This window comes from Phascolarctos cinereus, unplaced genomic scaffold, assembly GCF_003287225.1.
Source record: "Phascolarctos cinereus isolate Bilbo 61053 unplaced genomic scaffold, phaCin_HiC Scaffold_5;HRSCAF=322, whole genome shotgun sequence".
Lineage (NCBI taxonomy): Eukaryota > Metazoa > Chordata > Mammalia > Diprotodontia > Phascolarctidae > Phascolarctos > Phascolarctos cinereus.
Window position 1 is genome coordinate 375,298,753 of NW_027555958.1, and position 72,089 is coordinate 375,370,841.

The 72,089-nt window shown below is 41.6% G+C and overlaps 2 protein-coding genes across 3 annotated transcripts; both read right to left on the minus strand.

Moving 5' to 3' along the window:
* Window positions 1-2,269: 2,269 nt before the first annotated feature.
* IL20 (interleukin 20) lies at window positions 2,270-26,727 on the minus strand. The gene is made up of 6 exons (XM_078156358.1): window positions 26,647-26,727; window positions 6,698-6,901; window positions 6,327-6,392; window positions 6,047-6,199; window positions 5,300-5,374; window positions 2,270-3,950 (listed from the first exon to the last, which is right to left on the minus strand). The coding sequence occupies exons 1-6, from the start codon at window positions 26,701-26,703 to the stop codon at window positions 3,873-3,875; spliced, it is 633 nt and encodes a 210-aa protein (XP_078012484.1). The 5' UTR covers window positions 26,704-26,727; the 3' UTR covers window positions 2,270-3,872.
* IL19 (interleukin 19) lies at window positions 26,091-40,813 on the minus strand. Of its 2 annotated transcripts, XM_021003089.2 has the most exons (5): window positions 40,633-40,813; window positions 39,838-39,903; window positions 31,289-31,441; window positions 28,797-28,871; window positions 26,091-26,843 (listed from the first exon to the last, which is right to left on the minus strand). In XM_021003089.2, the coding sequence occupies exons 1-5, from the start codon at window positions 40,774-40,776 to the stop codon at window positions 26,745-26,747; spliced, it is 537 nt and encodes a 178-aa protein (XP_020858748.1). In that variant the 5' UTR covers window positions 40,777-40,813; the 3' UTR covers window positions 26,091-26,744. The 2 variants fall into 2 exon arrangements, with proteins under 2 accessions (XP_020858748.1, XP_078012483.1); XM_078156357.1 differs by lacking the exons at window positions 39,838-39,903; window positions 40,633-40,813 and adding an exon at window positions 35,826-36,255.
* Window positions 40,814-72,089: the final 31,276 nt, after the last annotated feature.

Here is a 72,089-nt window from a genome sequence, read left to right on the forward strand (position 1 = left end):
ATTTTCAGTTCTTCCAAGGTGGTGTGATAAGGGTCGAGGTGTTTACTCTTTTCCTGACCTGATCTCTGGTCTTTGAGTGACCGGCCACAAGCAGTCTTTTCTGTCTTGGAACTGTGAGGAGGGTTTCCTCTCCGTCTCCGCCTCCACTACAAGCTCCGCTCCAGTGCTCCTCCTCACCCCAGGACGGCCACTCAGAACTGTGACCCAGATCCAAGCATGGATGAGGCAAGAGATTCCTGCCTCAGCACCAGCAAAGAGATCCCTGTAGTCCCCCTCTGATCAGCCACTTGATTCCTCCTCAGTCTGTGGGCTGGAAGCTCAGGATGCAGCCACCACCCCGCGCACTCTGCTCTCTGTGCTCTGGAATGGCTCTGACCTAGCTCTCCTCTCACCCAAAAAAACAGACTTTTCCCACTGACCTTCTAAGTTGTCTTTGGCGTTCATGGATTGAGGAGTCTGGAAGCCACCACAGCTGCCCATGATTCAGTCCTCTGAGGCCTGCTCTAGGTTCGCCGTGGCCTGTGCGCCCACGCGGAACTGCGCTTGTCTCCCCCCCCCCCAGTGAGATATGCCTTTGAGATCAACCATCCAGGCTGTCTTGGGCTGCAAATTTGTTTTACTCTGTCTTTTTGTGAGTTCTGCTGCTTTAGAATTTGTTTAGAGCCATTTTTTATGGGTATTGGAGGGGTTTGGGGGAGAGCTCAAGCAAGTCACTGCTTTCATGCCGCCGTCTTGGCTCCGCCCCCCTTAAGTTCTCGTTTTTTGTAGATTTTGGTGAGGAATAGAATCTTACCTGCGCCAACTTGGGGGTTAGTTCATTAACATATCCAAATCATCTCAAAGCTGTCAGTAACACTGTAACCTTCAACAAGCCCACATCATCTCAAAATTATCATCACCGTTTTAGCAATCTTGCTGGTCTTTACTACGAACGTTTGGGTTTCTATCTCATAGAACCAAAAGGCCTTGACAACAAAGTCTAGATGGTTTCCTCTGATTCAGCATGTATTGTCAGGACGTGATGCTTGATTAATACATGATAAAAATTGTAAATTATGCTCATTTGTGCATGACTCCCAGGTTCCTCTTTGCAATCTTGCTTCCTGCTATTGCTACGTTGTACTATTTATAAATTTACTTACTAAACAGACTAGAAGAGGGGTGGTCAGAGGTGCGAGTACAAGATACAATTTTAACACAGGAGGTGACAAGATCTGCACTTTAAGAACAATTTGACAGCTGACTGGAGGCTGGTTTGAAGTGTGGAGGGATTTGAAGCAGAGACACCAACTAGCAGGCTATTACTATAGTAGTCTAGACTTGAAGTCATGCAAGCTTGTATCAGGGTGATTGCAGTGTCAGAGGAGAGAAGGGGACATATACTAGAAATGGTTAGATGGTAAAACAACATGGCTTGCCAACTGATTGGACATGGGAAGGGAGAGGTGGGGGGGGGGATTTGAGGATGACATCTAAGTTGATGTTACCAGTTCCTGAGTGACAGGAAGGATGGTGGTATCCTCAACAGTAAAAAGGAAGTTGGAAGGGTTTTGGGGGGGGAAGATAATGGGTTCATGTTAGACATGTTGAGTCGAAGGTGTCTACAGGACATCCAATGTAAGATGTCCAATAGGCAGGTGGAGATGCAAGATCAGAGGTGAGCAAAGAGGTTATGGTTGGATACGTAGATCTGAGAATTATCTATATAGGGATGATCATTGAAACCATGGGAGTTGATGAGATTGCCTCGTGTGAGTCAGGAGTGGAAAAGGATATAGTGACAGAAGGCATCTGGGTGATAAGAGATGAGGAGGAGGGGAAAAGAGATTGTTGGATTGTTGAACCAAAGGCACTGAGCCTCAGTGATGTCTACTCTAATTTTCATTTTATAGAGAAGGAAATTGAGGCCCAGAGAGTGGAAATGGCCTACTAATAAGTGACAATGTTGGAGTCAGGTCTCCTGACTCCAGTTCTAACACTCTTTCTACTAAACCTGTAAAATGTTTTTATAGTTGTGCCTATCTATTCTCAAGAAAGAGGTCAAGGGAATCCAGAAGTTTATTATTTGGTCACCTTAAGAGTTCACATTTCTAACGCACTTTACAAAGCACATTCTTACAATAGGTCTATGATACAGGTAGTGCCAATGTTTTTATTCCTGCTGTACTGATGACGAAACTGAGGCCCACAGAGGTAGACATGTAGCTACTAAGCGGTAGAGTTGGGAGTCAAGTTTACTTAAGAAAAAAATAAGAACTTTAGGAAGAGATAGAAATAAACAAGGCGATTTTATTACTGTGCTCAATTTAACATGTATATGTACATATTTTAAATTATATAACAGAACTTCAGTGTTCATAAACAACCATATTTCTGATTTGTGTAAATTGAAATGTCTATGTTTGTTGATATCTAAGTTTATAATAAAATATACAATTTTTAAAACATTTTTTTAAAAAAGGAAATGTCTTCATTTCAATAAAGAATAAATAAATAAATCCCAGCACAGCCCTAGATACATGATAGGCATTCAGTGTCATAGACTCTTCAACAATCAGTTAATCCTTATTAAATGTAGATTTAGAGCTGAAAGGGACCTCAGACACCATCTAGTTCCATGCTACCACTTTACAGAGGAGGAAACTGAGGCCCAGAGACATTAACTTACTTCGTCAGGGAAGTAAAGGAACTGGATCAATTTGAATTCATTTTCCAGCTGATCTTACAGAATATTCAAGCAGAAAGTAATTATACATAATTGACATTTATATATCATTTTAAGGCTCATTACATCTATCATAAGTTAAGTAATAAATATTTATTATTTATAAATTGTTATTGTTAATGCTTAATATTAATACTTAATAAGTATGTACTATGTGCCAGGCACTGTGCTAGGCTCTAGGGGTGCAAATAAAAAAGAGGAATGAACCTTACCCTCATGGAGCTTACAGTGTATTGGAATATTACAACATGTTCACAGAGAAGTAAATACAAGATATAAATAAATACATATGGGAGAGAGATGAAGGTAAAAAAAACTGAGGAAATCAGGAAGGTTCTTTTTAAGGAGATAACAATTGAGCCTTGTATCTTAGCCCATATAATCCTCAAAAGAACCCTGTGAGGTAGGCATTGTAAGCATTATTGTCCTCATTTCACAGATAAGGAAACCTTAAAGACCAGAGAGTCATAGTATTGTAAGTTTAGAGCTGGAAGGTACCTTTTGGTCATCAAGCCCAATCCCCCCACTTTACAGATGAGTAAACAGAGGCCTAGAGAAGTTACCAGAAGCCTTTGAGTTATTTGCCTAGGTCACATAACTTCCAAGAAACTGAGGCAGGATTGGAACCCAGACCTTCCTGACTCCAAGTCTAGTACCCTATCAACTAGTCCAAGCCCTAGTTTTATGGATGAAGAAAGTGATATTTAGAGAGGTAAGGTGACCTGTTTATTCAATAGTCACACATATTTTCCTAGACTCAAAAGACCTTCAGGTAAAGGAAAATTCAAGAGGCATTAATGATAGGCACAAAAAGTCTCAATTGACAGACAAAAATAGGGAGTGGCTTATCAAAATAAAAAATAAATAACACATTAAAAAGTTAAAAAAGAAACAATAAATATGCAATATTAATAAATACATGCCCATAAAGAAAAGAGGGCAACAGAAGCATCCTATCAAACCACAGTACTCAGCTGTAGGGACGTGGAGCATAGGACTGCTCCATGATCATGAATCGTGGAGGGAATAAATAATCAGGTTATTATATGATGAAGGAAAGAGCCATTCTGAACTAGCTCAATGAGTGTTATTGAGGGGGCTGGACCCCCATGGAGGGATTAACACAAAGGTGGCCACTTTTTTCTTCTTATTTAGTCCTTTCCATCCATCTCAGGAGGATGTCCAGCTCTCCCAGGGCTTTCACCACAGCCTTCTGACCATCTAGCTAAAAGGAACCAGAAAGGTCTGTGGTGAATACCAAATGATAATGACAATAACATTCCTAGAGTACTTCAAATACTGAATCTGAGGAGACAGGGAAGGGATTTCATTAGTGATATCATTGGCATGGAGATAGAATGCAAGCTCCTGATGGGCAGGAATTGCTTCATTCTTGTCTTTGCAGCCATAGCATATAGCATAGTGCCTGACACACATTAGGCACTTAATGTTTGCTGATTGGTTGGAGAATTCCCAGTAGATGTGGATAGGAAACTAGATGATGCAGTGGATAGTGCACAGTGGATAGAGGCCTGGAGTCAGGAAGACCCGAGTTCAAATCTAGCCTCAGACACATCCTATCTGTGTGGTCCCTGGCAAGTCACTTAATCTCTCTCTGCCTCAGTTTCCTCAACTTTAAAATAGGGGGAAATGCTAGCACCTACCTCACATGATTGTGAGGATCAAATGAGATAATATTTACAAAGCTTAGCATAATACTCAGCACGTAGAAGACATTTAATAAATGCTCATTTCCTTCCTTCCTCTAATTTATATTATTAAAGAGCTGCCTGAGGCAATTAGAGGAAAAGTGACTTGCCCAGGGTCACATAGACAGCAGGGAGGTATGTGACTTGCCAATGGTCATAGGATCATAGATTTAGAACTGGAAGAGACCTTAGGGCTTATCTCATCCAACCCCCTCGTTTTACAGAGGAGAACACACAGCTGGTAAGTATCAGGCCGATCATCTGAACTCAGGTATCCTGTATGGAGACCCACCACTGTTGCCATGAAATCACTTTATCAATAATTACATCAGATAGAAGCAATCTCTGACCTCCTCCTCACCTAGTTTTCCTCCTCCTCCACCCACTCCTCCCAGGTAGATCTGATGGAAACCCGAGAGCAATGCATTCTGTTTTGAGCCTCCTTGTGGAAGCTTTGAAAGCAGTCCTATCTCAAAAGATAAGATACTTCGGGTTGTGTTTTTAAGATGAGTGTGAGGCTGTGGGATAGGAGTTGGGGTGAGGGATTACATCTCCAGTTTCAGCAGCTGGACTGGAAGCTGTCAATATTGCTCTGGTGATTTTGATGGTAGCCCTGTCCTCTTTTCAACTTGTGGACAGGAAAATGATCAGCTCTAGGAGCTCTTTCACAAACGGATGGCCAGCCCTTGCAGAGCTTCGACAGGTAAGGCCTTGCTTAGAGGCGAGGGAAGAAAAACCATCACCTCTGGAGACCTCTTGTGGCTCCAGGACCATAGGATTCTATAGCAGTAGAAGCGGTCAGCCTTTGTATGAATTTAGCCCAGGAAAGAAACCCAACCTCACCAATGCCAACTATGTATTTTACCTTCTCAAAGTGACTCAGAATGTGGGCGTATTTCTCCTTTGCTTCCTCCCCACAGTGGCATATCAGATGGTCATGCTGTAAAGGTTACAAACAGGGATATATTTCATTAGAAAATGCTGTCAGAAATGGTATGGGTGAGAATTATTGCTTCCCTACATGTCAACCTCCAGGCATAAAGGGACTTCCTTCCTCATGACAAATGCTTTCAGAATTTCTCCTTTCTGACTCTCCAGAACCCATGGGGTTGGGGCTAAGGGGGAGAAGGATGAATAATCTGCAAAGTGCCAGCCTAGAGACTCAGCAATTTGGTTTCTTTTTTGGAAGAAAGTGAGCTCAGCTCACCTCCCAGTCCCCTGTTGGTCCTACCCTCCTCTCCTCCCACCACAAGCCAGATCTGCCTGGATGACCAAATCCTGTTCAGACGCGGGTCTGTTTCCTGTGACTCAGCCATGTGATACCTTTATGATACCCAAGCAGTCAAGGTGATTGCTGATCACTTGCTTTGGATGCAGGTTGCATTGATATATGCTTCTGTGTACCACCTAGTAAAGGAGTATGAGTAGATTCTTAGAAATCGAGAAACCTGAGGTATAGCCCTGACTTCCTCTGTTCCCTAACCACATAATTTGGACCTTGCTGCTTCAGTCACCCTACCTATAAAATGAAGGCATTGATAGAGAAGGAACCCCAAGCTACTCTAGGCTATATACCAAGATGGATTCTGGTATCCCGGGACCCTTTACTCACACAGAGCCGAAGCTCCTTCTTGATTCCAAGAAAGGAGTTGGCGATGCTGCTGACCTTCCGGCGAATGTGGTGATTGGATGTCTGGTAGTTTTTGAACACTCTGTCTAAGTAGAACCTCAATAAATGGTGGAAAAAGCAACACCTCTCTGTAGGCTGGAGGAGAAAAACGAAGGGATGGGGTTAGATATAGGAGGATCAGCTGGATGGCTTTGGATATTGGCATTCCTGAAATTCTGCACCCCACTTTACCACCCAGCGCTTCTCTGTGCCAGGCCCATACCTTTATGTCTTGCAAAGCTTCTGAGTTCTTCAAGATTCTGTTGTCCAAATTTTCATCTTCAGCTTGCTATACAGAAGGGAAATCAAGAAGAACTTGTGTTAATGGCTCCACCTAGAGGCACGAATGGCAAACCCATTCAGTCCTTCATCTCCCACCTCCCATCTCCCCAGACCAAGGTCAAAGACATCCTTTCCAAAAGCCAGAATGAATTTCTCCCCACCCTCACGTCCCCAGGTTCTAGGTTGTGTCTCTGTGCACAAACTCCAAGAAATGAATCCAGTTGGGAGTATGTGACTAGCAGTGAAGGCACAGGAGAGACTCAGACACCAGCAAAGTGGGATTCCCCCCCACATAGACACACAAACCCCTACATACCACATAGCCTTTAATTCCAAAAATTCATTCCTTATTTCCTGAAAGTTCATGGACAGGACACAGCTTCCCAAGTGGAGTCTTTTTAGTCCCAAAGAGGGCAACACAAATAGTAAAAACACAGTTGAGAAAAGACATAGGGAGAAAAAACAGCCCTTCATTTTTGGGCAAGGATCTGGCATTGACTTGGATGAAGAATTTTGCTGCAAAGAAAAGAAAATATATCTCAATTGATTCTCTTCTAACAAGTCCCTGGAAAGCTTTCCCCATCCCAATTCACTGAGACTAGGTCTTTAAATGACCTGCCTGGTCCTGGTATATCACTTACTAGAGCAAACCCAGGGTTTTCTGTATGGAGAAGCAGGGCCAGGGGACTATCAGAGACCTTCTGTTGCTGTTTGGTGGCTGTCAGAATGGGCCCAGTGAAGCCACAGGTACCTTTATGTTCCCCACCATCCCTTCCCCATCGTCATTACTAAGCAGCAGTAGTGCCTGGAGCATCAGACATCAGTAGAATATGTCATTTCAGGGAAAAATGTCAAAACTTGTTCAGGGAAAATGACGCATATTTCCTCCCTCTCTTGAATGCCAATCTAGTTATCTGTTCTGGTCCCCCATGAACCTGCCAGGGAACTGGGGAATACCAAAGGAGCTTCACCTGACTCGGTAGCTTTGATAGCCCCTGAAGACTTCTGGGGTGGAGCAACAGAGAAGCCTTAACTCCCTCAAGCATTTGTTTGAGATCACTTTGGTTATTTGAGGTTATTACTTTCATTTTACTGCCTAAGGGAAATCAGAAACTCATTGATGATGTAACCAACCTCACAGCCAAGGGAAGATAAAGCTAATGGGCTACAAGCCAGACTTTTTTCTTTAAGTGTCAGGTTATAAGCAATGCCTTCATAAAAGGAGCAGTTATCAGGCCTAAATCCCAAATCACTCTGGCTCTCCTTGACTGGCTAACAATAGGTCCCAGGCCAAGCCCTACTCAGTCATTGTTTGGGCCCTGATTGGCTCAGAATGAATGTAAGTAGTAATTGTTTCTGTTTTGTCCAGAAACCAGGGGTCTCCCCCTCCAGATAGATTTTTTTTAAAGAGGCCATTCTTTGCCTCATTTCTTATTAAGCCTTAATCACTGAATGGGCCCTGCCTCAGTCAAACTGAGACCGTTAAAGACCTTAGCTTGAAAAGATCAAGGTCCCCCACTGCATCCTGGATTATCTCCAGTCATCCTGATCTATATCTTGCCACTGGATCAAGACGGCTCTAGAGGAAAAGGTGATGCTGGTGATTTTGCTCAGCCCTCCCTCCAATTCACTCTCATATCATGGCATCACCTCCCTGATGTCATGGTCCTCTTCAAGAATGAAGGGCAAACAGCAAGCAGTTATTGGGCAGTCTTATTTGCTTGTTTGTTTGTTTTAATACAATGCAACAGTACCTACTATGTGCATGGCACCATGCTAAACACTAGGGAGGAATACAGTTTAGAGAAAATGTCATTCCTGTGCTCACATTCTATTAAATGGATAAGACATAGGCATAGATAATTATAATATACAATTCTGGCTCCATAATCAGATAAGTAATGGGGAAATGAGCCATCTCCAAGACTAGAAAGGCCATTCAGATAGCTCTCTCCGGCTTTTCCAATGGGAAGCTAGGTGGTGCAGTGGATAGAGTGCTGAGCTTGGAATTAGGAAGACTCATCTTCCTGAATTCAAATCCAGCCTCAGATACATACTAGATGTGTGAGCCTGGGCAAGTCACTTAACCTTGTTTGCCTCAGTTTCCTTGTCTGTAAAATTAGCTAGAGAGGCAGCTAGGTGGTGCAGTGGATAGAGCACCAGCCCTAGAGTCAGGAGGACCTGAATTCAAATCCAGTTTCAGACACTTGACACTAGCTGTGTGACTCTGGGCAAGTCACTTAACCCCATTGCCTAGCCAAAAAAAATGAGCTAGAGAAGGAAATGGCAAACCACTCCAGTATCTTTGCCAAGAAAACCCCAAGTGGAGTCACAAAGAGTCAAACATGACTGAAACGACTGAACAACAACAATATTGTACAAAATAGCATGATTCTACTTTACCTTAACAGACAGAACTGGCAGCAATGTGTGGGAGCTATTGAGAGGCAAATTGGGGCTTCATGTAAGGAAAAACTCTAAAAATTAGGGCCATCCACAGGTTAACTGGGCTACCTCAGAGGTAGTAGGTTTGCCCTTTCATGGATGTCTTCAAGTGAAAGTCATTCGATGGGGATGAGGTAGAGGGCATTTCTGTGCAGTGACATCAGTCTAATGAACACTGTTGTCATCAGTGGTGACCATTTGTCCATCAACCACTATAGGTATTTTGTATACCAGTATGTATGCCAATCAATGAGATGAAATTTAAGAGGGATAAATGTCAAACCTTACACTTGGGTTCAAAAAAATCAATTTCATAAATACAAGATAAGGAAGGTATGGCTAGATAGCAGTTCATTGAAAAATGTTTGGGGCATTAAATGGATTGTAAGCTCAACACAAGTTGACACATGGTATAACAGCCATAAAAGCTAATGCAATCTTAGGCTAAATTAAGACTGTCACACTATCTAGGATTAAGAGAGTGATAGTTCCTCTGCATCCTGCTCTTGTCAGGCCACAACAGGAATATTTGTGTCAGTCAGCAGCTGACAAGCATTTATTAAGCACTGTGCTAAGTGCTGGTTCAGTTCTGGGTATGATGTTTTAGGAAGGATGTTGATGTGGAAGCATATTAAAAACCTCTTATTTCCTCTTCTTGAGCCTTCTCTTCAGATGGCTTGGTCTCTCACATCCTCATCATTCTGATCATTATCTGTCTAGACCAACTACAGTTTGTCAATGTCCTTCCTAAATAATATTATTTCCTAATATTTCTCCCACTTAAAACCCCTTATAGATTTTTCTCTTTAGGAAAATGGGCAGAACAAAAGCTAAGGCCTTTCTTAGGGAAAATGGATTAATGGTGAGAACCAACCTTAACTCTGGTTTAGCTAGGATCATTGCCTCCCTCCCCATTGGAAGTAATGGGTGCCATGACCCAGGTAAAGACAATGGACTCTTTTGCATTCAAGCTTAAGATCTTGATCACTGAAAGGACCACTTTGCAATCCTTAAGAGGAGTGGTTCAGGAAGAAACTTAGTGGTGACTATGCTGAAATGTCAACCCCAAACTGTATCCTACAAATGTTGCTCCCAATCACCTCAGAGCAGACAATCACCTTGGAGGGCATGGGAGACTATATTAGTTTGGACACCTCTCTCTCCAAGTTTAGTTATAGACATTAGCTGAAAATTCCAGAAAGAAAAGCTACAGGTATCCTGGGGTCATCTCAGGGACCCAGTCACCCTTAAAGTCAACCATACAGACTCAGGCACCCATAGGCACCAGTCATCCCTGAAGTCTCCCATAGCAACCTAGGCACCTTTGCAGTAATTCATAGAGACCAGCTATTCCTGATGTCACCTCAGGAACACAGAACCTTTATGGTCACCCAACCACCGCTGGGGTCAATCACAAGCATCAGCTATCTCTGACATCACCTCAAGGTCTTGCATATGCTGGAGGCTGTTTGCAGGTACCCAGCTCCTTCTTTCCCTTAGGTCACTCACAGGAGCTCAGTGACCTTTGAGGTTATACACAGGTACTCAGCAGCCCATGAGATCATCTGCAGAGACCCAGGCTTCCACAAAGACTCAGCTGCCTCTGAGATAATCGAAGGCATGCAACCCCCTCTGAAGTCACTCACAGGGCCTAAATACCCTTGAAGTTACACACAAGGACCTGGACACTCCTGAGATAAGCCAGAGGAACTCAGTTGACCCTGAGGTCACCTTGTAGCATTGTTACTTGTATATACATCTTTTCCCTCTTTTAGATGTCTAACTCTGTGATTTTGTTGGTATGGGTACTCTTTCCACCAAGGCAGATCACAGCTTCTTTATTACTGACAGATGGTCTTTGAGTTATTGAAAAATGTATCACCTTCTAGCCCTCTAGACCATGTGCTGATGGACCTCTCAGGTAATTCATGCATTATCATCTATTATAGTCATCTATGTAAATGTTATATCCCTTCAGCCTCCACTTCATTTCCCAGCCACCATTTCCAAATTGTGGCATCGAGTGTGCAGCCCTTCCATTTCCCATTTCTCTTTATACACCTTCCTCCATTAGAATGGAAACTCCCTGAGGGCAGGAACTCTCTTGGTTGTATTTTTATAGTCATCACTTAGCATAAGGCATGGCACTTAGAAAGCACCACTTAATAAATGTTCTATCTATCCATTTCTGTCTCTCTTTCTGTCTCTCTCTCCTCCTCCTTTCTCCAAGAGTCCAGGCACCATTTTATCTAAAATTTTATCTCACCCAGCATTTAGCAAAATGTTCTGCACAAGTTACTGAAGTGGTTTGCTATTTCCTTCTCCAGCTCATTTTACAGATGAGGACACTGAGGCATACAGGGTTAGACTTGCTCAGGGTCACACAGCCAGATTTGAACTGAGGTCTTCATGACTCCAGGCCTGGAGCTCTATCCATTGCATATAAGTAATAAATATTTGTCGAATCATCATTGTTGAATTAAATGAATAAATATTTAAATGAATTTCCACGGCGCCCTGTGCATATAGGATGTCTATCAGGAAATGCCAATCAACCTATTTTTTTAACCACCTGATATATGCTCAGTGGAAGGAAAGAAAAGAACATGTGTTTATTAAGCACCTACTATGTGCCAGGTACTATGCTAAGTACTCTATAAATCATATCTTATTTGATCCTCACAACAGTCCTAGGAAATGATGACTATTATGGTCCCAATTTTATAGAATAGGCAGACCAGGGTTAAGTGACTTGCCCAAGGACGCACAGCTAGTAAATGTCTGAAGCTAGATTTGAACTCAGGTCTTCCAAAGTCCTGACTTAGCATTCTATCTATAACACCACCTAGTTGCCTCCAAAGCATTGCTTTGGATAACTTGGGTATAACTCGGTGTCATACTTGGTACTAGGGTATGGTGGGAGATTGCAAGGCAGGGAGGGGAAGGAGGGGCCTGAGTGAGTATACAAAGTAATGTAAGACATAGCAGTGCCTGTACTCGAAATTATCAGAGTCTGAGTGACTATTTCTTCTGCTTAGATTTCTTGTTATCAGCCAACAAGCATTTATCAGACACTTGCTGTCTGCAAGGCATTGCCCAACATGCTGGAGATACAAAGATAAGAATTAAACAGTCCCTACCTTCAAGGAGCTTATGTTCAACAGGAAGAGACAACATGGACATAATTAAAAGAGTACTGAGTCCATATGAAAGTTAGAGGATCTGATTTAAAATTCTGTTTCTGCTGCTTCTTGTCAAAGGGACTCCAGTCATCTGAGATGATTTGGCCTCTCAGCTATGCCACCAAAGAAATGGTGGCCATTCATCCATTCAACACTTATTAAGACCTACTATGTGCTAGGCACTGGGAATACAGAGACCAAAAAGAAACTGGTCTGATGAACTGAAACCCTGAATGATTAAATTAGGCCCTGGGAAATATAGAGCCGATAAGTTGTGCATTTCCCTTTTTAGAGTTGTTGTTCAGTCATTTTTCAGTCTGACTCTTCTTGACTCCATTTGGGGTTTTCTTGGCAAAGATACTGGAGTGGTTTGCCATTTCCTTCTTCAGCTCATTTTACAGATGAAGAAACTGAGGTAAATAGGGTTAAATGACTTGCCCAAGGTCACACAGCTAGAAGTGTGTGAAGCTGGATTTGAACTCTGGTCTTCCTGACTGCAGTCTTAGAGCTCTATCCATTGCACCACCCAGCTTGTCACCCTTCTAGAGTGAGTGCCTTCATCTACTGTGCTGGAAGGGATTCCTGGCCTGACTGTCAGGAGGACACACGTTTTGAGTCATTTCTCCAAAGCAGTGACTTGTACTGATCCGTATGTCATTACCACAAAACTGAGTAGTCCTAACTGGCTGATTCAGTCGGTAAACCCATGACATTGGCCTCTTGTGAGGGATGCTCTGTGCCCATAGGCTTTCAGGCAGATCCCTGAGTGGTAAAGGAAGAGAAGAGAGTGGGACCAGGAGTCCGGTGTCCTACCTTGACTTGGGACCGCTGGCTCTGTCTCCCCGGAGTGGTGTCTGTCTCAGTCTAAGCAGGATCCCACTTATAAGCAGGTAAAATGGAGGAAGTGAGCACCAGACATGTAAGGTCTGGAACTCCCTCGGAATTTCTCCATTGCTAGGGCATTTCCTCAATTCCTAAAGCAGGTGCAATTGTGGGATTTTTAGGCTGAGATCCTGAAGACAATTAATGCCTGAGGGACTCTTTGGGGGATATGGTTAGACATTTCCCAGCCTCTGCCTCTTCCTAGCCCCACCTTATTGCCTCCCAGAATGGAAATGGGGACAGGAATACAGCCTATGAAATTCAGAATGGAAAACCTTCAAGTCTTGGCTCTGCAACTTACTAGGTATGTAACCTCAAACAAGCGACTTCCCCTCTGCGGGCTCTGTGAGGCCACTGGACTCGGGGGAGGTGGCCCACCATCTTTTTGGTTCCCACACTACTTCACTTCAGTAAACCATCTTATGCTCCCTATTCAAGATGAAAGGAAGTAAATGTTAGAGTTTGCCATGCAAATGTACACAAGACAGAGGGACAGGGGCTGATTCTCTGATCTCATCAGTATAGGCAACTCCCCGGTAAGGAAATTTGTTTTGCCACTGTACGTTGATATCGTCTCTGCAACTATAGTCTTAGAGAATTGTCTGGAGGACTGAGATGCTAAGTCAGGGGTGGGGAACCTGTGGCCTCAAGGCCACATGCGGCCCCCTAGGACCTCAAATGTGGCCCTACTATACCCAGAAATTATGCTAACCACTTAAAAATAGTAACTCATTTGATCGCCACAACAACCCTGGGGAGGGGGAGGGGTTATTATTATCCCCATTTTACAGTTGAGGAAACTGAGGCAGGCAGGGGTTAAGTAACTTGTTCTGATTCACCTCAGCCAGAGGTGAATCAAGGCTGGCCGTCTATCCACTAAGCTATGTTCCCTCTAATACATAAGAAATAAAATTGCTTGATTTTAAGAGGATAATATATTTCCAGCATCACTTTGACAAGTTTCTGTATCCCCTGAAGAAACTTGGGAAACTCTAGACTGGAGTATTTTAAAGGTCCCTGCTAGTTCTAACATTTTAGTGATCCAATCATCAAATTTCTGAAGAAAGTTCATGAGTTCATCTTGTTGATCTTTCTGTTCTCATATCCCAATGCTTGTGCACATGAACTTTCTCTTCCAATTAGACTATATCCTAACTACCCTCACTGCCTCCCAAACACATCATGGTTATTCCCCTAAACAGAATATGCTTCTTCATCCAACCTTCAAGAGTCAGTTCTAGGGGTAGCACAGAGGATAGAGCACTGGCCCTGAAGTCAAAAGGACCTGAGTTCAAATGCAGCCTCAGACACTTACTAGCTGTGTGACCTTGGGTAATTCACTTAACCCCAATTGTCTCCCCTCCCTCCAAAAAAGGGTTCTGTTCTAACTCAGCAGTGATGCAATGAAGTCAGATAACCTGTGTTCAGATTCAGGATACGACACATATATGACCTTGGATAAGTCATTTGACTTTTCTGGTCCTCAATTTCCTTAACTGTAAAATGGCAAGATTGAATTACATAGAGGCAGCTAGGTAGATAGAGCCCTGGCTCTGGACTCAGGAAGACCTGAGTTAAAATCTAGCCTCAGACACTTACTAGTCGTGTGACCTTGGGCAAATTACTGAACATCCATCTGCTTCAGTTTCCTCAACTGTAAAATGGGAATCATAATTGCTTCTACTTCCCAGGATATTGTGAAAAAAATATAAATTGAACCTATGATTCCATTGGTAAAAGGAGCTCCCTGAGAGGAGCTCTGCCTCTATCAATGTAGGTCAACCATTTCTGTGCTTAGGACACAAAGAGAGTAAGTGATCTGCCCAGGATCACACAGCCAATATGTATCAAAGGCAAGACTTGAACCCAAGTCTTCTTAGTCCTGTTCTCTATGCCTTAAATCACATTGCCTCTCGAGTATTCTAAAAAAAATTGGTCGAATTGAATTGAATTCAGCTGCCTCTGAGGAGCATGGAATTCATGCAATGCTAGAGCATTTGCAGAAGCACAGAACGTTAAAGCTAAAAGAGAGTGGAAGGCCACCTACCCCATTTCCCTTATTTTATAGATGAGAAAACTGAGGTCCAGTAAAGGTAATTTCTTTTCCGTAGTTACACAAGAGCAGAACCACAATTCAAAACCAAGTCTTTTGTTTCCAAACCCAAATCCAGCAATCTTTCATGTACATAAGGGAAAGATGGTCAACCACCTTAAAAACATCTTGCTAGGATCTCACTGGTTTGGCTCCTCCCTCCGATGGTACAAGTTGTAACCTTTCTACATCCTGTCGCTCTGCCACGTTGGCTTCATCTGACACTGTTGCCTTGTTGGTGCAGCTGTGAATCAGTACAACTGTTTTGGAAAGCAATTTGGATTTATGCAGATAAAGTCATTAAAATGTCCATACCCCTTGACCCAGAGATTCCACTAGTAAGCTTGGACCCCAAGGAATCATTGATAAGGAGAAAGCCTCACATATAACAAATATATTAAAGAAGTGGAAACAAAGTAGATGCCCATCAATTGGGGAATGGCTAAAAATGTCATGGTACATAAATTTAATGGAATATTACTGTGCTGTAAGAAATAATGAATACTACAGAGACAGAACAGTACAGATTTATGACAAATGCAGAGTGACATAAGCAGATTTAAGAAAACAATATTTCCTAAATGGAAAGAACAGCCACAAAACAAAAAATGAATATTGCAAAATTACAAAGAGCAAGCATGGACCCCCCCCCAAAGAAATGAGACTATACCTCCTCCCAACTCCTTTACAGAAGTGAGAAGTTCATAGATATGGAAAACTGTACATATTTTCATACTTTTTCAATGTACTGATCAATTTCACTGATTTTTCCCTCTCTTTTTCTTTAAAAATATTATTTGTTATATGGGCTGACTCTCTGGAAGGGGTATGGGAAGGCTACTTGAAGAAATTCTGGTGATATAAGAAACAAAAGATAACAATAAAATTATAGAAAAAAAAACAAAAAAGAGATAAGACTATTTCAAATGGGATGATGATAACTAATGATGGAAAGAAGCCAGAGCTTCTCAGTTCTGACTGTGTCCATCTTTTTCTCTGCCAGGAAAAAAAAATTATATTCGAACTAAAAAGAGCAGAACAGTCAGTCAATAAGCATTTAGTATGCATTACTATTCCCTGGATTCTGTGCTAAGCACTAGAGATACAAAAAGAGGCAAAATGCAGTCCCTGTCTGAAGAAACTTACAATCGAATAGGGGAGAGAACAAGCAAACAAATATGTGCAAACTATATGCAGGAAAAAATAGGAAATTTTAAGAGAGGGAAGGCATTACAATAAAGAGAGGTTGGGAAAGGCTTCCTGTAGAAGACAAGATTTTATTTGGAAGATAAAGAAAGCCAGGGAAGGCAGAAAAAAAATTGACTAATAGGGAGCTGACACCCCAAATAAGTAAAGAGATAATAAAAGAGCATGTACCCGCCATTGATGAGTTCAAATCACCTGGCCCAGACCAACTACCTTGGGCACAGAAAGCATTGATAGATGTGATTACTGTCAGGGATCTTAGAAAGATCACAGAGAACAGGAGAAGTGCTATGGGCCTGGACAAAAGCAAATATGGAGGAGAAAAGAGTCTGCAAACTATAAAGTCAATAAACTAGACTTTGATTCCTAGAAAATGATAGGATATCTTATTTTTAAAGTAATGAACATTTAGAAAAGGAAGCAGTAATTGCAAAGAGTCAGCACGACTTCATCAAAGTCATGTCAGAACAACTGAACACTATTCACTTCCAGGTCATGGATCCAGGGTGGACAAATGAAAAGACTTGGGCTTGGGAGGAGATAGTGGTGGAACATTCCATAGAAGAGCAGTTATGGCCCCTAGACTGTGCAATGAGCTAGGAAGAAGTTCAGAAGCAGATAGTCCTATGTAGCTCTGACCCCAGCAACTGAGTAAGGTCTTAGTTGTAGCCATCAGCCTAGTCTCAACCCTGCAGTGAACAACCAGGGCAGGAATCCCAATTCAATGTGAATCCTGCAGTTCTGTGATTTTGAATCTGCAGAGTTTTCCAATTGACTGACAGAGGCTGATACCAGCAACAGTCTACTGGTAGTTCTATAGGCAAGCCTATAGAATCATTGTACAGACCCCATCCCAGGTCAGGAATTTACAGAGGTGAGACCAGGAGAGCAGTGAGTAAACTTGGCTCTGGATCAAACCACACTGAGAGCACTGAAAACTTGCAGGTTCCCAGCCTGGGATGTCCCTGAGATCCTGGAATAATTTAATGTTCGCTACCCCCCATGAAAGCAGAAGAAGGACCCAAGAGAACAAAATTCCAATCCAGATATTCCTCCTATAAGTGTGCAGAACACCCCTCCCATTAAGTCAAAGAAATGAGCCAACAAAAAAAAATTAGTCATACCATAAGGAGCTACTATGATAGTATGAGTGCTCAAGAGACAAACCCTGAAGAGAGAATGACTATAAAACATCTACAAGCAAAACCTCAAAGAAAAACACAGTTTGGGCACAATTCCAACTAGAATTCCTGGAAAACATGATGCAAAAGTTTTAAAAACAACTAAAAATAATTTTAAAAACCAAATCAAACTGCTAAAAGTAAAACAATGGGAAAAGAAATGAGAGCTGTGGAAAAAAGACTTGCAAAGAGAACTGATAGCTTGAAATAAAAGGTACAAAACCTTACCCAGAGAGGGAAAATCCCTTGAAAATTAGAATTGACCAAATAGAAACTAATGATTCCATGAGACAGCAAGAAATATTAAAACAAAATTAGTGGACTAAAAAAAAAGAAAAAGCATAAAGCATCTCATAATAAAAACTACTGACTTGAAAATGAATCAAGGGGCAGCTAGGTGGCACAGTGGATAGAGCACTGGCCCTGGAGTCAGGGAACCTGAGTTCAAATCCATCTCAGACAAGACACTTGACACTTACTAGCTGTGTGACCCTGGGCAAGTCACTTAACCCCATTGCCTAGCTTAAAAAAAACTAATAAAATCAAATTATCAGTACAAAAAGTTTTGAAAATGAACCCACAACTAATGAAGAAGAAATAAAAGAAATTGTTAGGAGCTATTTCTTATGTGCCAGTAAAACTGACAATCTAAATGAAATAGGTGAATGTTTACCAAAAATGTAAAATGCCCAAATTAATAGAGCAAAAAAAGAGGGCTTAACTTAATCTTAAAAAAAGAAATTGAAGAAGCCATAAATGAACTTCTTCCCCCTCCAAAAAAAAAAACCTCAGATCACAAAAATGTATAAGTAAATTCTATAAAACATTTAAAAAATAAATTAGAATAAAAGAAAATGAATAGAAAAATAAAATAGAACACAATTTTTTTTAAATAGAGAAGGAAGAAGTACTACTAAATTCCTCCTTTAATACAAATATGGCCTTGATACCTAAATCAGGGAGGGCCAAAGAGAGAGAAGAAAGAAAAAGAGAGAGAAAGAAAACTGTAGGCCAGTTTCCCTAATTAATATTGATGCAAAATTTTTAATTAAAATATTGATAAGGATACCACAACAACATATTACAAAGATTATATACTATGATCAGGATGGATTTGTACCACGAATGTAGGTCTGGTTCAATGTTAGGAAAGCTATACACATAATTGACAATATTAATAACAGTAACAACAAAAATATATGATTGTATTAATGGATACAAAAAAGTTTTTGAAAAGATGCAACATCTGTTCCTGTTCAAAAACACTAAAGACTTTACTTACTGTGATAAGTGGTATTTATCTAAAACTGAGGGACAACATTATCTATACTGGGAATAAATTAGAGGCCTTTACAAAAAAGATTAGGGGTAAAGCAAAGATGTCCATTGTCACCATTACTTTTCAATATAGAGTTAAAAATGCTAGCTATAGTGACAAGACAAGAAAAGGAAATGGAAGGAATGAGCTTAGTCAAAGAGGAAATGAAACCATCTCTTTTTGCTGATATTGTGATGGGATACTTAGAAAACCTGAATGAGTCAACTAAAAGCTAACTAAAACAACTTTAGCAAAGTTATAGGATTACAAAATAAATTCATATAAAACAACAACATTTCTGTATATTACCAACAAAATTTAGTGGGTAGAGATGGGAAGAGAAATCCTATTTATAATAACTGCAAAAAGTGTAAAATATAAGAAAAATAACCATTTTGCTTTTTTACATTCATTTGTAATATTTTTGTGCCCCATTAATTTGGGCATTTTACATTTTTTGGTAAATATTCATTCATTTCATTTAGATGGTCAGTTTTGTTGGCATATAATTGGGGGAAATAACTCCTAATAATTTCTTCTGTTTCTTCTTCATTGATTGTGGATTCACTTTTTAAATTTTTGGTACTGATAATCTGATTTTCTTCAATTTAAAAAAAATGTTCATTAATGGCTTATCTATTTTATTTGTTTTTCTTTTAAAAAGTATTTACTTCATTTTTTCAGACTTTTGTTTCTGGACTACTTTGAATTCTTTATGTTTTCTGCATTTTCTGTGGGATGAAATACTGTCCTCTCCAAGGGTGTGTGGGAGCCAGTTCATACCAGCTAGAAGAGTAGATTGTTAAATTTTTATTGTGAGCATTTACAACTCAGAAAGTGACAAACAATACAAATCAGGATTTTGTTTATTTTTTCATTCTATTTCATTTCATTTTTGTCTAAACTTGAGAGAGTAATAGAGAAAATATAAATAATGCAGATTAAATAAACTGCATTAGAAATTTCAGTATGTATGTATATATATATGTATATGTGTGTGTGTGTGTGTATATATATATGCATGTATATGTATATATGTATGTATGTACATATACATATTTCTTCCCCCAGAGAGCTGGATGTTAATCATTTGCCAGTATACCCCAGCTTGCCCTCAATATCATTTGACCACATAAGTGCTTGTATGGGAATTGAGGACTCTGTTATCCCCATCTATGGAAACCTAGACAAAGATTTTGTTATTGTTCAATCATTTCAGTTGTGTCTGACTCTTGGTGACCCCATTTGGGATTTTCTTGGCAGAGATATAGAATGGTTTGCCATTTCTTTTTCCAGCTCATTTTACCGAGGAAACAGAAGTAAATAAGGTTAAGTGACTTGCCCAGGCTCACACAGCTAAGAAGCGTCTGGGGCCAGATTTGAGCTCATGAAGATGAGTCTTCTGACTCCAGGCCCTGCACTGTGCCACCTAGCTGCTCTAGGCACAAATTTACATCAGTGCCATTTATCAATTGCCTGGAGTTTACTCTGAGTGGGAGCTATAAGGAGCCAAAGATAGGATGGTCTGTAGTAATATCCCCAAAATCCAACCTAGTCCATCTAAGTGCAGAGCCAGGGGACCCTGGGCTATTGGCTATTGGGATGGGAGGGAGAAGTATCAGACTAGTACAGATCCAAATCTGTTGTAGCTTCACATCATTTCTCAAAATAAGGAATAAGGTTGAAGCAACAATTTACAAAATCCACAGAGATGAAAGGCAAATTGGGTATGAGAGAGAGGAGAGGATCCTTTTTTAATAAATAAACACCTCTTCCTGGCCAAGTTAGCCCTGGGGAGGAAAGTATGAGAAAATAAAGAAGAAAAAACCCACCTCTTCCTTTTCCACCTACGGCAAGCCCTGAATTTGCTGCTGAAGATTATACCCTGTTTGCTAAGTCATACTCAGTATGTACTCATATCTCAATACAGCTTCCTACCTGCTTGTGTCATTTGCTGTGGTAAGACTGGAAGACTCTGCAACCTGCAGGGCCTTCAGAAGGGCTGGATAGGCAAGAGGGAGGTGAGTTCAGAGAAAGTGAGGAGAAAGTAGGGGGAAAGAGGGGAGGGGAGGGGAGAAATCTCTTCTCAAGTTTCTTCAACAGGTAAGAGACTTTTCCCTTTGGCAGGCGTGGAGCCTGGGGAACTCCTCCCAGCCTGGGGCCCAGGCCACATTCCTAGGAAAGGTGGGGAGTGATGAAAGGAGGAGCCCCTTGCTCCATCCAAAGCCTACTAATATGTATTCCTGTTTGATTTTCCACCCCTCAAGCTGACGGGCAAAGTTGCCTTATTACTGTTTCCTAGGAATATGTTTCCTACATGTTATGCTGCATCATGACACCATGTCTGGATCTCCTTGACCAATTGGCTTTGTCCATTCCTGTCTTCAAAAAATAACAAAAACTCAAATTTATATAGCATTGTACGAATTACCAAAGCACTTTGCTCACAAAGTAGGCAATGAAAATATACTGATCTTATTTTACAGATGAGGAAACTGAGCATCAGAAAAATTAAATAACTTGCCCATTGGCAAGAGGTAATAAATGTCAGAGGCAGAATCTCAGCCCAAGTCTTTTGACTCTGAATCCAATGATCTTTTTACCATACCACTGCCCCTGCTGGAATTAAAGTCATGAATCATAGGGTTATAGGATGTTAGAACTTGAAGGGGCCTCAGAGAACATCTTTATTTCACAGACTTATTGAGTTGGTGAGTAAGTGAGTTGGTATTTAAACCTAGGTCTTCTCACTTTAAATACAGTGCTTTTGTAGGCACCAGGCTATTATGAGTTGGAAAACCTGGGTTCTAGCACTGGTCATTTCCCCCTCTTCTCAGTTTTGTCAATTATAAAATGTGGCTATTGGCAAGATGACCTCCAGAGTACCTTCCAACTTTAAATCTATAGTCCTGTGATCTATGTTACTATCAACAACCTGGGCTTCTCCTCTGCTCCTTCTCCAATACCTATGAAGAATCCTTATGACATAATCCCACTGAGCCAGAAAGTATGGTTGTTGGTTAAGGAGGATTTTTTTTTAAGGATTAAGGAGGGTTAGAGAATAGAATTTGGAAGGATAGATTCCTGAAAGGTAAGAATAAGGTAGCTGGAAAGGCTAGGCTAGATAAGTGAGAAAAAGTAAATAGAACAATTAAAGGATTAAGAAAATTGGCAGGTAGGTGGCTCATTAGATAGAGTGCCAGGCCTGGAGTCAGGAAGACCTGAGTTAAAATCTGACCTCAGGAATTTACCAGCTGTGTGACCCTGGGCAAGTCACTTAACCCTGTTGTCCTCAGTTCTTCATCTATAAAATGAGCTGGAGAAGGAAATGGCAAACTACTCCAGTATCTTTGCCAAGAAAACCCCAAATGGACACTGAAACAACAAAACAACAACAAAGAGAAAACTGACATAAGTGGATTTACACAGAGCTATGTGATACAACGGATAAAGTTATGAGCCTGGCATCAGGAAGACCTAAGTGGAAATCCAACTTCAGGCATTTGCTAGCTGTGTGACCACGGGCAAGTCATTTAACCTCTACTTATCTCAGTTTCCTTAAATGTAAAATGGGGATAATAAGAGCATCCACTTCCCAGAGTTGTCACGAGGATCAACTGAGATAATATTTGTGCAGTGCTTGGCACAGTGCCTGGCACATAGTTGGAGCCATATATGATGCAAGTTGTTGCTGTTGTTAGATTGATGCGGGGGGCAGATTGGTGAAATAGACTGGTGGTTGATGCAGGGCTGAAGGGGAGGTGAGCGAGGCTGTAACTGTGGAGATAGTAAGACAAAGAAAGGGTAATTTGAGGGTGTGGTCAAGTATTAAGAGCAATAATTGATGATGAAAGCTTAAACCAGGGGTGGGGACTAGACATTCACAAGAAGTTCAAAGAAACTGAGGATAAACTAAAAGGGATGGAGGAGGGAGAAGACTCTATGTGTGTGTGTTTGTGTGTCTCATATATACACATATGACATATATACACATATACATATTACATACACACATATCAGATACATACATATATATATATATAATATATATATATATATATATATATATATATATGTAATGCCATATATATATATATACCTAAGTGAGGTGTTGTAGAGTAGCCACAAAAAAGCAGGAATAGCAGCTCAGAGGTAGATATTCAAAGAAGATAAAAATCCAAGAAAAGAACCTATAATAAAACCCATGAGCTCATATGTTTATACACAAATGACCAAATTTTAGGTAACAAGGGAAATCAGAGGTACTATTATTAATTATATTAACTAAGGAGGCAAATTAGACCTCATAGGTATTGTTGAGATGTGATAGGATAAAATCCACAATTGCACTATGGCTCTGGATGGTTATACCTTGTACAAAAGAAATGGGATAGGAAAAGGGGTGTGTGTGTGTGTGTGTGTGTGTGTGTGTGTGTGTGTGTGTGTGTGTGTGTGGTTAGTAGTGAATATTATGAAGGTATACTCATGTGAGGAAATACAGGAACCTGAGAAAGAAAACATGATGACAAGCATTTGGGTAAAAGTTAATGGGGGAGATAAACAAGTGATCTTGTCACTGAAGTATACTACAGACCACCTGTTCAGAAAGGAAATACATGAGTGTGGCAAATTCCTGTAAAAAACAGAATCACTAGTGTACACTAAAGCTCTGGAGGAGTTGAGGCTGGCAAGGAAAGCTAATGCAAATAGAAAAGATTTGGTTTTTCACTTTTTTAAAAGCTATTTTTGTAGACAAAGGATGAAAGAAGGGATAGGAGCTTTGCTCAGGGTGGATGACCACTGCAACAAAGAAAAGGCAGTGCTACTTAATTTTTATTTTGTTCCTATTTTCTCTAAAAAGACAATTACACTAGAAACAAGGTTGGAAGGGAAAGGAAAAAACATTTATATAATGCCTACTATCACCAGGCACTGTGCTAAACACATTTCAGCTTCCTAAAGTGACAGAGCAAAAATGATCATTTTGTTATGTAATAATTGAAAACATATGAATATAATCAATGTACTACATATAACGTGTATATACATATATATATGTATATATATATAGTATGATTAATAATTAACAAAGTTGATGTACCAGATAAGTGAGCACATAGATGTCTTTGATGAATTAATTCATCAAAGATGGGAAAGATGAGCTACATCCTTGGGTCCTGAGAGAACTAGCAGATAAGACTTTGGAGCCACTGCTGGTGACATCCAGGATGGGGAAGGGACTTAAATGAAAAATGCCCACCCCTGCTCTAGGACTGTACTCCAATCACGGATTTGGAACCAGAAGGGACCTCAAAGATTATCCTGTCTAACACTCTCATTTTACAGATGAAGGAACTGAGTCTAAGAGAGTTACTAGCCTCAAACCCTACATGCCTGGCATGCAATAAGTGCTGCATAAATATTAGATATTACTATTATTAAAATGGTCAGGCATGGATGAAGTGAAACAATATTTATAAAGTTCCTTGCATATATTAGAGCATTATGAAAATGCTAGGTATTACTATTACTAATAAATAAATAAGAGGGCCAAAGCTGTGTCCCCAAAGAATGCCAACACCTTCCCTGTGTATCCAATGCCTAACCCCAGACTTCCCCCCTACTCTGAAATTTCTAGCTTCTTTGTTGCCTGACAATTACCCCCTCTCAGTTATCACTCCATCCAGCACTGTCGTCCCAAGGATATATCTTTGTGAGACGGTAGGTTCCGCGTCTTCTGGATGAAAAGGGAGAAGGGAGCATACATTTAGAACAGAAGAGGATTCGGAGGGAGAGGGGGTAGTGGAGGAAGGAGGGTCTAATTCTGGCTCCCCATCAGGCTGCACCAGGAAGAGCATTGGACCGAGAGGGAAGAGGCCTGATTCTCTATCTTACTCTATCATTAATTAGCTCTGGAATTCTGGGTGAGTCTCTTTGCTTTTATTTCCTCATATTAGGATCAGAGTCTCATACTGGGAAGGGACTTCAGAAACTTCACTGAGTCCAACCAAACCTGGAATTCCTCCTATAACGCTCCCAACAAGAATTCAGTTTGAGCACTTTCAGCGATAGGAAACCCACTCTCTGTTAGGCAGCCAGTTCCACTTTGGGACCAATCTGATCAGTGTAGTGGCAGAGGCAGCAATGGTTAGAGCACTAGGCCTGAAGTCAGGAAAACCTGAGTTTGAATCCATATATTTCAGATATTTTCTAGCTGTGCCCCCCTGGACAAGTCACTCAACCTCAGTTTCTTCATGTGTTAATGGAAATAATAATAGCTTCTACCTCTAAGGGTTGTTTTGAGGGTTAAATGAGCTAATAAATATAAAGTGCTTAGTGCACTGACTGCTTACGTAGTAAATTATTTACATAGTAATGTAAGCTAATAGCAGTGGTAGTAGTAATAGTAGTAGTAGTAGTAGTAGTAGTAGTAGTAATAGTAATAGTAGTAGCAGTAGTAGCAGTAGTAGTAGTAATAGTAGTAGTAGCAATAGCAGTAGCAGTAGTAGTAGTAGTAGTGATAGTAGTAGTAGTAGCAGTAATTGTAGATGTTCCTGGAGTCAGAGAGACTTGAGTTCAAATTTGACTGTGGATACTTAATAATTAACAGTGTTTGTTGTTTAGTCATTTCAGTTGTGTCTGACTCTTCATGACCCTATTTGGCGTTTTCTTAGCAAACATACTGGAGTGATTTGCCATTTCCTTTTCCAGTTCTTTTTGCACATGTATCTGTACCGTACAGATAAGTATCTGAGGCCAGATTGGAACTCAAGAAGATGTCTTCCTGACTTCAGGCCCGGCACTCTATCCCTTGTACCAATTAACAGTGTGACCCTGTGCAAATCACTCAACTGCTTTCTGCCTCAGTTTCCTCATCTGTAAAATAAGGGCATTGGACTTGGTGATTTCTAAAATTCCTTCTAGCTCTACATCTACGATCCTTTGTAATATATGTTACAAACCTTGAAGTACTCTACAAATGTTAGCTATCTTATTGACATCTAGGTGAAATAGTAGATACAGTGCTACAGCTAGAGTCAGGAAGAACAGAGGTCAAATCCGGGCTCAGATAGTGCTAGTTGTATCATGCTGAGCAAGTCACTCAGTCTTTCTTTGCTTCAGTTTCCTCATCTGTAAAATGGGAATAATAATAGCACCTACATCCTGGAGGTATTCTTAGGATCAAATGAGATAATATTTGTAAAATTTTTGCAAATGTTGAAGTGGCATATGAAAGTTATTATTATTACAACCCTTAATATTTGAAGACGTCTATCAGACATCTATCTGAAAGAGGAGGGGAGGTTAAATTACATGCCCTCTAAGGTCCTTTCCAGCCCCAACATTGTACAAGTCCAAGCCTCCCCACACAGTCTTGTCTGCAAAGAACACGCTTCCCTGGGGGTGGTGAAGAACTGAGTTTATTTAAGCGCGGTGAACACTTGGTACAATATGTACTACCCAGATATCGCCCAGCTGACATCACAGACATGGGGCAAACAATGTCACAATAAATTAGAGGGAAGCCAGGACCTTCCCATCCCATAGACATGACAAGGGACAAAACAGGTACATCCAAAAGGCATAAATAGAGCAGGAAACTATTTGGCAACTTTCAGAGAAAGACATCTTCCAAGTGGGACTGGACAGCCTGACAGCAGCCAATGGAATTCCATGTCATAGCCAGGGTTCTTGCCTGCCTCTATCCAAGCCCAGCATCTCCCCATAAATCTCTTCAGTGAAGACAAAAACAAATATTCTGTGTAGACTTAATATACTTCCCATCATCCTTCCCTACCTTCACACCCATCCCTCCCCGCCCCCCCAAATTTGGCCTAATCATCACTGTTATGTTGACCACATGTCCTGAATTTTTCAGCTCTTTTCTAATTTCAAGAAAATCACATAGATTTTTTAATGAGATGTTGGCAAAGGGTTATTCCTTTGCAACTCACAAGTCCTGATTTTTGTTTCTTAGAGAGTGTGGTCACCACACTGGTTAGGGCCCCCATATTCAGCTTTGCTTCTAAGGGTAGAGAATTGTTCTTCGGCCTCACTTAGTAGCAGCCTTAGGTCGGTAGTTCCGGATGATCCAGGATAGTAAAATATCTAGTTCTCCCAGAGCCTTAATTGCTGCAGCTTTGACCTCCATCTAGAATAATAATTAATAATCATCTGTCACCACACTGATATTGTGTAGCACTTTATACTTTTCAAAGCATTTTTTTCTCTATTCACCTTCTTCATGTACAAAAAAGTAAGGGTTAAATTACTTGGTCTCTAAGATCCCTTCTGGGGCAACTAGGTGGCGCCATGGTGCACAGAGCACCTGCCCTGGAGTCAGAAAGACTCATAGCTCAAATCTGGCCTCAGACACTCACCAGCTGTGTGACCCTGGGCAAGCTATTCAACCCTGTTTGCCTCAGTTTTCTCACCTGTAAAATAAACTGAAGAAGGAAATGGCAAGCCATTCCAACATCTTTGTCAAGAAAACCCCAAACGCTAATGTGAAAATATGTTTAATAGGAATGTAAATGTATAGCCTATATCAGATTGTGCGCTGTCTTGGGGAGGGTGATGGGGAGGAAGGGGGAGAAAAATTTTTTTAGAAAATTTTTAAATTTTAAATTCAAAAGCATATGGAAGTGATTATTGATAAATCAGAATAAATTAATAAAAATGAATATAATAAATATAATATAATGTTAATATGATATTATTAATATATTATAAATAATATAAATGTGGTATAATAAATATAAAAATAAATGAATTAATAAAAAATTAAAAATAGAAAAAAGCCCCAGATGGGACCATGAAGAGTCAGACTCAACTGAAATGATTGTACAACAACAAATTTGTGTGTATGTGTGTATGTGTGTACCATATATTTCATTCTGGACATGTAATTTTATTGTCATAATGACTTCCTGATGAAGAGACTGCCCCCATTTACCACCAGATGGTCATGCCCAGTGGACAGTACTGGGTAATTTCTAGTCTTACAGAATTGCCTGGGGGCACCGAGAAGGTAAATAACTAACCATGGTGAGTCATATAGTCAATATGTGTCAGAGGTGAACTTGAACCCAGGTCAACTGTGATTTCCATTATGCTGTCTCTCCTTGCCTCATACAGATAAGTACAATTCTTTACCTACCACCCAAAAAAAGAATTGGCAAACATTCATTTAGTAGAATGAGGGCAGGGGTCAGTTTTTCTTTGTATCCTAGTGATTAGCATACTACGATACATATGGGGCATTGGATAGTTGTTTGATTGTTGAAATAAGCACATGGCCATTCTGTATAAGCATAATGTAATCTTTCCCCCCTTATCACGCTTTTCTTTCTAGGGTGGTTTACTTCTCAAGCCAGTTCGCACACCTGACTCTCTTATATACAGTGTCCCAAAAGTCTTAGTGCAGATTTGCTGAAATCTTTGGGACATGCTTCCTGTAGTAAACATGCTCCCACATTCTCCTTACTTCAGAAGACCTTCAAGTACCCTCTAAATCATTATTATTTAGGAGACATCATTATTTTCATTTGACAGATAGGAACCTGAGGTCCAGAGAAAGGAAATGATTTGTCTTAGATCACACAGCTAGTTAGTTGCAGGGCCAGACCTTGAACCTAAGCTGCTCCTCTGGAAGGATGAGAATTTCTGTTTCAGTCGGGTAGTACAAATATTATTATGCCCATTTCATAGATGTGAAAGCTAAGGCTCAGAGATACAAATGACTTGTATGAAGGTCATTCCTTCATTCAATAGGCATTATCAAGTGGGACTCCATTCAAGATAGGAACCATAGCTGAGGAGTGGCAGAGCTGGGGTTCTAATTCGGGTCTTCTATCCAGAGCTCTTCCCAATCTCTGACACTACTTTAAATGTTTGCTGAGACCAGCTTTTGTGGTAGGGGCTGGAGAAGTTGGTATCTGAAGTTGCAAAAATCAGGTGGGATGTCTGGGTGGGGCTAATGCAAATTCCAAATGAGAATTGCCTTGGCATGGGGGAGGGGCTGAGTGGTTTATGAGGTAGGCTCTTTCATAAGGCTGATCAGGCCCATCTGTGTCCACAATCCTCCAGTCCCCAGCCTAGTTACCTGCTCATAATTTCCAACAATGATTTGAAACTTCTCGGTGGCTTCTTCTCGACAGTCACAGTTCCTCTGATTCTTCTGCGGCAAACAGGGGAAGAAATCCCAAGTGATGAGGATGGTCTGGACCTGAGTTTATCCCCACCACATGCCTAGGTTCCCCTCCCCCAAACCATCTCAACATTACCCCTCCCCAACCCAACACCCATCCCACAACCCAATACCCATCCCACAACCCAACACCCATCCCACAACCCAACACCCATCCCACAACCCAACACCCATCCCACAACCCAACACTCATCCCACAACCCAACACCCATCCCACAACCTAACATTTTCTCCCATGGTGAAAGGCACAAGTGAACAAATGCTGGACTTTCCCAAAGAAGAGCCCAAAGAACCTTGGGGAACTTGAATAAATATCTCTTAAGAGCCCACTGTGTTCTAGGCACTATGCTCACCAATGGAGATAGGGATACAAAAATGAAATTGTCCCTTCCCTAGCATAGTAGGAAGAACCCTAGAGTCAGAGGATCTGGGTTCAAGGATTACTTCCTGTGTGTGATTTTGGACAAGTCACTTAATTTCTCCAGATCTCAGTTGCCTTACCAGTAAAATGAAGATGGCCTCTGAGGTCCCTTCTCACTACAGCTCTATCAATCCACATTTAACCAGAGATTATATTATGTATCCAGATAATACATACAAAACCACAGGGTCATAGATTTAGAACTAGATGGCACTATAAAGGCCATTTAGTCTAGACCCTTTGTTTTATAGATGGGGAAACTGAGGCCCACAGTGATGAAGTCACACATTTGAGAAGAGGGAACACCAGTATCTAGGAGGGTAAGGGAAGGCTGCTGAGTAGAATCCGAATTTAAGTTTGATAGAAGATAGGTGGCGCGATAGATTGCTGAACCTATATTCTGGAAGACTGAGTTCAAATCCTGCCTCAGACATTTACCGTATGACTCTGGGCAGGTTACATAATCTGTATTTGCCTCAGTTTCCTCATCTGTAAAAATAGGGATAATAATAGCACCTTGCTGTTGTTCAGTCATGTCCAACTCTTTGTGACTCCACTTAGGATTATCTTGGTGAAGATACTGGAGTGGTTTGCCATTTCCTTTTCCAGCTCATTTTACAGATGAGGAAACTGAGGCAAACAGCATTAGGTGATTTGCCCAGGATCATATAGCTAGTGTCTGAGGCTAGATTTGAACTCATGAAGATGAGTCTTCCTTATTCCAAGCCCAGTGCTCCATCCACTGTGCCACCTAGCTGCCTACTTAATAATACCTATCTCCCAGGATTGCTGTGAGGGTCTCATAAGATAATATTTGTAAAGTGGCTTGCAAACCTTAAAGTGCTATATAAATACTAGCTATTAATATTAATTAATACCAAGTACTATATTAATAATTAATTGATATTAACATTAATACTACTTCTTGACAGTTGTAAAGAATTTCAAAAGTGCTTTCCTATCTATCATCTCATTTGGGTTTTACAATGCTCTGCAAGGTAGCAATAGTCCCATCTGACAAAGGAGGAAACTGAGGCTCAAAGTAATAAAATGGCTTGTCCTAGTCCACACCATTAGAGAAAAGACCAAGACCAGTGCCCCAGGTGCCCTGATTTCCAGTCCCCTGCTTTTCTCCCATCCATGTTGAATACATGTAAGAATCTTTGGTTTAGGATACACTACTCAGAAGGATTTGCCCACAAACTGGAAAGGAGCTAGAACAGGAGAGGAAACCCCAAAGAGTCTATAATTCAGGCTACTGATGTAGCAAAGCTGGATTCCTCAGACCTCATTCTTTCCCCATTAGCTCATCACCATCACCTAAATTTCTTGGTTGTCAATTAACCTGAGGACTTTTAGGTGTCTAGGTCTAAGAAAGTCTACACTGGTCACATCCTCCCACCTTTCTGAGGGGGAGAAGGGGCTAAAGAGTTGGGTATAGGCAGAGCAAAAACCAGGAGGACACACAGAGAAGTAACCACTGACAGTGTCCCCAGAAGGCAATGGGGTAAGGAAATGCCTGTGTAAGACAGAATGGCTTATCTTGGTCCTAAGTTTCAGCTTCTCTTCAGAAGCACTGTATTGTAGAGGAGAAAGGACTAGTCTTGGGATCAAAGCACTTCAGTTCACATCTCAGCTCTCTGACATGTTTTCTATCTGACATTAAGCCATTTATTTAATCTCTCTATGCCTCAGTTTCATCTTTAAAATGGGAATACTAGTGACCTGTGCAATCCATCTCACAGGAGCAAATGAAATAATGCATAGAAAACTCTCTCCTCCCGTTCCCTTCCTCCTCCCCTCCTCCTGTTGTCCCCTCCCCTCCCTTCCCTTCCTAGCACAGAGCTCTGTACCTAACTGGGACTTAAAAAAATATTTGCCAAATGGGTAAACAAACATGGCCCAGCTTATTCCCCCAACGAAAAAAATAGGCTGAACACGTTTAATTGGTGAGATGGTTACTCACGCACTGCTCCAGGGCATTCCGAATGCGGAGGAAAGAATTGGCAAGGGTACTGAGACCCCTCTGGATTCTGGGGTCTGACTCCTCATGATTCCTGAAGACCTTGTCCACGTAGAACCCTAGGATGTTTTTGGTCATGCAGCATACATCTGAGGGCTAGACATAGAAATTCTCATTTCCTGGAGAAAGTCACCAGCCCACGGAATCTTATTCCCCCCCCATGCCCTCAGAGATCAGGATGGCTGAGTTGGGACCAGAGGAAGCCTGGGCAATCCAAATTTACTGAGAGATTTCTTTTTAAATAGAATTTCTCAGTAGGTTCACCCTCCTCCTCTACCAAGCCAGGGCCAAAGAAAGAGAGGAATAGAACAGGGTGTTTTAGGGGACAGGAGCGGGGTGTAGAATTTTCCTTTGATGCTGTTGTTGTTCAGCTGTTTAGTTGTATCCGACTCATCATGATCCGGTAGGGGTTTTCTTGGCAAAGCTACTGGAGTGGTTTGCCATTTCCTTCTCCAGTGGATTAAGGCAAACAGGTTAAGTGACTTGCTCAGGGTCACATAGCTAATACATGTCTGAGGCTGGATTTGAACTTGGGTCTTCCTGACTCCAGATTCAGCATTCTATTCATTGAGCCACCTAGCTGCCTCCTGGAAGGAACTCTAGAGGTCATCTAATTCACCCAATGCAGAAATTCCTTCTACAACATCTCTCACAAGCGATTATCTATTTTCTGCTTGAATACTTCTAGTGATAGGGGAGCCCTTTACCACACAAGGCAGCCCACTCCATTATTAGATAGCTCTAATTGTTTCAAAGTTTCATTCAAACCAGTATCTGGGTCATAGTGCACATCTATAATCTCTGCTGTTGCAGGAGGCTGAGGCTGCGGGATCACTTGAGTTTGGGAGTTCTGAACTTTAACGGGTTAAGCCAATCTGGTATCTGCACTGTATGGCCCCAATATGGTGAGCCCAAGAGAGTAGGGGGCTACCAGGCTGCAGAAGGAAGGGCCGGGACAGGCTGGAAGCAGAGTAAGTGAAAACTTCTACGCTGATCAGAAGTGGGATAGGATTATGAGAGGAGAGGACAGAAGAAGGGAGGGAGGAGAGGGGAGGGGAGGGGAATGGAGGGCTGTAAGTAGCCTGAACCTGGCTCTCTGCCATTTCTATCTGTTGCTCCTAGCTCTGCCTTCTAGAGCTAAGCAAAGTAAGCTTACTCTCTCCTCTACATGGAAGCCCTTCGAAGACAGTTATCGTATTTCTCTGGAGACTTCTCTAGGCTTTTGTTCAGTCATTTTTCAGTTATATCAAGCCCTTTGTGATCCCATTTGGGGTTTTCTTAGCAGAGATACTGGATTGATTTGCTATGTCCTTCTCCAGCTCATTTTACAGGTGAGAAAACTGAGGTAAATGGGGTTAAGTGACTTGCCCAGGGACACACAGCTAGTATCTGAGGTGGGATTTGAATCCAAGAAATGAGTCTTCCTGACTCCAGACCAGCCAGAGCTCTATCCACTGCACCACCCCAGGTAGCCAATCAGTAAATATTTGAGTGCTCACTACGTGCTAGGAGGTACTGGCTAGTTGTGCTAGACACTGATTCCTGGGATGGTCTTCATGGCAATGTTACAAGGCCCTTCACTGTATTAGTCACCCTAGTTTGGACAAACTTCAGTTTGTTTTAAAAAATATGATCCCCATCTCCATCCCCTCAACTGAACACAATCCTGCAGTTGTGGTCTGATCAGCCCAGGACAAAGTAAGGCACTCATCTTCCTCATTCTGGACATTAAAGCAGCCTAAAACGAAATTAATTTTTTTTTTTTTAAAGAACAACTTCCCATTTTTGACAGTTATTGAGCTTCTCCCCATCACATTCATCTTGTTAGCTATGGGCCTTTGTTTTAGCCCACTCAGACCTTTTCAAATCTCAGTTCTCTCAGTCAACATATTATTCTTCCTAGAGTTGTACCCTCCAAATTGGAGCAGCATTCTTCATTCAAATAGCTGATAAAAAAATTAATTTTGGGGGGCAGCTAGGTGGCGCAGTGAATAGAGCACCGGCCCTGAAGTCAGGAGGACCTGAGTTGAAATCCAGCCTCAGACCAAACACTTGACACTTACTAGCCGTGTGACCCTGGGTAAGTCGCTTAACCCCAACTGCCTTAAAAAAAATTTAATTTTTTTTTAAACTGACAAAAAGGACAGGCCACTAGATAATCTGATCATCAGCTAAATTAGATAATCAAGATTTTGAAGGGAAAAAAAACTTGTATTTTACTTGCAAAAGACTCCTTATTACTTCACCTCTATGTGATCAGTCAATCAATAGACATTTATTAAATGCCTGCTATGTGCCAGGCACTGTGCTAAGTGCTGAGGGTACAAAAAGAGGCAAAAGACAGTCCCTGCCCCCGAGGAGCTCACAATCTAATGGAGGAGCTCCCCTGCCTCCAGCTCCTATCACTGCCAGACCAAAACAAACAAACAAACACAACTCTATAATCTGCACCACTTTAATTATTCCAAGCTGAATTTATAAGGACTTTCCTTTTGCATACAAGATGAAACTCAAATTCCACCTGGCTCCAACAAAGCTCTCTACAATTTAGTCTTACCCTTCTCTTCCCAACCTTCTTTCCTAATATTCCCTAATACCAACCTTCCACTCCCATCATTTCAGTCTTATTCCTGTCTTTACATCCCCATTCATTTAAGGTTTGGTCCCCCTCTTCCAGAAAACCTTCCCAGATTACTGGCAAGGTCTGACAAGGTTTAGAGATTTAAAGTAGAAATCAAAAGGCAAAAGGGAGAAGTACTAGCTCCTTTTTCTGACCCCTACCTTTGGAATTTGGGGGTATGATCACTCTTCCCAGGCTATTCCTTTCTCCTTGTATCATAAAGAGCTACTACTCCTCAGTCACCGCCCTTGCTCCACTGAGCCCAACTGGGGAGAAAATAATGGATGAGAAGGGAAAGACAATATGACCCACAACGTCCCCTCCTCCTCACCAGGCAACTTCGGCTATCTGTTCTCTCCACTTTTTTTTTTTTAGTCTGAGGGGCAAAAGTCAAATCTTGGATGAAATTTAAATTTTGCTTTGGGGAAGTTTATGAAAAGTAATTAAAAATCTCAATCACAAAAATCCCTATTTTTACTCAGAGCTCTCAAGAAGGATAAAAAAAAAATTACATAATCCTAGTTATTTTAGGCAGAAGAATCAGACCTCTGTCTTCCTCTCTGTACCAAATCCTTACCAGGCACTGACTCCCTCCATTGCAGTCTCTTCTTAGCAATTAAGACTAAACAAAGATCACCCAGATGTTATGACCTGTTGTAGTTTAATATAAAAAATCAAGAATTAGGATCAGCTCTAAGAAATAGAGAAATTGTGTGGCTACGTTACCACTTAAGTAGCCCCTGATCATCAGTCCACACTGCTTTTGCTCCTTTCTTTTCAAATCTGCCACCTTGTATTTTGGCTCAGTGACCATCCCCTGGAGTCCTGATGCTCATTCTCATGGTTGCAAATCCAAGAGATTCCGTTCTGCCCCATGGGACTTTAGCTCCCGTCATGTATCACTCCATGTCTCGGAGCTCAGAGTTACATACCTGTCTTTACTCCTACAGAACTTAGAAATAATAATATATAATTCAGTACTTCATTCTTTAATTATTTTAGGTGTGTTTTCTCTCTCCTACTAGATTAGACTGTAAATTTCTTGAGGGCAGGAAGTATATCAGTTACTTCTCCTCTGTTTTCCCCATCCTACTACTACCAATTTGTAATTTCCTCTTTAACCCCAACTTGGAGCAAGGGCAGCATCAGGGCTGGGTGCCCAGAAATGGTTATAAAGCCCATAGATATGTAAGGGGAAGAAACTACCACCACCACCACTGGCTAGCTCAGTTATCAATCAGCATGGGGCCATTCAGATATAGTCTGTCTATCATACCTTCATGTGCTTGTGCAATACTGTTTGATAACTCAGCCAGCCACTATCAGAGGGCCCAGGAACAGAACACTGAAGGACGCTGGACTAATTTAACATTTTTTTAAAAAGTGGTTCTAGGTAGGAACCTGAAAATGCAAAAGATTGCTGCTCTTCTGGAAACACTGGTTTATCAGTAGCAAAGACAGAACCCTGAGGCTGTTTGGAACCTCATTCAACACCTTTTAAGTAACTAGAATTTTCTGCTGAAGGCCAGCATCTAATCCTCTTATTAGATGCTTCAGCAGTTGTAGTCCTCAGCATAATCAAATCTTAAATCACTTTTAAAGACTATACTTTTCTAAAAAACCTAAAATCTGTTACAGATTTCTTACCAATTATAAGTAAAAAGTTATAATAATAACAAATCACACTACAGGCTGTTTAAGCTTTACAAAATATCTTTCCTTACCTATAGGGTAGATATTTACTAATAAGGAGACTGAGGTTCAAGCAAGTGAAATGACTTGCTTAGGATCACACAATTGAGCCACAAGATTTGAACCCTGATCTCCTGACTCTAAAAGAAAAGAAGCCAGTGTACTCACCATCGTACCACACTCTCTCTTAAAGTTGTATTTCAATTGCTGTAGACCATCCCAACAGTGATTTGTGTTGGAACAGGCACATTGTGTCAGTTCACATAGACCTATCCAGTGGGGACTCCTCAAAGCAAAAAGATGTCCCTGCCAACCCAGTCCTTCCCCCCATTGCCATCCCCAGCCACCAGCAACAAAATTAAGATGGGGCAGATCAGATTCTAGCTAACCACAGTAGACCCAGATCTGCCTTCTATCATCGCGATTTGCCTGCTTCAGGTCAGACAGCCCCAGCCCTGCTGCGCTCCACCCCTCCAGCAAGCCTCCTGCTGCATGCCTCAGTAAACTGGCTGGGCTGCCCTCCATCATTTACTCAAGCAGATCATATTCCAGGCCTCTTGCTGAGACCAGCAGCTGGAGGGCTATTTGTGAGGAGGCTGACTACATCTGGCAGGGACTGGGTCAGAAGGATAAATGACTCTACCCAGCTATCTATCTTCATTAGCGTGAAAAGAGCCAGAGCTAGTGGAGTGAGGAGGCCTCCCAGTCTGTTTCCTAGGCTTTAAAACACAAAACACAACACAACACCAATCCAAAACCTCCGCAATTGGAATGCAGAAATCATATGCCTCATTCCTTGGACGGGGGGGGGGGGGGGGGGGGGGGGGGGGGCGGCGGCTAAAGATCAAGCATTCTGGGTCTATCAAAGATAGGATTCCTTGACAAAGTAATCCAGAGCCAAGTAAGAACCTTGGGCCAGAGAAAGAGTCAATAAGGGCTTAGGGCAGCACAGGTACTTGGAGCCACCTCCAATATTTGGAAATACTAGCATAGTCCATTCTCCACTCAGAACCCTAACTAGACCAGGGCCTTCCCCAAGGACCCTGACATGGGGAAGATGGAGGGTGGGGGTGGGGTGGGAAGGAGGAAGGCAGCAGAGGAGGGGGAAGTAATACTTTCTCTGTGCCTTTTCAGAGATTGCCCTCTTATTGTTTCATACCTCTCTGCTCCTGGCCCATATCAGATCTCCCTATAGAGGTATATATAGGGAAAGGGGGTGGTGGTTCAAACATCAGAAGAAGGTAAAGGAGGGAAGCAAGAGGAGTGGTGGGGTGAAAAGGGAGAAAATAAGTATTTATGTGGCACCACTTATATTCCAGGCACTGGGCTAAATGTTGTTTACAAATATGATCTCATTTGATCCTCACAACAACCCTGGGAGGTAGGTGCTCTTATCATCTCCATTTTCCAGTTGAGAAAACTGAGGCAAACAGAGGTTCAGTGACTTACCCTGGGTCATAAATCTAGTATCTGAGACCAGATCTGAACTCAGGTTTTCCTGATTCCAGGTATAGCACTCTAGCCACTGTATTGCCAGCTGCCTCTGAAGAGGCAGATAGACTGCCCCCTCTTATGGCACAACCATATCCATAGGGCAGCTAGGTGGTACAATGGATAGAGTGCTGGGCCTGGAGTCAGGAAGACTCATCTTCCTGAGTTTAAATCTGGCCTCAGGCACTTATTAGCTGTGTGACCCTGGGCAAGTCATTTAACCCTGTTCGCCTCAGTTTCCTCATCTGTAAAATGAGCTGGAGAAGGAAATGGCGAACCACTCCAGTATTTTTGCCAAGAAAACCCCAAATGGGGTCACAAAGAGTCAGACATGACTGAAGTAACTGAACAACAACAAAAATATCCATGGTCAAACTGTTTGCTCTGGAGCCTCTGTACTTCCTTCAACTGTTTTTGCTCTTGATGAAAAAAAAAATCCTAGTTATGCCTCTGTCTCCATTAATGTCCTGTCTCCACAAGATAAAAAGCAGGTCCTGGTCTCTAAAAAGCAACTGCAGTGGGTCCTACCAAACTCAGAAGGTTCCTATTACAACCTGGGAATAGACTGTATGGCTGGGATCCCAGGACCAATGCAACTAAATTCTTAGAGGCTTATCACCAGATTGGCCTCAGGGTGACGAATTTTTGGATCACAGCAAGTGTCAAATAATTTCTATTAAATCAAAGAAGGACTATGATCTGCACAGGTGGAGGGGGTACCCACAGCGAAGAAATCATAGGCCAGCAGATGACGATGAAATATGAAATGCAGTCTCTAGACTACCATAAGGAGGAAGTACACCTCCCCATGTTGATACCCTGGGACAAAGCCCTGACTACCCTGCCCTAGTTACAACTCAAGGGGAAGATCTATGAAGTAATATATAGGTATATACAATAACACCAAAAGACAAAGCTATTATATATAGATTTCGCTTAAGTTAATTTGAAAATAACAATAAGATGTTTCTTTTGTTTCATATGGAGATTTTTCTTTATAGTAAATGGAACGTTGGGTGTCAAACCTGGGGGTCTTGGAGCAACTACCCCTTTTGTGGTTATACTGCACCTCTAGGACAGAAGAACCAAATCCTCAAATTTATACCAGGTCAGCTGCCCTACTGAACAAATTCTAGTGCTTCCCTCTTACCTCTAGGCTCAAAGATAAACTCCTTTGTTTGCTCTTCAAAACCTGGGGTCGACCCATCTTCCCAGTTTTATTATACATTACTCCTCTTTACACAGACTATAATCCGGTCAAACTGACTGGAATAACAGTTCCTCCCACATCTCCAACTCTGGTCTCCACACCTTTGCAGGCTGTCCTGTCCCCTCCTCCTGGAATGTCCTTTCTCTTGCTTCTACCTCTTACAATCTTTAGCTTCCCTCAAGACCTTGCTTAAGAGCTACCTCCATGAAGCCAGTCTTTATCTCTCAGATGCTCATATTTTTCTCTAAAGCATTTTTTTATCTATCACAACCTGAAAAAAAAAATGAAAGGCAATGTGATATAGCAGGACAAATACTTAACTGGCAGTCAGGAGATCCGGGTTCTACTCCCAGCTTTGCCACTAAACTACCTGTGTGACCTAATAATAATTAATTTTTAAAAGGACACTAGGCAGATTACAAATCACTTTCTCATATTTTATCGCATTTGGGCCTGCAAACTACCATGTGAACAGGATATCACACCCATTTTATAGATGAGGAAACTGAAGTTCATGTGACTTGTCCAAGGTCACACAGCAAGTAAATGTTAGATTTGGGACTCAGAATCAGGTCTCTTGAATTCAAGTCCAGTACTTTCTGGACCTTGGTTTCTTCATTCATAAAATAAGGATTCGTAAAAAGATATCTCTGTGACCTCTTTCCCACTCTAAAACCAATGACCTCCAAAGTATTGCAGTTTTACGACAATAGACTCTAAATAACTAGTTCTGTAGAGTAACTTAATAAGAAACTGAGTTTATAAGCACAGAGAGCCTGAAAGATAAATGGCACCTTGTTCAACTAAAAGATGAATGGTAACCTGGGAAGGATGCAGCCCCCCCCACCCCATGGTGCTTTCTAGGCATTGGTTTGGAGTTAAATATTGAGCCAGATTCTGCCAGTAAAGAGCTTTCCCCTCTGAGCGTATTTCAGAGAGGTTCTAGGAAGTTCCTGACCTCAGGACACATGTTGGTCTTAACCAGAGTGGGGAAGCAGTGGCCTCAAGGCCACATGTGGCCCTCTAGATCCTTAAGTGTGGCCCTTTGACTGAATCCAGATTTGTTCTGTGAAGTTTGGATTCAGTCAAAGAGCTGAACTTGAGGACATAGAGTAGGAGATTTTTTTTTTGGTAAGGCAATTGGGGTTAAGTGACTTGCCAGAGTCACATAAATAGTGTTATGTGTCTGAGGCCGGATTTGAGCTCAGGTCCTACTGACTCCCATGCTGGTGCTCTATCTACTGGTCCACCTAGCTGCCCTGATTTATTCTGTGAAGTTTGGATTGAGTCAAAGGGCCACACTTGAGGATCTAGAGGGCCACACGTGGCTTTGAGGCCCTAAGTTCCCCACCCCTGGTTAACCTTTCAATGCCTGCCAGGTTAGAGAAAAGGCTAGGAAGGTAGGGGAGGGGATTAGGTGCTGAGACCAATGACCACTGGAGTTTCTCCCACACAAAGGTAGTTTGCATAAGTCAGTACCGTGATGTTGAACAGGGTCTCAGATGCAGACAGGATGGTGACATTCTGAAAGACATCCTTCGTTTGCTACAAAGGGAGATATAAGAGAGAGAGAGAGAGACAGAAAAGGTGATAAGCAAATCACAGGATCATAAACTAAGAGCAGAAAGGGAGCTTGAAGGTCATCTAGTCCAATCCCCTCATTATACAGATGAGGAATTAGAGGCCTGGAAAGGTTAACTGACTCATCCAAGGTTACACAGAAAGACAAAGATTGAAACTCATGTCTTCTAACCCCAAATTCAACACTCTTGTGGTACAATGGATAAAGCACTGAACCTGGATTCAGGAAGAAGAGAGTTTAAATCTAATCGCAGCCACTTATTTGTTGGGTGACCCTGGGCAAGTTGTGCTATCTGCCTCAGTTTCCTCATCCATAAAATGGGCCAATAATTGTGCCTCTCTCCCAAGGCTGTTGTGAGGATCAAATGAGATGAGATGATGACAGCTCTTTGCAAACCTTAGAGTGCCATATAAATGCCAGCTACTTGTTATGATATTTTCCTGGAGAATACCATCCTGTCCATGAAGTGTTCTTGGCAAAGATACTAGAGTAGTTTGCCATTTCCTTCTCCCATGGACTAAGGCAAACACAGGTTAAGTGACTTGCACAGGGTCACACAGCTAGTAAGTGTCTGAGGCCGAATTTGAACTCGGATCGTCCTGACTCTAGGCCCATTGCTCTATCCACTGAGCCATCTAGCTGCCTAGGGCATATCTGTACCCACCCTCACTCCCACCTGAGCCCATACTCACAATTGTATTTTTTATCCCCTGGAAGCTCTTTTCTATTTGATGCACATCCATGGAGATCTGACACCTCTTGAGAGACCCCGCATGTGCTAGCCACAGGAAAAGGGTTGCACACAGAAGAGAGAGAGGAAATCCAGAGAGCTTCATTGTCCTGAAGGAGGTGGGAGATGGCTGCCCAACTGGGAGTACTTCTGAGAGAAAATGAAAAAAAAAATCTTCCATCATCTCCCTTCTTAAACTTCTAAAGCAAAAAGCATTCAAACCAATAATACGTAATCTGAAGATTCGTGAAATTTCAGAAAAGCACGTGTCCTAATCTGATTTTCTTGAATCAATTACATTTCAGTTCCTCCACTTCCCCTCTCCAATTTACTAATCACAAACCATGATAAAATGTTTCTGATTCTCAGAGAACTTATTTGTCTAAGCATCATTCTGAGTATGAGTCAACACAGCTCACTTTGTAAAACAGAGTTGGGGGTGGGTAGAAAGACTTGCTGTTTTTCACAAGTAAATAGGAAAAAACAGAGTTTAAAATTACCCCAAGAATTAAGCAGCAATTCAATTCAACAAATATTTATCTGGGAGTCTTCTATGAGTAAGGCCCTGTACCGGGTGCTGTAAGAACTTTGAAAATCAATAAATATATATCCACTATTCCCCTACCCCCAAATCCATTTGGAAATAAAGGTAAAAACAAAAGTTATCAATAATAATTTTTTAAAATTATATCCCTCATCTCTCCTCTATCCCATTACCCCCTGCAAAGAGTGAAGATCCTGTCAGTATATGGCCCTAATGTATCTCTCATTTTACTCAGGCTTAAAAGTAATTGAAGTCAACCATGCAAATTACCACTCCCCATACCACCATACACTTATACACCAAATGAAATGAGAAAGGGAGGTGATAAAATGTCCCCTCTCAAGGGTGGTAAAGAGATGCAGTGGGGTACAGTGGAGGGATCACTGAACACAGAGTCAGAGTACCTGGGTTCAGACACTGCCTTTACCACTGTCTAATTCAATGACCTCTGGCAAATTACTTCCCTGAGAGACAGAGACACAGGGAGACACAGAGAGAGAGAGATTGAGACAGAGAGAGAGGTATAATTCACAAGGCACCAACTATCTCTTCCACTATGGAGCCTCCTATATGACCGAGGAAATCAGGAGGCTTTTTTCATTTTACCTCTGCCCTTGAGATCAGACACTGTGATGGTTCTCTCTCTGTGTCTCTGTCTCTGTCTCTCTCTGTCTCCCTCTATCTCTGTCTCTCTCTGTCTGTGTGTCTCTGTCTCTGTCTTTGTAACTCTCTCCCTCTCTCTGTCTCTATGGATCTCTGTCTCTGTCTCTCTGTCTCTGTCTCTGTATCTCTCTCTCTCTCCCTCTCTGACTCCCTGTGTCTCTGTCTCCCTCTCTGTTTCTCTCTGTCTCTCTGTCTCTGTGTGTCTGTATCTGTGTCTCTGTCTTTGTATCTGTCTCTGTCTCCCTCTCTCTGTCTCTCTGTGTCTCTGGGTCTCTGTCTATCTGTCTGTCTCTCTCTCAACTAGAATATCCGAAAGCCTATGGGAATAGCACTAGTGCTTTCATTGTGTTTTGGACCATGTTCCTCTTCCTTCTTCTGGCGACGTGATCCATCAGACCACATTTTCCTCCTCACCTTCGCAATTTGTGGGGCAAGAGTCCAGCAAGAGCCTCTGCTTAAAGATCTCTAATGGGGGGAACCCACCACTTCCTGAGACAGCCCACTCTGCTTCTAGATGGCTTGAATTGTTAGGTAGTTTCTCTGATATCAGACCAGCACTAGTCTCATCTACATTTCCATTTGTTTCCTTTGGTTTTCCCTTTTGGGACAAAACCAGAATTTAATCAAAGCTATCCCTTTCCACTGAGTCTTCTCTTTTCCAGGCTAAACACACCCAGTGCCTTCCAGTGATCATCATATGGCATGGATTCCAGGCCTTTCCCCATGCTTTTTGCCCTTCTGTGGATGTTTTGAAGCTTATTAACATCTATTTTTCAACTGCAATGCCCAGAACTGAATGCAGCACCCCAGATTTCATCCATCAAGGTCAGAGGACCACAGAACTATCATTTCCTCATTCCTAGAAGCTATGACTCTCCTAGTGTGGCCCAAGATGACATTGGGCTTCTTGGCCATCATATTACACTACTGGCCATGTTGAATTTTGAGTCCATTAAAATCTTCAAATCTTTTTCAGAAACTGCTGGCTTGCCCTACCTCCCCCATCTTTATCATTGAGAAATTGATTTCTTTTTGTACCCAAGCATAGCCAAGTTTCACATTTATCTCTATTCAATTTTGTTTTATTAGATTCAGCCCAATGCTCTAATCTGACAAGATCCTTTTGGAGCCTGCTTCTGTCCTACAGCACATTAATTATCCCTCCCAACTTCGTGGCGTCTGTAAATATGATAAATATTTCATCTCTGCTTTCACCCAAGTCACTGATTTAAACATTAAACAATATAGGGCCAAACAGATCCCCGAAGTACTCCACTGGAAACCTCTTGCCAAGTGGCCATGGAACAATTAACAACTCTTCTTCAGGCCAGCCATTGATCCAGTTCCAAATCCATGTAATTTTATTATTGACTAGTCCACATCACTCCATCCTCTCCACAAGAATAGAACTTAACATAGTACCAAAGGCTTTGTTCAAACCTCAGGAAACTCTATCTCTGATAATCCCTTTACCTACTTAGTATCTTATTTTAAAAAAAGAGGAAGTGAAGTTAGTCTAACCTGATCTCTCTTCAGTGAAGCCATGCTGACTCTTTATGATATTTGTGTTTTTTTCATCTTTGTATTCCTGGCACCTAGAAGTGAACTTTGCAGAGAGTAGGTGTTTAATGAGGCAGCTAGGTAGTACAGTATATAGAGTTCTGGATCCGTAGTGAGGGAAAACCTGAATTCAAATTCAGCCTCAGACACTTAACTTAGCTGTGTGACCCTGGGCAAGTCAACTAATTTGTATGCCTTGGTTTCCTTAACTGTAAAATGGGGATAAGAACATCTCCCTATCTCCCTATCTCCCAGAGTTGTTACGAAGATCAAATGAGATATTTGTAAAGTGATTAGAACTGTCCCTGGCACATAGTAGGTGCTATATAAATGCCTATTTCCTTTCTTTTCCTAGAAGGGCAGAGAGTTGTAGTGGAAAGAACACTGAATTTGGAGTCAGAGGACCTAGGTTTGAATCCCAGGTCCACGATTTTCATGGATGGGTTACAGTTTCTAAATCTACAGAATGAGGGAAATGGGTGAGATGGTCCTTCTCCACTCCAAATCCTATGATTCTAATATGAATTGAATTAAATTGAATGTCAAATCTCGGGTGACATTAATTCTTGCCTTTCCCCTGTCTCTCTCTACCTCTCTCTAGTCCAGAACAAAAACCCATCACCAGCCACTTCAACAAGACAGAGAATTCCCTGCACAGAATGATGGTCCTATGACCAGCTGGAAGATACTTGAGAGATCATCAAGCCAACTTCCTCATTTTACAGATGAGGAAACTGAGGCTTAGAGTAATGAAATGATTTGCCCAGGGTCACACAGGTAGAAAATAGCACACAAAATCTGAACCCAGGTCCTCTGGCTTCAAAACAGTATTCTTTCAACTGCTCCAAGTAGCATCGACATTAAACACATACAGTGTACTTAAAATGTAAATCCTAAGAGAGCCACAGGTTCAGTTTGAAGCACAGGTACATTTGATTCATTCATGGGACATTCATTCTACATTTATCTGGGGTGGAAAAATCATGCTAGGCTCTGAAGGAGACATCAAGTTTATATCAAACATAATCTCTTACTTCTTTCCCAGAAGTCAGAGGCTCATAGATTTAGAATTGAAAGAGATGTCAGAAATCATCTAGTCTAAACTCCTTATTTTACAGCTGTGGAAACTGAGGCCCAGAGAGGTTAAATGACTTGCCCAAAGTCATACAAATACTTGGTGAACTGTCAGGATTTGAATCCACAATCTTTAATCCCAAATCCATTGCTTTTTCTACACCAATTCTCTGCTCAGAGTAACCCTAGGCCCCAGAAGGACTTCTAGAAAGAAAAATGGATTGGCAAAGAACACATTCCCCTTCCAGCAAGAAACTTCTCTAGAGCCATGGAAACTTGCCTGCTCCCTTAAAACATTAACAGAGATCATTAAAAAAAAAAAACCTGCAGACAGAGCTCATTCCCCAGCCAGCCAGCCCAGTGCTCACACCCACCAATCCTAAATTGCTGGGCACTTTGCTAAGGAGATGTTTGCCTCACTGAATTCAGATTTCTGAATATCTCGACCCTTTCAACAGATGTTACTGTTACATACTTCTCTTCCACCCTCTAACCCTCTTAAAGAAACTAATTGGACCCTATTTCCTGTAAGAAAGGACCAGGGAACTGCTTGATCTGACTACCTCCCTTCCCCCACTTATTTAAGGAGATCCTAATGGACAAGCACGGTCATTTTCCCGGGCTACACAATCTATGACCCAAAATTATAGAGAGCATTAGACACCTGTAAAACCCTAAAGAAAGATATAAAAAGATTATGGAGTAACTCCATCCCACTAAGAAAGATGGGTTTGGATGGCAATGAATAAAATCAGCAGGTGGAGAAATGTGGGTGTCTTACCTCTAGCCCTAGGCTGCTCCAAGCTGTCTCAGTGGCTTGTGCTGTGCAGCATCTGGGGAAGGCTGGTCACTTTTATGCAGGTGGCTAAGAGGAAATGCCACAAAGGTGTGTTGGGTGGGTCTGCCCCTTGGAAAACTTTTTTTCTCCCCAGTTTTCTCAGCATCTCTTTCCTTGATTGTTTTCTTTTCTTTCTTTTCTTTTTTTTGAGACATCAACTGATTAATCATTATTAAGAAATTCCGCTCCTTCTTCTGGGTCTTGACATGTATTTTCTAAGGAAAATGAACTCTTGGTTCATATGCAAATGAGATTTTCTTGCAATCCTGCAACTAGAGTGAAAAAAGTCTAAGTTAAATCACTTTCCTCTCTCTCTCTCGTGGCATGACACCAACAGTGTCCTGCAGGCAAACTCCCATAACAGCCCTTGCCAAACACGTTCTTCTGCCAACCAGCCCCCGTGAAATTCATTGCCGGTGCAATCTGGCCCTGCTTAGCAGCCTCACATGGGACATATGTCTTTCCTGAGGAATACATGTGGATAGAAACCCCACTCTCATAACATCATAGAATGTTGAGCTAGAAAACACCTTCACGATCATCGAACTTTCATTTCTGACTCCCAGATCCTACATCCTCTCTCCTACATTAGACTACCTAAGGTTTTTTCCAGTTTGGGTTTGGTTTCAGCTCTGCTCCTTATTTACCAGTCAGGTGACCTTGGAAAAGTCACCTAACTACCTTGGGCTTCATCTTCCCCAATCTGTAAAATGAGAATATAGGACTATCTAGCTGTCAGGGGTGGGAAACCTTTAGCCTCATGGCCACATGTGGCTTTCTAGGTCTTCAGGTGTGGCCTTTTGACTGAGTCCAAGTTTTACAGGACAAATCCTTCTATTAAAGGGCCACACTTGAGGACCTAGAAGGCTACATGTGACCTTGAGGCTGAAGGTTCCTCAGCCTTGAAGCCCTTCCAGAGCCAAATTCTATACTCCTATGACTTTAAGTACAATGCTCTTTTCACTCTAATAGACTGTGTATCTGCATGGTATGGTGGTACAAGGGTTAGACTTAAAGCTGGGAGATCTAAATTCAAATCCTACCTCAGACTCTTAGTAACTATATGACCCAGACAAGGTATTTAAATTTTCTGAACCTCACTTTTCTCATCTAGAAAACAGAGTAAGTAATAGCATTTACCACCTAGGGTTTTTTTGTGAGGATCCGCTGAAATAGTCCATGTAAAAGCATTTTGCAAACCTGAGATAGGGGATTTAGATCTGGAAGGAAGCTTAGAGGCTATCTAGTCTAACTCCCTCATTTTAGTGGCAGAGGCTGAGGCTTAGAGAAGTTGTGACTTACACAAGGTCATATAGTGACAGAGGTAGGATTTGAACCCAGGTCCTCTGCCTCCAAAGCCTGTGGTTCTTTTCACAGTCATATAGATGTGATCTCTATAGTAGATCCCACCACCATACCCCTACTGTGACTAAATAGGACTAGGGGGAAAAAAAAGGAGTTTCATCTTTCAGCTTAGCCTGAAGAGCCAGAGCAATACACAAGATCCCACAGGTCCAAGGAGGTTCTACTGGTGGCATCTGAAATGGAGAGGACACTATTTCAAATGCATGTGTCACTTGAGCCTACAAAAAAGAAAAGAAACTCTCATTGGGAGTGGTATGGGACCTAACTGTGACCCATTTAGGTATATCTATATAAGACAGGGTCACTCTCATTCTCTCTGTTATAAAGAAAAGAGAAATTGAGACTATCAAAGGGGGGGAAAGGCTTAATTCCTGCCGCAACAGAGCCAGAAGCACCAGGCATCCTGACTCCTAGGATGGGACCCCTTACCTATGCTGTTTCTCATTCACACAAATATCAAAACAGTTTCAAATGGCCACAATGTGTTGTTGGTGTCATTGTTCAGTCATTTTTTCAGTCGTGTCCCACTCTTAATGACCCCATTTGGAGTTTTCTTGGCAAAGATACTGGACTGGTTTGCCATTTCCTTCTCCAGCTCATTTTACAGATGAGGAAACTGAGGCCAACAGGGTTAAATGACTTTTTTAGGGTCACATAGCTATTAAGTGTCTGAGGCCAGATTAGAACTTGGAAAGATGAGCCTTCATGACTCTAGGTCTGACACTCTATGCACTGTGCTACCTAGCTGCCCCTGGATTGAGTGTATCAGGCAGCGGATAACTGCTGAGGTATTTATTCACAATATGCAATCATCCTGATCTAGCAACCCCTCCACAAGATGGAGATGGAGAAGGGAATGAGAAGTTGGATTTTTACCAAATAAATAAGCCCCATTGATACATTAACAGAGGGAACTGCCCCCCAGCTTCTCCTGAAGTGATAATATAAAGCAGATCTGCACAACCTGGCACAGATAGATATTTAGCAGCTCACTTTCCAAGTGAAGGTATAAGTATATAGGCATAATTAATGATTAAACTACTTTGCAAACAAACCATATTTTAAAAAGGGAAATTTCAATTAATATCAATTACTTATGATTTTTATTTATCATGAAATCACATTAACATTTAAAAAATTACTTTGCTGCATTCACTTTGTCCCTGTTCAATGCTGCAATGACCCAAAATACAGCTAAAAGATATAACTCTCGCTCCTCTCAGACTAGAGACAGGCTGACTATGATTGGTTGCCATGGGTCACGTGACAAACAGGAGAGCGTGCGCAGTAGCAACCCACCTGCCAAATTACATGATGGGCCCAGTAGTGACCAGTGGAAGGCAGGTTAAGCGGGGCATGGACAAAGCACTCATTACATCTTTACTTTATCCTCTACATTTTTCTTAGGCCACCTGAAATTCTTTGGCAAGCAGCCCACGGGCCATATGTTACGCAGGCCTGATATAAAGGGTAAATGACTGGGCGGCAGGTTGGCATAAAGTATAGTAGATTTTGAGACTTAGAGTCAAATCCGAATCCTGGTTCTGACATATACTAGCTGTATGACCTTGGGTGCTTTAAGGCTTAAGTTACACACCAAGTAAAATGGAGATGATGATCTACTAGCTAATTCACAGAGTAATTATGAAGAAAGTAAAATACTACAGAAATATGAGTTAGTATAGCCTATCTACACGTGGCAAAGATATAAAGGCAAGAGAATTTTGAGCATCACGATGGCTGGGATTCTGAGACAGGTAAGTGAGTGAACAGAGATGGTAAAGAAATTGTAACATCAGACTTGGAAGGGAACTCAGTGGTCACCTAGTCCAATTCATAGCAGAACAGTGGCTATTGTCCATCTCTCAATCCCATTAACCCTTGGGTCTTTCCCTAAACACTTGAGCTTCACTCCTTCTGCCTTTGGAACCCTGAAGTCCCAGGAAATAGATCCTAGAGGCATCCCTAAGTCTCTGCTGATGGATTTGGCCAGCTTGGTCAAGCAGACTTCTTAACAAGCCCACTAGTGAAAGGTCCCTCACCCAGGGCTCAGGGGAGACCATTCATCTGAGCTTCTTAGGGGTTGACCTTTGGACAGCCACCACTTCCCTCCCCATCCCTATCCTGCTTGCAAAAGGAAGAAAGAAATGGCATTCTTTAAAAAAAATATTTTATTAATTTATTTTGATTTATCGACAATCACTTCCATATGCTTTTGAGTTTAAAATTTTCCCCCCTTTCCTCCCCACCACCCTCCCCAAGGTGGTGCATAATCTGATATAGGCTATACATTTACATTCCTATTAAACATATTTTCACATTAGTGATGTTGTAAGTAAAAATTAAAACCAATAGGAGGAGCCATCAGAAAGAGGAAACAAAACTCAACAGAAGAGAAAAAAAAAAGGTAGCGATTCAACTTCCATAGTTCTTTCTTTGGATGTGGATAGCATTTTCCATCATGAGTCCTCTGGAGATGTCTTAGATCCTTGAATTGCTGAGAAGGGTTCAGTTTATCAATATTAGTCATCACACAACGTGGCTGGTATTGTGTACAATGTTCTCTTGGTTCTGCTTGCTTCACTCAGCGCCAGACCATACAAGTCTTTGCAGGTTTTTCTGAAGTCAGCTTGTTCATCATTTCTTATAGTGCAAGAGTATTCCATTACATTCATATGCCACAACTTGCTCAGCCATTCCCCAGTGGGCATCCTCTCAATTTCCAATTCTTTCCCATAGCAAAAAGAGCTGCTATAAATATTTTTGTATATGTGGGTCTTTTTCCCATTTGTATGATCTCTTTGGGATATAGCCCTAGAAGTGCTATTGCTGGTATGCACACTTTTAATATCCCTTTGGGCATAGTTCCAAATTGTTCTCCAAAATGGTTGACGCATTTCACAACTTTGCCAACAATGCATTAGTGTTCCAATTTTCCTATATCTTCTCCAACATTTATCATTTCCCTGTTTTGTCATGTTGGCCAATCTGATAGGTGAGATGTGGTACCTCAGAGTTGTTTTGATTTGCATTTCTCCAATCAATGATGATTTAGAGCATTTTTTCATATGACCATAGATGGCTTTAATTTCTTCATCTGAGAACTGTCTGTTCATGTCCTTTGACCATTTATCAGTTGGGGAATGACTTGTATTCTTATAAATTTGTCTTAATTCTCTATGTATTTTAGAAACGAGGCCCTCATCAGAGAGACTGGTTGTAAAAATTCTTTCCCAATTTTTTACCTTCCTTCTAATCTTAGTTGCATTGGCTTTGTTTGTGCAAAAACTTTTCAATTTAATGTAATCAAAATTATCCATTTTGCTTTTTTGTAATGTTCTCTATCTCCTGTTTGGTCATGAATTCTTCTGTTCTCCATAGATCTGATAGGTAAACTATTCCTTGTTCTCCCAGTTTGCTTATAGCATCAGCCTTTATATCTAAATCATGAACTCATTTTGACTTTATTTTGGTATATGATGTGAGGTTTTGGTCTATGCCTAGTTTCTGCCATACTCTTTTCCAGTTTTCCCAGAAGTTTTTTTTTTTCCAAAACTGGGTTCTTATCCCAGAAGCTGGAGTCTTTGGGGGTTATCAAATAATAGATTACTATAGTCATTGACTACTGTGTCTTGCATATTTAACCTATTCCACTGATCCACCACTCTATTTCTTAGCCAGTACCAAGCAGTTTTGATGATTGTTGCTTTATAATACAATTTAAGATCTGGAATTGCTAGGCCACCTTCCCCTGCATTTCTTTTCATTACTTTCCTTGATATTCTGGACCTTTTGTTTTTCCAAATGAATCTTGTTATTTTTTCTAACTCTATAAAATAATTTTTGGTAGTTTGGTATGGCACTGAATAAGTACATTAACTTAGGCAGAATTGTCATTTTTATTATATCAGCTCAGCCTACCCAAGAGCAATAGATATTTTTCCAATTATTTAGATCTGATTTTATTTGTGTAAGAAGTGCCATTTTTGAAAGGTTGTCAATTAGGCATTCAGAAAAGAAAGGCTTCAGCAGAATGCGGGTTGGGAGAACTCTGGTCGGAATGGCTAGGACTAAAACAGAGGGTAGTGGGGGCAGAAGGGCAGCAAAGATGGGGGTACTGCGGTCATTCTGAATGAGACAGACATCTAAATTCCTCCTGAGTAGGGTTGGTTGGTTCCTTTTGTCATCACAGCAGAAGCTTAGAGCTTATCTGGTTCAACTCCATCATTGTACACATATGGAAAGCTTATATAACTGGTAAGTATTGGAGCTGAGAGTCCAAACAAGGTCTTCCAACTACAAACCCAATGCTCTTTCTCCTGCACTATGGAATCTGGAATATCTGTGCCCAGCCCAAGGGCAGAAAAAGAACTCCCAAGCAGGGCAGGATGGATAGCTGTGGTGGAGAAACATCAAGATTTTCCCGTTAGGTTCAAGAAAACAGTAATGGTCAGAGCCTCTGAATTTTCTGGCTACCCAATGATCTGACCAAGTATCCCTCCCCACCCCCAAGACCTCCCTCTTTCCAATTTCCCCACTACTGTTTAAGGAACCACCATTCTCCTAGGTCATCTTCTCCTCACTTGGACTCACCCCATATTTCCAATCTGCTGCAAAATCTGTTTTCTACCTTTATGATATCTCTCCTATTATGACCCTTTCTCTCCACTGACATGATCACCACCCTGGTCTAATCCCTTGTCACCCCTTAAATAGACTGTTGCAATAGCCTTCTAACTGGTCTTCTTGACCCATCTCTCTCTCTCTCTCCACTCCAGTCCATCCTCCATTCAGCTGCTAAAGTAATCTTTTGAAAGCACAGGTCTAATCATATCATTCCCCTTCTGGGTAAATTCTAGTGGCTTCCTATGACCTCTAGGATCAAATTTACATAGGGAGCCAAAAGTCTTCATGAAGATTTTGAGACACCTTACAAAATTCTGTTTGACATTTAAGCCCTTCACAATCTGGTCCCTTCCAACCTTTCCAGTCTTCCTACGCTCTACTCTTTCCGACATACTCTATGATCTAGTAATCTTGGCTTTCTTATTCTTCCCACACAACACTCTGTCTCTCAACTCCATGACTTTTCACTGGCTACCCCCCTACAGTCTGAAATTCTTTCTTCTCACCTCTTCTCCTGGCTCCCAGCCTTCAAGACCCAATCCTACAATCAAATTCAAACCCTGAACAAGGCCTTTCCCAGTATCCATCCCTTCCCCAAACCTACTCCCCAAGGATTCTCTGAGAATCCCTCTCTCTCAGATTCCCTTCATTTGCCCTCTATATATCTTGTATGTATATAGTTATTTGTATGTTTTCTCCTCCATTAGAACTGAAAATAGGGACTGTGGTTTTTTCATCTCTTTGTATCCCCAGCACTTCTCACTGTGCCAGGCACATAGTAAATGCTTGTTGACTAACAGACTGACTCTGAGTGGGACATTGTAGGTATGGGTAGAGGGTAGGGATAGAAGTTCCAGTCTTTGGAGGTTAAGGAGAAGAGAGAGAAGTAGAAGATCTGGTTAAAAGGGCCGTCTAGGCTTCTATTTCCTCTCTCAGCTTCCAGACAGTAGTCCAGCTGCTCATGTGATCAACAGATTACCACACTGCCCATGTTGACTCCTACGCCCACAGTCATTCTCTTGTACTCAGACTGTATGTTCTGACCTGGCTTTTTACTTCAGGGCAAAGATGTCAGAGCAGGAATCTTATTGTCAGGAAGGAAAACAGATTGTGGAGTCACAGCAGTTAACCACAAGCTTGAGCACTTAACCATCCTTCTCAGGCAGCATTTTGAGCTCCTAGGTATTGGGAAATACACACACATACACAGAGATATATAGTTATTGATTTATGTGTTTTGGAGTGGGGAGGTGGCACTCAAATAATTGTAATGACCAGTGTTGCCCAGGAGAACAGATAATGAAGCCCTTCTCCCTCTTTTTGATAGACAGTTGGAGGACTATGGATGAGGGACATTGCATATGCTACAGTCATTGTGTTAGTTGGTTTTACTTAACTGTTGTTCTTTGTTACAGGGGAGGAAGCCTTGAGGAAAGATGTACCTCAAAGTGATTGTGACAGACGAACAAAAGGAACTGATCTTTTTTTTTCTCAAAATGATGAGTTTCAGAGAAGTTATGGGATTTGCCCAAGGTCCCACAATATACAGATAGCAAAGTGACAAAATAACACAGAAGTCCTGTGTCTTGTTACCTGCTACTAGAGTGGAGTGGAATGCCATTCTATGACCAGGACTGGACACATACAATGGTCCCTGGAGTTGACCAGATTGTGGTCTGGGATCCACAACTTCTAGGTTTTATTACAATTGACTACTGAGTCTCAGGCACAGCTAAGTGGCACAATATTCAGAAGTTGAAATCTGGCCTCAGATGCTAGCTGTGTGACTCTGGGCAAGTCACTTAACCCTTTTGCCTCAGTTTCCTCATCTGTAAAATGAGCTGGAGAAGGAAATGGGGAACTACTCCAATATCTGCCAAGAAAACCCCACACGAGGTCAACGAAGAGCTGAACATGACTGAAACCAATGGAACGACAATAACTGAAAGTCAGGGTCCCCATCTTCATCACTGAACCACCAGTGAGCAGATGACAAGAGTTAAAACTGCTTTGAGTTCTTTAGCAGACAGGTGCATACTGAGTAAAGCCAATGGGAACTACCTCAGTGCCAAAATAAAATCAATAACAACTGTCCCAACCCACCTCCACCTCCATAACATGTGTTGAGCATGACTTCGACAGAGTTATCTCTTTACCAGAAAAGAGGGGAGCCTGCCAGTGCCCCAGGCCATTCTCCATACCAAGGGAAACCCCTGCTCTTCTCTGATTCCACTGAAGGCTGACACAGTGGAAATGAGGTGAGACTGCAGCAAGAGGGATTCGGGTTAAACTCAAGGAAGAACTTACAGGCATTGTGTGACACAGTAATTTGGGTGGAGAAAAAAAGGCAGTGTCGCTTAGTGGAATAGTCCCAGGATTGGCAACCTGAAGACCTCAGCTCCAATTGTTATTTGGTCACTTGTGTGACTTTGGGCAAATATTTTAACTTCTCTGAACTCCGGTGTTCTCATCTGTAAAAGGGGAGGAATGGATGAAAAGGTCTCTGAGGACCCTTCCAGCTCTAACACCGTGACTTTGTGAGTGGATCTTTTTATTGGGAAAATGAACATGAACTTGAAAGAATACAAACAACTTCCATATTTTGGAAACATTTTAAAGTATATATACGTTTTAAACCTTTCAGTATTCCGCCCCAAAAAAGAATCTGTGATTACATTGCAGTGGTCACCCCCTACCTCTGTGCAGACCTGACCCCTCTAAGGCCTTTTGGGGTGGATCCAAAGGAGGTGCTCTGGAGAAATGTTGGTGTTAAGAGATAAGCTGAGGGGGCAGCTAGGTGGCGTAGTGGATAGAGCACTGTTGGCTTCGCTCAGTATGCACCTGTCTGGAGTCAGGAGGACCGGAGCTCAAATCAGCCTCAGACACTTGGCACTTACTAGCTGTGTGACCTTGGGCAAGTCACTTAACTCCATTGCCTACAAAAAAAAAAAGAGAGAAAAAAAAGAGAGAGATAAGCTGATGAGCCATCAAGCAGCTTGCAATTGTGGTAGGCACTGCACGGTTTCCCAAAGATGAGCCAACCTTAGTTATTTTACGGTTTAGGTGACCCATGAAACCAGATGAAAAAATATCAAATGGCCTTTGGTGTTGAGTACAAACATTTGCAATATAGAAGAATACACAAATATCATGATATACTGGGGAAAAAACAAACAAACAAACAAACCGGACACTAAAGTCATTGAATCTGAGTTCAGATGCCACCTCCGGAAGCTTACTACCTGTGGGATCTTGAGCAAGTCACTTAACTCCACCCCACCCCTCAGGCCTGTTTCTTCAGGTGTAAAGTGAGTCATCTTCCTGAGTTCAAATCCAGCCTGATACTTACTAGCAATGTGACCCTGAACCAGTCATTTAATCCTGTTTGCCTCAGTTTCCTCATCTGTAAAATGAGCTGGAGAAGGAAATGGCAAACCAGTATCTCTGCCAAGAAAACTCCAGATAGGGTCAAGAAGAGTCAGACAGGACTGAAAAGATGAAACAACAAAATGAAAGGGGTTGAACTGGACAGTTTTGAGTCCTCTTCCAGTTCAAAGTTGATCATCTATGAGCTAAGTGCTTTAAAGAGTTGACGATAAGGTATTATGTGAAGCTACAAGGTGAAATCATTATTACTGATGAAGAAGGTGGAAGTCGAAGAAGGCTCCCTGGAGAAGGTGGCATTGTAATTGGACTTTAAAGGAGAATGACAACTCACATTTATAAAAACATTTGTCCCCCAGAACAACCCTGTGAGGTACAGAAGAGGATGGGTAGAGAGGCTAGACCTAAGATTTCATTGGCATAAGGAACTCCTAGAGGAGGACAATCCTTCTACCAATGCAAGTCAGCACCTCCTCTGCATCTTATACTCATAGAGCATTGCCTAGAACCATAATGATAATAATAGCTAACATTCATATAGTTCTTATCTTATGCCGTGTAGTGTCCTTAGTGCTTTACAACTATTATCTCATTTAATCATCACAATAACCCTCAGAGGTAGGAGCTATTGTTATCCCCATTTTACAGATGAGGAAACTGAGGCAAATGGAGCTGCCCAGAGTCAGACAGCCAGTAAGTGCCTGAGGTGGGATTTGAACTCAGGTCTTCCTGGCTCTGGGCCTGGAGTTCTATCCACTGCTCTACCTAGCTACCCTATAACCATAAGAAGTTAACTCGCCTAAGGTCACACTTGGGCCAAGTGGCACGTGAACTCACTGATTCCTGGCTCAAACACCAGCTCTCTATCTTGAGACCAATAGTGCCAATATAATTAACCCCATTTTACAGATAAGCAAACTGAGAGATTAAATGACCTGCTCATTGTCTTCAGCTAGTAGGGTTGGAATAAGGATTCAAATCCACGTGTCTTGGCTGAGTCCAATTCTTTCTCCACAGTGTTGTTGTAAGGATAACATTAAGGCCCAATAAAGCAGAGATTAGACAAATATTTAAAGCAGCAAAATAAAAGGGCCTTTTAAGAAGCTTATGTTTGAGAGAGGGGAGAGAGGTCTGAGTAGATGGAACTCCAGTAGGAAGAAGACAAAACTACTCAACTCCTATTTTGCTTCTGCTTTCTCTCCTAAGGTGGGTGACTTTCACACTGGAAAGTACAGAATAACAACAATAACAAAAGATTAACACAGAATTGCAATCCCAGATAAATGAAGAGATGATAAGAGTGTACCTCCAGGGGCTGAAGTCACCAGCCCTAAATGAATTACATTCCAATGTATTGAGAGAACTGGCAGGGGGTGGGTGCTGAGTCAGTGATCTTTGAAAAGTCCTCCCAAACAGGACAGGTGCCACAAGTCTGCAGACAGCCTAGGGTTTTGGCCCATTCTCAAAAAGGTGAATTCTTTAAAGTATAGACCATGCAGCCTGACTTCCATTTCTAGCAGAAATGTAGGATATATAATTAAAGGGATGGTACCTAGAACAGGAAGAAGGGGTCTCTCTGAACTGATGAAAATAGGCTCTTGAGATTATACCAGGCCAACTTAACATAATGCTTTTTTTTTTGGACAGAGTTACTACACTGGTAGGTCAGGATAATAGCACAAATCTAGTATATCTGCATTATAGGAAGGCATCTGACATAATCTTTTGTGACATTCTTGTGGATTGGATGGAGAGATGGGGACTAGATAACAGGTAAGTTTGGAACTGATTCCACAACTGCACCCAAAGGTTAATAATTAATGGATCCTGGGGGTACCTACCTGGCGCAATGGATAGAGCACCAGCCCTGGAGTCAGGAGCCCTGAGTTCAAATCTGGCCTCAAACACATAACACTCACTAGCTGTGTGACCCCAGGCAAGTCACTTACCCCCAATTGCCCTCCCCCAAAAATAAATGAATAAAGTAAAAATAAATTTAAAAAATAATAATTAATGGATCCTTGTTATATATTGGAGGGTTCTGTCCTTGTTTAGGGGAAGGTAAGAATTTAAGAGGCAGCTTGGTGGTGTAGTGGAGGCAGCTACGTGGCACAGTGGACAGAGTGCTGGGCCTGGAGTCAGGAAGACTCATCTTTCTGAGTTCAAATATGACCTCAGATATTTACTAGCTGTGTGACCCTGGGCAAGTCACTTAACCCTGAGCATGGAGGTAGAAAATAATTGCCCTGCTGCAGTAAGGAACCAGTTGAGATTATGTAACATAAATTTGTAGTCAGTATGATTTTCTCCAGTTCCATTCAGAAGTATGTGAATTGAAAGGAAGGCACTGGATGTTGGAAGGAATCCAAGGTTGGGATGTGGGAAGACACGATCAGTGACAGGAAAAGAGGGAAAGAGACTTGATTGTAGAAGACAGGGCAGCATTGATTTGATTCACCAAGAGGTAGTGTTAGTGAAAGGAAGAGAATATAGCCATTTGCCTCAGTTTCTTCATCTGGTAAATAAACTGGAGAAGGAAATGGCAAACCACTCCAGTATCTTTGCCAAGAAAATCCCAAATAAGATCACAAAGAGTCAGATGAAATTGAAAAAACAATCAAACAACAACGAAAGTAGCACAGTAGATAGAGCTGTACACCTGGAGTCAGGAAGCCCTGAGTTCAAATTTGGCCTGAGACACTAGCCGTGTGAACCTTGAAAAATCACTTAACTTTTGTTTGCCTCAGTTTTCTTCACTATAAAATGGGGGTAATAATAGCATCTACTTCAGGTTATTGTGATGATCAAATGAGATAATATTTGTTATAATTAGCACAGTGCTTGGCACATTGTGGGTATTAGATTAATGCTAATTCCTTTCTCTTTCCCCAAGGTAGGAAAGAGGGTTGAAGAAGTAGGACTGGACTGGGCTTTAGCAGAAAATGGTGGTATGGGTTATCAGCTTTAGAGGTGTCTTGGAGAAAAAGACTCTGGCTAAAGCCTTTAGTTTTATCCATCTTTTCAATCACTAGACTGAGGGAAGTACCCAAAAAAGGCAATCTCCCCCTCCATGTGGGGAACATATGCTGATGGTGACCTGCATTAGGTTGGTAGATGCCTGGTAGGTTAGCAGATAGTCTTTCTTCCCCCCCCCCCAAGAACGTGTCATTTCTGGTAAGGAGACTCACCACTGTTCCATCTAGCTTTCAGCTTGCAGGTCTACGACCCTTTGCATTCTGCTATTATTTTCAGCAGTCTCCTCCCCATGGCTCTCCAATCATCTCCCTTCTATACTTGCTCCTCCACTCTACTTCAGCTACACACAGGATGGTCGTAGCCTTGATCTTGTCCTCCACCACCTCCAAACGTTTCATTTCCACGTTCATGAATTCTGACATTACTTTATCTAATCATAATATTTTCTCATTCCCTCTTTCCCTTTGCCTTGTGACCCTTAGTGTTGTTCTTCAAACTTAATGTCACTTCTAATCCCTCTGACCTTCAGTTCTTTCCCAGACTATTACCCCATACACTGGCTATGTTCTCTTCCTTTCACTAACACTACCTCTTGGTGAATCAAATCAATTCTACCCTGTCTTCTACAATCAAGTCACTTGCCCTCTTCTCCTATCACTGATTGTGTCTTCCCACATCCCAACCTTGGATTCCTTCCAATGCCTTCTTTTTAATTCACATACTTCTGAGTACAGCTGGGCTAGGCCCACTACAAATTTATGTTACATAATCTCAACTGGCTCCTTACTGCAGCAGGGCAATCATTTTCTACCTCCATGCACTATCCCACTCATCACACTAATTATTTTGAAATTCTTCATCCCTCTTCTAGCATTGTGTGGCACCATTTCACTTCTTTATCTCAGTTCTGTGCATCACATTTTACTGGGGAAAAAAAATGGAGACTGTTCTCCAAGAGCTCTCTCTTCTTCCCTCCTCATTTCTCATCATTCAGATGTTTTCTTCCACTCTCTCGTCCTTCATCCCTGTCTCATATGAAGAGGCAGCCCCTCTCCTTACCAAGGCAAACTCCGCTATTTGCACTTTTGCTCCCATCCCATCCTGTCTTCTCTAGTAGACTACCCCCACTATCATCCTCACTCTCTAACTAATCTTCAATCTCTTCCCCATCCTACTGTCTACAAAGTCACCCCATCTCCATCATCCTTAAAAAAAAAACAAAAAAAACCAGGACCCTTCCACTCGACCCAATCATCTCCACTAACTAATGTCCTATTCCTCTAATCTTCCAAACTTAACTCCCTGAAAAAGCTAGCTGCACATGATGCCTCCACTTCTTAATTCTAACCTTCTGCAATCTGGTGTCTAGCCTCACAATTCAGCTGGAATTGCTCTCTCCAAGGTTACCAACGACATCTCGATCACCATTTATCGTGATCTTTTCTCAAATCACATCTTTCTTGATCTCTCTGAAGCCTTTGACACTGCTTAGCACGGTACCTGGTACACAGTAGGCACTTAATAAGTGCTTATTCCCTTCCTACCTGCCTCTCGGACATCTCAGACTGGAGGTCCTGGAAACATTTCAAAGTCAACACGTCAGAAACAGAATTCATTTTCTTTCCCTCCAAACCTTCCTTTCCTCTGAACTTTCCCATTACTGTCAAGAGCACCACTACCGTCCCAGTCACCCAGATTCACAGCCTTGGGTGTTATCCTTAAGCCCCTACTCCCACTCAGAACGTGTATCTGATCTATCGCCATGTCTTGTCATTCCTGCCTTCACATCCCTTGCATATGCCTCCTTTTCTTCACTCATACTCTCATCGCCTCATGCCTGGATATTTGCAGTAGCCTTTTAGTTTTTGGTAATAGTCTCCCTGCCTTGGGTCTCTCTCCATTCCAGTCCACTCAGCTGCTCGAGTGATTTTCCTAAAGCATAGGTCTACCCATGTCATCTTCCACTTAATAAACTCCTGTGATTCTCTGTCATCTCCAGGATCTAATATTGAAAAAATCCTCTGGCTTTTAAAGCCCTTCGCAACCTAGCCCCTTCCTACCTTTCCAGTCTTTTTCCACTTTCCGCTTTCCCTCTACGTACTCTAGAATCTAGTTGCACTGGTCTTGCTGTTCACACTGCACTCCTTCTCCTGACCCACTGCCTTTGTCCTAGCTTTGCCCCATGATCAGAATGCTCTTCATCCTCACTTCTGGTTTCTAGTTTTCCTAATTTCCTTCAAGATTCAGCTCAAATTACACCTTTTCCAGTTTTCAAGAAACCTTTTCCAGTTCCCCACCCCCACCACACTACTAGTGCTTTCCCTCTGAGATTCCTTTAATCATTTCTGTATATATCTTATACATTATACATAGTTCTTTGCATGTCATCTCTCTCCATCAGAATGTGAGCTCATTGAGTACGGGTACCATGTTTTTACCTTTCTTGGTATCCCCAGTATTTAGTACGTGGCGCATGGGCTTGGCATATAGGTGGCAATGGAAAAAAAAGGTCATGGAACCCATTGGTGATGTATAGTCACTGGAACAGGACTGTCTCTTGCCTAGCTCCAGAAAAAATGACCTCCCTTTGTGATCTGCTGTTACAACCAGCAGGGAACGGAACACTGCCCCAGAATAAGAGAGATCTGTTTTCAAGATCCAGTCACAGGGGCAGCTAGGTGGTGCAGTGGATAGAGTGCTGGGCCTGGAGTCAAGAAGACTCATCTGCCTGAGTTCAAACCCAGATTCAGACACTCACTAGCTATGTGACCCTGGACAAGTCACTTAACCCTATTTGCCTCAGTTTCCTTATCTGTAAAATTATCTGGAGAAGGAAATAGCAAACCACTCTAACTTCTTGGCCAAGAAAACCCCAAATGAAGTCATGAAAAGTTGGAGACAGCTAAAAAGTAACTGAACAACTATTATTGTTATTTTAGAGAGGGTTGCCAGATATGAAACATTATATATAATGTCATATTTTTTTGACACATTGATTAGTTTTGCTGGATTTTTTCTTATGCTCTCCTCCTCCTCCTCCTCCTCCTCCTCCTTCTTCTTCTTTTTCTTCTTCTTCTCCAAAAATTATTTTTTATAAGCGAAGGTCCTCTGGGAGCAGAAGGAGAAGAGCTAGAGGGGGAAACCTAGATGAAATACGTCAACAAAAATCTATTTTCAGAAAGAAAGAAAAGCCCTACATTCAAAAGGCCTCCAACGATCTTGGCTACTGAGAACAAGTTGAGAGAAAGGAGAACAACTGATGTTTTTCTCACTCCACCCCAGCACACACACAGGCAGTATACCTTCCCCACTTTTGTGTATGTTTCCTCTTGGGATTTGTTCTTTCCCACTGGTACCTTTAGGAGATGAGCCCACTGTTTGTTTGTGCAGGAAAGGGCTGAAAATAAATCTATTACCTATTGGTTTTTCTGTGAATTACTTTATTGTATTAATTAAGTATTTTCCTATTCGATTTGTGGTTCTTTCGTCTACAGGAGAGAATGTTTAAACCATAATACTCTATGTGAACATGGAGATAGCTAGGGACCCAGATTATGAGAATTATATGAATTACAAATAATAATAACTCATATTTCTACAGAGTTTTAGGTTCAAAAAAACTTTCTTCACAATAACCCTATGAGATAGGTTGTGCAAATAGTATCATCCCCATTTTACAGAGGAAGAAACTGAGGCTCATTAAGGTTAAGAGATTTTCCCAAGGTCATACATCTAGCAAATGGTGAAGCTAGGATTGGAATCTGTCTTTGGACTCCAAATTCAGTGCTCTTTCCACGTGGTTATCTACCTAGTGAGGTCCAGAAAGGGAAAGACTGTAGAATCTCAAAATAGAAAGGACCTCAGAAGTCACATAGTGAAACCCTTTCTGATATAATCAGATACCTCTACAATATCCCCAACCAATGGTCATCCAGTCTCTACTTGTATAGAGAAGTCTTCATAGATAATATGGAACTCAGTCTGGGTCTTAAGAGGTAGATATGATTTGGTCATAGAAAGTGGGTAGGGTAGAGTATTCTAGGCAGGAAAACACTGTGTACAAAGTCATAGATTGCATACAGAGTGGATAGTGAATGGATAGTGAAGGGAGCTCAAGGGACAGTGAAGGCACTAATTAGCTGGAAGCAAATTTCATGAGGGAAGTAGTAAGTAAGGTAAGTTTGGGAGGGTTAGAGATACTATTGAGAAACTTGAATGTCATATACAGGAACTTGGATCTGCCCTTACAGGCAGCAGAGAGCCATTCAAGATTTTTGTGCAACAGAGTGGTATGTGTTAAGAAGATTCATTTAAAAGTAGTCAGTAAGAATGGGTGAAGAGTAGAGAGAGTGGAGGTACAGATTCTAGTTAAAAGGCTGTTGCAATAGCCCTGGAGAGACGTGATAAGAGCTGACTTAGAATGATAATGGTGAAAATGGAAAAGGAAATGGCACATGAGAGAGATTCTTCCATGGAACAATTTGGCAGCAGAAAAGACACAAGGGGGCAGCTAGGTGATACAGTGGATAGAGTTCTGGGCCTGGAGTCTGAGTTCAAATCCAGCCTCAGATACTTACTAGCTCAGTCTAATGATTATGTCTCTTAATGAGTAATGTGTAATGATTGTTCAGTAAGCATTTACCAAGTACTTAAGTGCCAGGCACTGGGCAGGGTACAAGAGGTGCCCAGACAAAAATGAAACAGCGACTCTCTGGAAGAGCTTATATCTTATTGGGAACAAATTCCACTTACACAGATAAGTCATACAAAGAGATTTTGGAGGCCCGATGGGGAATCGGGAAAGGCCTCCTGTAGGAAGCAGACACAGAGGCTCCAAGAAGTGGAGGTGTGGAGAGAGAGAGCATTCCAGGCACAGAGGACAATCCATGTGCAGGCACAGAGATGGGAGGTGGAATGCCTTCTGCAGAAACCATCAAATAGGCTAGCTGGGCTAGAGGGTAGAGGATGGAGTCTTGTTTGAGAGCCTGGAAAGATAAGGAGGATTGGGTAGAGCACTGAACTGCAAGCCAGAAAGACTCATCTTCCTGAGTTCAAGTCCAGCCTCAAACACTTGCCATCTGTGTGACCCTGGGAAGGTCATTTAATTCTGTTTGCCTCAGTTTCCTCATCTGTAAAATGGGCTGGAGAAGGAAATGGCAAACTGCTCCAGTGTCTTTGCCAAGAAAACCTCAAATGGAATCATGCAGAGTTGGACATGACTGAACAACAACAATAGCGGACAAGAAAGGGAAGAACCCTATACCTCTCGACTTTCTAGCCTGGGTCAGTCGGTCAATAGTTACAGAAACTGAGGAGTCTAGAAAGTGAGCCAACTTGGAAAGGAAGAAGATATGTTTCATGTGAGAAGAGACAGGACCACATGTTTTTGCACATGACTAATGTGCAATTCTGTTACAAATGTTTGGTTTTTCTTTTCTTTTTTTCCAGAGGTAGGAAGGAAATAAAAATTAGTTAATTGAAAAATTAAATGGAATTTTCAAAAAATAAGAGGCAAGACATACATGAAGCAGTCATAAAATGTAGGTTCATGAAGTTTCAATGGCCTCCTATTGCCTCTAGGATAAAATACATACTCCTTTGTTTGGCATTTAAAGCCTTTCTTATTCTTTGTTCAGCTGTGTCCAACTCTTCATGACCTCATTTGGGGTTTTCTTGGCAAGGACACTGGAGTCGTTTTTGCCATTTCCTTCTCCAGCTCATTTTACAGATGAAGAAACTGAGGCTAACAGGGTGAAGTAACTTACCCAGGGTCACACAGCTGGCAAGTGTTTGAGGCTGGATTTGAACTGAGGAAAATGAGTCTTTCTGATTCTAGGCCCACTGCTCTGCCCACTCCTCCTGATCTTTCCAGACTCATTAAACAAGACTCCATCCTCTACCCTCTAGCCCAGATGGCTTATTTGATGGTTTCTGTTGAAGGCATTCCACCTCCCATCTCTATGCCTGCACATGGATTGTCCTCTGTACCTGGAATGCTCTCTTTCCACACCTCCACTTCTTGGAACCTCCATGTCTGCTTCCTACAGGAGGCCTTTCCCGATTCCCCTCATTTTGTATGACTTATCTGTGTAAGTGGCGTTTGCTCCCAATAAAATATAAGCTTGTCCAGAGAGTCACTGTTTCATTTTTGTCTGGGCACCCCTTGTACCCTGCACAGTGCCTGGCCCTTAAGTACTTGGTAAATGCTTACTGAATACTCATCATACATTATTCATTAAGAGATATACTCATCAGACTGAATACTCATTAGACTCAAAGACACCAACAGGTACAAATAAATCCACTGTCTACTGAGCAGCACATGTGCTGAGGTGGAGGGTAAAGAATGGTCAGTCAGGTGAGCTAAGTCAGGCTGTGCTTCCTGGAGGGAACGGGAGAGGTCCATGCATCCTACCCCAAATAAATCGATAGAGCAGGAGCTCTGAATGCCTGTTCTCCAATGTCCTTGTCCCTAGCTGCCATCTGAAATTACTTTGTGTTGGCAACATGATTCTTTTCTTAATCAATCAGCAAATAGATGCATAAAGCACCTACTGTGTGCCAAGCTTGGGCACATACAGCCTCATATCTCCTGACTCCCACTCCTATGGTCCTTCCACACGGCCACCATTTCTTCCCTACTCTGGTCCCATCGATCACCAACATTTCCCACTATAAATGTTAATCACTTCCTTTTTCCTAGAAAAGAGTCAGAGAGGGTGTTAGATTCACAGAACGTCAGAGCTGGAAATGCCTCAGAGGTCAGCTAGTTCAACAACCCATCCAATGACTGGGGATTTCTATGTTGCTTCCATTTTACAAAGAACTTGACACGCATTATCTCAGTGGATCCTCACAAGCACCCTCTGAAGCAGATGCTAAAGATATTTTCATTCTATCTGACCTACAGGAGAAGTGAGGTACAGAGAGGGTAAGTAATTTGCCAAGGTCACACAGCATCTGATATGAGATTCAGACCCTCTTCCTGATTCCCAGTCCAATGATCTATCCATTGTACCAATGATGTCAAACTCAAGTAGAAACAGGGGCCACTCATCCAAACATAAGGACTCTGTGGGCCACATACTAACTTAGTTTTAAAATGTGATATTATCTGTGTTTTATTGTATTTTGACTTATTTTGTTAAATATTTTTCAATTGCATTTCAATCTGGTTTAGGGCACTGGAGGAGTGTTTTGTGGCCCCCACCACTGCCTCTGCCCTACAACATGCTGCCTCCAGTGGGATAACCCCCAATACACTGTCCCTGCCTCTAGTTGGACAGATGGTCTGCCTAAATCTTTGCAGTGGCCTTAAAGGCCACTGCAAATATAGAACACCCTTCAGGCTGGCTGGGCCCTTCAGGATCCATCCTGTTCATCTCCTGTCTCTGGGTAAGATTGTCCCCAAACTAGTCCCAATAGCTGGGAGTCTTTCCCATCCCCCCAGTTCTTCAGGGTAGGAGACTGGATGTACTCCCTCAGCCTTCATTCTAAAGTTCTTTACCTCTCTAAGGTCATCAAGTCACTGCATCATAGTATGGCTTCACTGTCTCCAACTATTTCTGCCTTATTTTGCTTTAAACTAGTTTTTTAAAACTGTTTATTGCTCTTTTTTAAAATAACGTGTCATCTATTTAAACTTTTCTTTCCTTACCCTTGTTTGCTGTGGTCTATTAACCACTTCCAAGGTTACTCTTGCATGTTAACATGATAATTTCCTCCATAAAAATTGATTAAGCACCTACTATGTGCTAAGTGCTGAGGCTCCACAGAAAGGGTTTTTTAAAAAAAATCAGTGCCTGCTCTCAAGTAGCTCCCAATCTTATGGGGGAGACAACACGAAAACAATCGTATACAAATGAGCCCGTTATATGCAGGACAAATTGGAAATAATTAACAGAGGGATGACACTAGAATTAAGAGGAACACAAAGCAGCCAATACAATGCAGCCTACAGTGTGTGTTTGGAGAGGAGGGGAAGGAGCTCTGATACAAAGTTTAGATAAGTGACCATCTATGCATTAGCCCCTTACTAACTTACAGTTACTATATCAATAAAACACCAACATGGAGACGTCTAAAACACAATATTGCGTAAGAATTCGATTCAATTCTACAGACAGATCTTAGACATCTGCTGTGTGTAAGGCAGAGAAGGGCGATGCAGTGGGTATAGTGCTGGGCCTGGAGTCAGGAAGACTCACCCTCCTGAATTCAAATCTGACATCAAACACTTAACTAGCTGTGTGACCCTGGATGAGTCACTTAACCCCATTTGCCTCAGTTTTCTCAACTGTAAAATGAGCTGGAGCAGGAAATGGCAAACCATTCCAGTATCTTTGCCAATAAAACTCCAAATGGGGTCACAAAGAGTCAGACAGGACTGAAACAACTGAACAATGACAAAAAAGGGAGAAGGTGAAAACATGAAAAACAAGACAGTCCCTGTCCTCAAGGAGCTTACACTCTGCTGGAATTACAAAATAAATTGGTAGGCAGTGAGTGGTATTGGAAAGGAACTCTGGGTCTGGAGTCAGGAGATATGGATCTGGCCACTGGTATAACCTGGAACAAATCACTCTGTATCTCTTGTTCTCTCTTTCTTTATCTGTAAAATGAAGGGTGGCCTAGATCGTCTCTAAGGTCACTTACAGCACAAAATCCTATCATCTTTTTAATTTTAATTTTAATTTTAATTTAATTCAATTTAATTTTTAATTTTTATTTTCAGTTCCTACTTCTCTCCTTCCCTCTCTCACCCATTGAGAAGGCAAGAAATACCTACATCCTATCATCTTTAAGCTATAAGTGACCATTGGGATAATTTAATCCCCCATTTCTCCCCCCCACCTCCACCTGGGGGGGAAAAATCATTTTATTTGAAGAGGAGGAAAAATGAGATACAGAAAACTGCAGAGTACATGAAGAGATGAAGTGATTCATCCAGGATTATTTAGCTAATTAGCACAAGGACTAGGACTGTAACCCAGGTGTTCACATCTTATGTCCACTATACCCAGGCTGTATCCCCCTCCTGCTGCCTAACTTCATTCTTTCCTGCTGCAGTGGTAAACCCATCTCTGCCCATCATGGATGCAGGGGAAGGGTCTTCTCTCTTAAAGCAACACAGTCAGACATGTTAGAAGGACCTGAGTTTCTGGAGAAACTGATTGTGGTTTTTCCCTTCTTAGTGAAACTGGTCATCTCCATAGAAAGGAGCTGCCCACACAGGCACTGGGCTGTCGGGCGTTCCTGGGGAAAGCTGAGCTTTCCTTGTCCCTGTGTAAGCTGCACCTTTTGTTATAGTTCCCCTGCCAAGGAGGTACACCCCGAGAGAGTCCCCACTCCCCCCCACAGCATGAGGAGGGGAGGGGCAGTGAGCAACAATTTACAGTATACTTACAGTAAGCAGATGAAAAAAAAGTGTCTGTAACTGGCAGGGGAAAAGAAGCTACAGCAATTCTGGGATGTTTGTCAAGTTCATGGTAAGAATACAGAAAGTTCAAACAAAGCAAAACAATCCTGGGTCATGTTGGGCCAGCCCGGGCTTGTGGGGGCCTATTTTTGAAAGTCTGCAAAAGCGGCAGGAAGTGAGTGCCGGGCAGCCACGTTCTTGTGCGGCATCATCCCTGCTTTCACAGCTGTGGACAGATGTGCGTCCTTTGTCAGCCAGGCTGGAGCTGCTGCTTCTCCCGCTTCTGGCATGGGCTTTCTCAGTGCATCTCTTCAACAGCGCCAGGAAGACCACATTCACTGAGAAATAAAGGCATTGTGGTTTGGTAGAAAGAACCCTGGGTTTGGAGTCAGACGGCTTACGTTCAAATCTGACATTCTCAGACATGTCTGACGCTGAGCAAGCCATTCACCTCTCTCGGCCTCAGTTTCCACGTCAACAAAATTAGAAATTTGGACTAGATTAACTCTAAAATCCCTTTGACTTTAAATCTCTGACTATGGTAAAAGAGAGATTGGGAAGCCGGCTGAAGTCTCAGACTTCACACAAAAACTCATTTCCAACTAATTATGGACCCCCGCCCCCATGTTTGCAAGTCACCTTAGCACTCAGGTACTGGATCTGTGCTATATTCAATTACACTTGTGTGTTCCTATGAGCGGCTGGGAATTCTGTTTCCTCCATGTTTATCTGTCTTTCTCCATCAAGGCAAGAGGGGAGCAATCCATTTATTAAGTACTTATGTGCGCGTTTGCTAAACGCTAGGGATACAAATAAAAATAAAAAGAAAGCAGGTATCTGCCCTCTATGGGGCTTACATTCTAGCACAGAAAGACAATTCACAGAAGGAAGTCGGGGTGATGGTATCTACTCAAGGGGGCAGGGTATTGAAATCCAGAAAACCAGAAGGACAGATGGGAGGGAAATGAAGATGGACCTGCCTGTGCCCTGCCCTAAAATGGAGACCCTGGAAGAAATTCACCTGTGGGATAATGATTCTGGAATAGCGGAGGGCTGTCCCATTGTGAGAAGGTCACACAGATGGCTGGACCTTCAGGATGAGGAGGTTTCAGGCACTGAGAAAATTTCTAGGATGAGACTGTAGCTGAGGCATGACTGAAGTCTGGAAAGTCAATCAGGAAGGAAATGAAGGTTGCCCAGCCTGGGTCCTTTTCCAAAATGGAGGCCCCATACACCTATCAGATTGGCCAACATGACAAAACAGGAAAATAATAAATGTTGGAGAAGATGTGGGAAAATTGGAACACTAATGCATTGTTGGTGGAGTTGTGAAATGATCCAACTATTTTGGAGAACAATTTGGAACTATGCCCAAACGGCTGTAAAAAATATGCATACCCTTTGGCCCAGCAATAGCACTTCTAGGGCTGTATCCTAGAAAGATCATACAAATGGGAAAAGGACCCACATGTACAAAAATATTTAAAGCAGTTCTTTTTGTGGTGGCAAAGAATTGGAAATTGAGAGTATGCCCATCAACTGGGGAATGGCTGAACAAGTTGTGGTATATGAATATAATGGAATACTATTGTGCTATAAGAAATGATGAACAGGCTGACTTCAGAAAAAAGACTTGTATGGTCTGATGCTGAGTGAAGTGAGCAGAACCAGGAGAACATTGTACGCAGTAACAACCATGTTGTATGATGACTAATATTGATAGACTTAACCCTTCTCAGCAATACAGGGATCTAAGACATCTCCAAAAGCCTCATGATGGAAAATGCTATCCACATGCAGAGAAAGAACTATGGAATTTGAATGTAGGTCGAAGCATACTATTTGCTATTTTTTTCTTCTGTTGTATTTTGTTTCCTCTTTCTGGTGGTTCCTCCTATTGGTTCTAATTCTTACAAAGTCACTAATGTGAAAATATGTTTAATAGGAATGTATATGTATAGCCTATATCAGATTGTGCACCCACTTGGGGAGGAAAGTGGGGAGGGAGGGTGAGAAAAATTTAAAACTCAAAAGCTTATGGAAGTAATTGTGATAATTCAAAATAAATTAATTAAAATCTAAAAATAATAATAATTAAATGAAACAAACAAAAACAAAATGGAGGCCCCAGAAGGAACTCACCAGTGGAAGACAGGAAACTCCTCAAGGGAAGAAATTGTGACTTTCCCATCATTTTTTCCCATCATTTGTTCTCTGAGAACAAGGACTATGTCTTTCCCATCAGACTTGGTATTCCTTAAGGGTAGAAACGTTGTCTGCCCCATCAAACTAGGTATTCCTTGAGAGCAAGGATTGAGTCATTGTCATTGTCATTCTGGGGGCTTCCCAAGGGCAGAGATCAGGTGTCCCCCATCTAAGTGACAGCTCCCTGAGGGCAAGTACTGGTGTTTCTCCACATCCCCCAGTCCAGGACGCTGAACACAATGAGAATTGATTCAGATTTGGTTGATTGACATGGCTGAAGTCCAAAGGAGGGGACACGTTGGATTTTTTTTACTAAAGGAGCATTGTTATATCAAGCAATTCCTGGGGAGAACCCAAGTGTTGGCACCAAGCACAAAGCTGTGTAAGTACTGTTTTCATTCTATAGTTTTCTTCCCATAGAAATTCCCTATAAGTGGGAATAATGACAAGACCCCTTCAGGTGCACATGAAGAAGGTGGGGAAGGGAAGGGAAGAAGCATTTATTTTTATCTGTTCATTCATTCATTCGTTCGTTCGTTTGTTTATAAAGCCTACTATATGCCAGGCACTATGCTAAATGCTTTTAAAATATTATCTCACTTAATAGTAGCTAACATTTATATATTTCTTACTATATTCCAGACACTGTGCTAAGCACTTTACAATTATTATCTCACAACCTTGGGAGGTAGGTGCTATTGCTGTACCTGTTTTACAGATGAGAAAACTCAGGTAAATAGGGTTAAATGACTTGCCCAGGATCACACAGCTAATAAGTTTCTGAGGCCAGATTTGAACTCAGGTCTTCCTGCCTCAAGGCCAGGTGCTCTATCCACTGTGCCACCTAGCTGCCCTGCTATCTCCATTTTACAAAAAGGAATTACAGGATTATAGAACCTTAGAGCGGGAAGAGACCTTAGAGACCATCAAGGCCTGGGGTTTTTAACCTTCTTTGTGACATGGGCCCGTTTGGCAGTCTGACATCGCCTATGGACTGCCTCTCAGAATCATTCTTTTTAAATAATTGGAGCTCATGATAAATTTCGGTTTGAGATTGTTGAAATAAAAATGTATTTTCTTCCCCATCCAAGTTGGGTCTCAGCTTAAGAGCCCCAATCTAGTCCCACCCATACCTGAGAAGAAATTCTCTCTACAACCCCCCCTCCCCCACAAGAAGTAGTTATCCAGCCTTTGTCTGGAGACCTCCAGTAAGGGAGGGGCTCCCACCCTTTCCATCCCGTGAGGTAGGCAGCTCCATTTTGAGTTATCTCCAAGTCTTTATATCAAGCTTTTCCTTGCATCTGCCTTTCTGTGACTTCCAGTCATTGTCTTTTGTGAAGCGTTCTAGAGCCAAGTAAAACAAATTGGATCCGTCTTCCCTCAGACAGCCCTTCAAGTACTTGCAGACAGCTGTCACCTGTCATGTCCCTTCCTGCCCCTCAATTCTTCCGCTCTCCAGGGTAAACGTCAACTAATCTTCATCTGACATTATCTCAAGGTCTGTCACTATCCAGGCTGATCTCTTCTAAATATTCACCAACTCATCACAAACTTCCTAAACCGTGCTGCCCCAAACTAAACATGACAAGTCAAATGGGATCTGCCTGGGGCAGAGAACAGAGATAACTCCCACATCTCGGGCTTAAGTATTTTTCTTATTGTTAATTTCTTAGTTCTTATTCTATTCAAATAAAATTAAGAATTCATCAAAAATGTTTGTAACAACCAAATCTTAAACATACAATAAAAATTGAGTGGTATGTATTAATAAATTTTTATTACATATAGATTTAAATTTATGCATAAATTATATTTAAATTTATATATAATTTATACATTTTAAATAAAATGTATAATTTATATCTAAAATAAATAGTTCAATATATTAATACATTTAAATATTCATATTTCTACTTTATAAAATAATAACCATAATAATATTAATGTGATTAGTGGGCTTGATTTTTGTCACCAAGTTTCTCAAAATCTGATGTCATAGATGACAGTTTTATACATAGTTCTTTATCTTTTTAAAATAAATGTTTTATTATGAATTTTTTTCTTTTTATTATTATTTTTAAAATTTAAAAGTATTGTATTCTTTCCAATTGCATGTAAGGACAATTTTCAACATTCATGTTTTTAAAGGTTTTGTGAACTTTTTCATAATCTATTATGAAGTCATCAACAAATATGAGTATGTCCATATGCAAAAAATAGAAACAAAGATTGCATATGAAACTGTGAAGGAACCATGTTGTTTTTTAAGTATACACCAAATTTAGCATGGTAATAACAACCCTGTTCCTCTTGCCTATATCTCCTTCTGAAGCTTCTCTGTTTTCTTCTGGGTCTATATGTCTCTTTTAAGGCAGCCTAAAGTCTCATTCCCTCTCTTGGCCACCATAACATGCAGTTGACTCATATTGAGCTCACATTTCCCCAGAATCCTCAGATCTTTTTCGGAGGAACTGCTCTCTCCCTACACCACCTCCATCATGTAGTTGTGCTTTTTTTTTTTAACCCAAATGTTAAGACTGTACATTTATCCCTATTGGATTTCCCCTTATAGATTTAATGCACTGCTCTAGTTCTAGGTTTGGCAAACTACAATCCATGGGCCAATTGCAACCCACTGCCTTTTTTTGGACAAGCTTAGAATGGTTTTTGCATTTTTAATGAAATTCTTAGCTTACAGGTTATACAAAGCAGGCGGCAGGCCATGTCTGGCCAACAGCTATAGTTTGCCAACTCCTGTTCTAGTCT

Excerpts from the sequence above, each read along its gene's own strand:
- IL20 (XM_078156358.1), bottom strand. The coding sequence starts at position 26,703 with ATGGGGGCCCTAACCAGTGTGGTGACCACACTCTCTAAGAAACAAAAA. Across the intron at positions 6,200-6,326 it reads AAGCTTTGCAAGACATAAAG|CCTACAGAGAGGTGTTGCTT; the intron begins GTATGGGCCTGG and ends TTTCTCCTCCAG. Across the intron at positions 5,375-6,046 it reads AGAAGGAGCTTCGGCTCTGT|CATGACCATCTGATATGCCA; the intron begins GTGAGTAAAGGG and ends TAACCTTTACAG.
- IL19 (XM_021003089.2), bottom strand. The coding sequence starts at position 40,776 with ATGAAGCTCTCTGGATTTCCTCTCTCTCTTCTGTGTGCAACCCTTTTC. Across the intron at positions 31,442-39,837 it reads AGACCCTGTTCAACATCACG|CCCTCAGATGTATGCTGCAT; the intron begins GTACTGACTTAT and ends TTCTATGTCTAG. Across the intron at positions 26,844-28,796 it reads TTGTTGGAAATTATGAGCAG|ATGGAGGTCAAAGCTGCAGC; the intron begins GTAACTAGGCTG and ends TTATTATTCTAG.